The sequence below is a fragment of the Pseudoliparis swirei genome, chromosome 24, assembly GCF_029220125.1.
Source record: "Pseudoliparis swirei isolate HS2019 ecotype Mariana Trench chromosome 24, NWPU_hadal_v1, whole genome shotgun sequence".
NCBI classification, from domain to species: Eukaryota; Metazoa; Chordata; class Actinopteri; order Perciformes; family Liparidae; genus Pseudoliparis; species Pseudoliparis swirei.
The window spans coordinates 15,866,038-15,936,530 of NC_079411.1; the positions used below are offsets into that span (position 1 = coordinate 15,866,038).

At 44.7% G+C, this 70,493-nt stretch overlaps 4 protein-coding genes and 1 non-coding gene across 16 annotated transcripts in view; 2 read left to right on the forward strand and 3 right to left on the reverse strand.

Annotated features, from left to right (window-relative positions):
* The first annotated feature begins 355 nt into the window (after positions 1-355).
* LOC130190411 (uncharacterized) lies at positions 356-9,719 on the forward strand. 4 transcript variants are annotated; one of them, XM_056409811.1, is made up of 9 exons: positions 356-461; positions 1,626-1,922; positions 6,173-6,475; positions 8,071-8,184; positions 8,275-8,328; positions 8,487-8,519; positions 8,734-8,766; positions 8,849-8,896; positions 9,303-9,719. In XM_056409811.1, exons 1-9 carry the CDS (start codon positions 368-370, stop codon positions 9,362-9,364), a joined length of 1,038 nt encoding a protein of 345 aa, XP_056265786.1. In that variant the 5' UTR covers positions 356-367; the 3' UTR covers positions 9,365-9,719. The 4 variants fall into 4 exon arrangements, with proteins under 4 accessions (XP_056265786.1, XP_056265787.1, XP_056265788.1 ...); XM_056409814.1 differs by lacking the exon at positions 356-461 and adding an exon at positions 541-720; XM_056409812.1 differs by lacking the exon at positions 8,071-8,184.
* fam114a1 (family with sequence similarity 114 member A1) lies at positions 9,695-18,281 on the reverse strand. Of its 2 annotated transcripts, none has more exons than XM_056409809.1 (13): positions 18,073-18,281; positions 16,239-16,535; positions 15,548-15,632; positions 15,201-15,463; positions 14,659-14,793; positions 14,368-14,520; positions 14,107-14,281; positions 13,155-13,240; positions 12,094-12,318; positions 11,869-12,008; positions 11,728-11,800; positions 11,211-11,264; positions 9,695-10,723 (listed from the first exon to the last, which is right to left on the reverse strand). In XM_056409809.1, exons 2-13 carry the CDS (start codon positions 16,527-16,529, stop codon positions 10,598-10,600), a joined length of 1,806 nt encoding a protein of 601 aa, XP_056265784.1. In that variant the 5' UTR covers positions 16,530-16,535; positions 18,073-18,281; the 3' UTR covers positions 9,695-10,597. The 2 variants fall into 2 exon arrangements, with proteins under 2 accessions (XP_056265784.1, XP_056265785.1); XM_056409810.1 differs by having other exon boundaries at positions 14,146-14,281; positions 18,073-18,280.
* A 293-nt stretch (positions 18,282-18,574) lies between these two features.
* On the forward strand, positions 18,575-18,646 carry trnap-agg (transfer RNA proline (anticodon AGG)). Its single transcript has one exon. It is a non-coding gene; the product is annotated as a tRNA-Pro (tRNA).
* Positions 18,647-19,128: 482 nt separating this feature from the next.
* Positions 19,129-31,996, reverse strand: klf3 (Kruppel like factor 3 (basic)). 5 transcript variants are annotated; one of them, XM_056409639.1, is made up of 6 exons: positions 31,680-31,996; positions 25,068-25,128; positions 24,045-24,588; positions 23,497-23,620; positions 21,251-21,417; positions 19,129-21,161 (listed from the first exon to the last, which is right to left on the reverse strand). In XM_056409639.1, exons 2-6 carry the CDS (start codon positions 25,107-25,109, stop codon positions 20,980-20,982), a joined length of 1,059 nt encoding a protein of 352 aa, XP_056265614.1. In that variant the 5' UTR covers positions 25,110-25,128; positions 31,680-31,996; the 3' UTR covers positions 19,129-20,979. The 5 variants fall into 5 exon arrangements, with proteins under 5 accessions (XP_056265614.1, XP_056265613.1, XP_056265615.1 ...); XM_056409638.1 differs by lacking the exon at positions 31,680-31,996 and adding an exon at positions 31,128-31,666; XM_056409640.1 differs by lacking the exon at positions 31,680-31,996 and adding an exon at positions 30,845-31,109.
* Positions 31,997-50,311: 18,315 nt separating this feature from the next.
* Positions 50,312-70,493, reverse strand: part of tbc1d1 (TBC1 (tre-2/USP6, BUB2, cdc16) domain family, member 1) — a 49,174-nt gene continuing 28,992 nt past the window's right edge. For 2 of the 4 annotated variants that reach the window (XM_056410388.1, XM_056410392.1), the window contains 12 exons: positions 70,292-70,375; positions 69,841-69,957; positions 68,513-68,646; positions 62,288-62,488; positions 59,185-59,346; positions 58,029-58,187; positions 56,527-56,627; positions 56,199-56,342; positions 55,719-55,878; positions 54,886-55,055; positions 51,864-52,040; positions 50,312-51,785 (listed from right to left, as the gene is read on the reverse strand). In XM_056410388.1, the coding sequence (XP_056266363.1) occupies positions 51,495-51,785; positions 51,864-52,040; positions 54,886-55,055; positions 55,719-55,878; positions 56,199-56,342; positions 56,527-56,627; positions 58,029-58,187; positions 59,185-59,346; positions 62,288-62,488; positions 68,513-68,646; positions 69,841-69,957; positions 70,292-70,375 (1,900 nt within the window). In that variant the 3' untranslated portion in view covers positions 50,312-51,494. The remainder of the gene's footprint in view (positions 51,786-51,863; positions 52,041-54,885; positions 55,056-55,718; positions 55,879-56,198; positions 56,343-56,526; positions 56,628-58,028; positions 58,188-59,184; positions 59,347-62,287; positions 62,489-68,512; positions 68,647-69,840; positions 69,958-70,291; positions 70,376-70,493) is intronic. The other 2 variants (XM_056410389.1, XM_056410390.1) reach the window with 2 other exon arrangements.

Consider the following 70,493-nt stretch of genomic DNA (forward strand, 5'->3'; position numbering starts at 1 on the left):
CATGAACAGGAGATACAAACACAGATGAAATACATAAGTCAGAACATTTAGATACTTTGAGTCACAATTATGTTAAAGTGTGTCTGATGAATCCATAACGGAGAGTTACATTGAGGGGAGTTCCCTCCTCAGCAACTGAGACCGAGTGTAAAGTCCTCCATAGATGATCCTCTGCCTCGTCTTTTCATGTAGGCATAAAGAAACACCCCTTTGTTTACCACAACAGATTCTAACCAGAAGGCGGACCTCTCTTTCCCCCAAGTGTACATATATCATCCATCTATCATGAAACAGCATTACTTACATTCTGCTGATGGAAGCTCGTTGTTGCATCTACTGATCTCCATTTCTCACTGTTTCTGAGAAAATGACAGGAAGCGTGATAGGAAGTGAAGTTCTTTTTCTTCTTCTTTTTTTTGTACATGCGTCTCGTTGCGCTGTCGCCTGTCTCTGCAAGAATTGTGAGTAATATTGTTTCGGGCTTCTCCGACTACCGGGAGGTTCCTCTAATTTGTTTCGGGCGTGAAGGATTGTGTTTGTTTAAACTCAAGAAAAGGAAGCAGATACCACGAGCCACAAGTCATGCCTGAGAAGACGTGTGCTGTGTGACCTTGTGGTGCAACAATGACAAGAGTAGCGCTGACTAAACTCCTCATCCTCTCATCCTCGTGATCCTCGCCTTCATCATTTGCCTCCCGGAATTCTTCACATTATACACAGGTGGGTCATCAAAAGCCACATCGAATGGAGGTGGACCACTCTGTGTGTGTGTGTGATACAGTCGTGTATGCTAGTCACTCATACGTTTTGCTCAACCTTTATTTCAAAAGCTTAACTTTAAAAGAATTAAGCTTTATTGTGTTGAGTCCCTTTGTTCTGTTCCTTCCAGTTCTCGTTAACTCTGTTTCAAAGTCTATCTTTTCTATCTCTCTGAGCTGAACTAGAATTACCGCCTTGTGGTTGTACGCCTCCGCCAACCAGTCATGTTGCATCCGTGTCTGTTCAAAATGTCCCTGCTTCATCGCCTAATCCTATGAGACGTTTGTGTAAAAAATTGCTAGAACTGGCATGTGAATTCTTGAGTTATGGCCCAAAAACCTGTTTTGTGAGGTCACAGAGACCGTGACCTTTCGCCACTAAATTATGTTACGTTTATCCCTCAGTCAAGGTCCAAGTTTGCACCAAATTTGAAGAATTTCCTTCTAGGTGTTCCTGCGATATCTTCACGAAAACGTACTGGCCGGACGGACAGACGGACAACCCGAAACCAGAAGGCCTCCGAACCCGCCTGTCGCCAGAAACACTCCCACATAGAGCTCCATACAACACTGACTGATGGCTGCTTTGAATGTGCTTCCGCATTGTGTCGCCTTGAAAAGCTTGTTCTCGTGTCGAGAGCAGCTCGCTTTAGACTTCGCGCTCGTGGATGTCTTTGCCTTCAATGGTTTCAGCTCTTTCCCTTTGTGTGTCAGACATAAACTTGAGGCGATAGCTTCCATTTTCGGGATCTCGCTTGGATTCCTGACTTGAGAGCACTTTACGCTGTGTTTTTTTTCTCTCCCCCTACTCTTATCCTGCTCCCGCCGAGGAATGGCTCTGAATCGTCTGTTCGTTCTCTCCTTCAGTATCAAAAGTGAACTTCCTGTGCCTGCCCTACCGACCCTGTGGGCGAGGGAATCGGCAACGGAAGGGGGCAAATGGAAAGAGTGGTAACGCTGAAATTGGAAGAAGGGATTTGTGTGACCCTCTACGGACTCCAGGAAGCAACAAGTGGGAGCAGGACTGCACACGGGGAAATCAAAGCAACGCCACAGATCCTGAGTCGCTCTCCGGGGGGGCCGGTGAAGACCCAGAAAAGAACTGGTTCATGTGTGAAGCCGATATGGATATGGCAGAATTACAGAGAATCATGTCATCTTCAGGTAATACAAAGTTACATCGATACGATTTTGTTGTTTTTTATCACACGGACTGGACCAACGTGTTGGATGGATTGCAGTGAAATCTTTTGCAAATACATTCATGGGCCCCAGAGGATGAATCCTACTGCCTTTGGTGTCCTCTAACGCCACAATGAGGTTGATATTTCTGTCATCGAGTGAAATCTATCGAGCTCACTCCCAGTTAGAATTTGATTCACATCTGCATTAATTTGGAGTTTGAATCAGTTAATTTAATGTCCGATGAATTTAAGTATATCATTCTGCTCGATCTCAGTGCACGGTGGTGTAGTGGCTAGCACTGTCGCCTCACAGCAAGAGGGCCATATGTTCAATTCCCGGTCGGGCGGTCCTTCTGTGTGGAGTTTGCATGTTCTCCCTGTGGCAGCGTGGGTTCCCTCCGGGTTCTCCGGCTTTTCAAGATTCAAGATTCAAGATTCAAGATGTTTTATTTGTCACATACACACAGGAAATAAAGTGGCATGAAAGTGGTGATGATCAGCAGGAATGTGCAAAGCAACAAAGTAACACAACAAAACAAAATAATACAACACAATATGTGTGTGTGTGTGTGTGTGTGTGTGTGTGTGTGTGTGGTGTGCCTGAAGGGGCAGGTGTGTGGGGGTCTATGTGGGGGGTGAGGTCGGGTTCACAATCCTGATGGCCTCTGATGGCTTCCGCAGCAGTCTCTCTCCTCTCAGTCGACTGACCAGAGGCGCCTGTGCCACACAGTTGTGAATTGTTGGTGTTGGGGGGTGGTGTGATCCTCTGGTGATCCTGCCGGCTCTGGTTCTACCTCCTGGTGTACAAGTCCTGGTGTACAAGTCCTATGTCCTCCAATAGTTGGCTCAATAGTCTCACTACTCTCTGCAGCTCTGTCCTGTCTGAGAGCCTTCAGTGAAACCAGGCTGTGATGCTTCTTGTCAGGGCAAGATACCTCTCGAGGGACTCTGAGGAAGGAAAGAAGGATCAAAGGACTGCCTGCCTGAAGAGCTGCCTGTTTTGCCTTGCCTCACCCTTGTGCCCTCTGTGCCTGTTTTGTTCAGTGTCAGATGATGTGGGTGTGTCAGGCCCAGGTATTTATACCCTCCACCCTCTCCACAGTAGTCCCGTTAATCCCCAGTGGTGATACGTCCTCTGTTTGTTACCTTCCTAACAGTCAGCTCCAGCTCCTTGGTGTTGGATTCATTCATGATGAGGTTGTTGTCCTGGCACCAAGATGTGACAGATCAAGCAACTTCCCCAGGTAGGGGTTCGTTGGAGTGGGAGACCACCACCACCACACCACTGTCCGCAAACTGAAACTTGATGATGGTGCTGGCCACACAGTCATGTACAGTCATGTGTACAGGGGCTGAGGGGGCAGGGGAGGGGGCTGTGGCAGAGGATCTGTTGAGGGGAGGTGAGGTGGTTGCTGCCTGTCCCCCTGGACCACCATGTCAGGTGGTCAGGAAGTCAAGCACACAGGGGGTGTCAGGGGGGTGCCCAGCTCAAGCCAGCAGCCAGTCTGGAGGGACTATGGTGTTGAAAGCTGAACTATAATCAATGAACAGTAGTCTCACATGACCCCCCCCCTCCTGGTGCTGTCCAGAGAGAGAGGTGTGTGTGTACCTGGGACATCATCAGTCAGCATCTTTGGGCGATAAAGCGCACCATGGAGGAAGAGCGAAGGAGGGAGGAAGAGAGGAAGTCATCAGGTCCCTTGCATTTATGACCACCGAGTGAGGGCCACCGTGGTCGGTAGTCATTCATAGTCATTCATTCTGCATGGGGGGCATGGAGGGCATAGATCTAGGCGGATCCACGGGACAGCCACTCTTTGAAGCCAGGAGCCAGAATACTGTGAAGCAGACCAGTGCTGGGCTAGCAGCACAGCCAGATACTTCCTGGCTCTGGGTTCTCATCTGGACAGTGCCCTTTCATGGTGTTCACCCCAGCACTCACTCCTCTGTGTTCAGTCCAGTTCAGAGAGAGTGTGTAGAATCCCCCTCGGGTGTTCAACTACTGTTGTTGTTTGTTAGTTGTTGTTGGCTGTTGTTGTTGGCTAGCAAGCGTTCCTTGAAATGAGTTCAAGGGATGCTGTGAGGCTGCTGCACGGCCGCAGCGCTGCCATGAGTCAGTGTCTCTTGTGAGTCCTCATAGGCTCGCGGTGTGCCCGTGCGCTCTGGTGTCGCGCTGTCTCCATCTGTGATTCCACTCTGTCTCGTACCTTCTTTTGGCAGACCCTTCCCGCCTGCACCTCCAGTTGCCGTCCTGGCTGCGCACCCATGTCTCCTCAGTCCGATAGGCGCCAGCGGTGTAATGGTTATTCATCCAATGACAAGCTTTTGGACAGATCACTCCTACCTAGTACCGTGGGACGAAAGACCCTAATGATACTGGAGGGCCTGGTTGGGCGGTGTTATGAGCCTTTGCTATCGGGCGCGAACTGTCCCACGCCACTGGACTGGATCGATCATGGATCCTTCCTCATGATCGTCAGACAGCCTGGCTCTCTCAGGACTGCCTCTGATTGGTCCGACCTACCGCTCGTTCCTCGTGAGCTTCTGATCTCGCGATCTTTGTTTTAACCGAAGCATGCAAAAAAATCTCGAAATGGATGGACAGAGAGAGGGTGTCTCTTTTCTGGCAGGACTCAGTTAGCAAGAGCTGGTCGTTTCGTTCTGATATGGTAGCACCATGAATGGGCTTTTTAAGCATTTGCATTTTTTTTTGCCTTGTGGTAGCCACCAGCCCCTGCCACCACCACCGCCGATGCTGACGGTGACCGCCCGACCTCCGACATGTAGGTGCGATGAGGCTGTTCCGTGTGGTGGAACACAGGTGGTGTCGACGATGAGTAGCTGGAGCTGAACTCCCGGTAGAATGAATGAGCGGCGATGTGATGTTCAGGGTTTTAGTGGAATGGGAGCGAAAGTGAGAAGAAGGATGTTATGGTTTCCATCGCAGCATTGAGAAAAAGTCCCGAAAGAAGCTCCACCTCCACCCTTGACGTTGTTTGTCATAATGTGCTGACATGAAGAAAACAGAGAAGGACTCGATGACACATTCAACATGTTCCAGTCGCCAGGAGATCGTTTGCTCGATCCAAAATGTTAAGTATCCACAATCTCCCGTTGCCTAAATCATCCATCTCCCAATCATCCATCTTATCAGACAGGAAGTGGATGAAGGATGTTGGTCAACTATCTGATTTTTGAATGAGTGGCTTGAACTCTCAGTCTCGCTGTTTCTCGCTGTTTCCTCGTTGATGCCTCTCCCGCTCTTGTTGTGTGCTCTGTTGGTGTTTCTGTGGACGATCTCACGCGTTTGCTATGGATCGATATGGCCGGGACAAAACCCTTGTTTTGCGCAAAAGTTTGGTTCCAAAAGAAAAAACTAACTGGATGTGTTGACAATAAGAAGTGGCAAAAAAAAAAAAAAAAAAAAAAAACACAAAAGCAAAAAAAGCGCAATCTCCTCGCGCTGCTGTTGCGCCGGCGACTGGACCATCTCTAAATTGCCCATAGGTGTGAGTGTGAATGGTTGTCTGTCTCTATATGTGCCCTGGATGGACTGGTGACCTGTCCAGGGTGAACCCTGCCTTCGCCCTATGTCAGCTGGGATCAGCTCCAGCGCCCCGTGACCCTAGTGAGGATTAAGTGGTATGGATAAAGGAATGAAATGTTGCTCGATCTCATTTTCAGGTCTTAGCTACGGTTTGCTCACATTAACTGCCACTCAAAGTGGACGTTGCATCGCAGGCTGAACAAAAGTCATAACGTAGTAACTATTAGATACTTTTAGTCACAGTTAGACGGTATGGATGTGAGGCCACAGTTGCCTTGACCTTTGACCTCCAAAATCTAGACATTGTGGTGACTAGACATCTCTGAACTGATGCTACTTGTGTTAAAAGATTTCATGAGTAGATTTTTTATGACGTGTTTGAACAGTGCAGCGTTAGTAAAGGAAGGCGAACATGGTAAATGTTGAACAACAGCATGTTAGCGTTATCCCGGCGAACATGTTAGCATGCTATAGTGCATTTAGCCTCGAGCACAGCTGCTTACCCCCCGCCCAACATGACCATGGCAAATGTAAAATTAATCTTGCTCAAGGTTGCGCTCACTAGCTTTCTGAGCTTTCTGAGCTTTCTGAGCTTTGGGTTTTCAACTACATCGTAAAGCTTTTCACAGAAAATGTGCCGATACAGCTGAAATCTATGCATTCATCTCTTTATCCATTCACAGCTCTGAAAACACATCTCGAGGTCTCGGTGGAGCTTCAACTTAGTGATGCGGAGACCCTGAATCTCACTTTGTACAGCGGCAGCAATCACAGCTCCTTACACCTCCACCCACCTGGGGAGGATGAAGAGGAGGAAGAGGAGGGGAGTGAAGATGAAGGGCAGAGGAGGGTGTTTTACTGTTGTCTCCCTGTTCCGCCCGCCGCGGAGTCGGCCAATCCAAGGCACTGTCTCCTTTGGCTCGCCAATCGAATGGTTTGGAGTGCAACAGCGCAGGAGAAGCTGCCATGGAAACGCTCACAGCGAGGTGGGTGTCGGGATGAGAGAGTGCTCTTTGGTCCCCGGCTGGTCAGAAGAAAAGAGGGAATAAATTGGCCAATCAGTTTTCATTTTGTGTTAAAGTGAGTCGATCTCATTCAAACCCGTCTTCTCTCTCAGTCCACAGAGAGTCATTTATTCCAATAGAGCAACATTTCCCTCAATTCTTCTTCTCTTGACTTCAATCTCAGCTCTGTGACTTTGTTTTCCTTTTCCTATCTCTGTGCTGGGATCCCCAAGTAACAGTACATCTCAATCTAATGTATCTACAAGCTGTATTGATTCTGGCTTGCTCTCTTTCTGTTCATCTCTCTAACACTCCCCCAAGCTACGACTAACTCATAGTTTCCAGTGTGTGTGTGTGTGTGTGTGTGTGTGTGTGTGTTTGAAAAGCTTGACTCCATCTTACTTTAACTTTTCCACTCAACTTTTTCCATCCCCTCACATTTTTTTCGGCTCACATTATTCTCTATATTATCTGCTTGTATTGTGTTTCTGTTTGTCTTATTTCTGGATTTATTTTTCTGGATATTTTCTCCTCTTTTTCGCTCACCAGTTACATTTGTCAGGCGAGTAGAAACGAGGGAAAGCCCCCACATCCAAACAGTCGCAACAGTTTGGGGATTTACTGATAAGAATGTAGGTACATACGCTTGCAGGCAGACAGGCAGAGATTTAAAAGTTAAGGATTGAGGTTCAGGTGGCTGGAGAGTAATGAACAAAGGGAAGAAAGGGCTGCTATGTGTACACGTAGGAGGTTTGTAGAAAAGGCTTTTAGATTCCCTGGAATTAAAACTCACTGACTTCTGTCAGTTTTATTTATGGCCGGTTGGAGCATTTGCCAAGTGAGACTATGGTAGCAGATCGGTAATTGTATGTTATGTATCTGTTTTGGCTGTTTGGCATTCATATTTTCTTTTGCTACAAATGTAGAAAGTGATAGAAGTCATGTGTTGAAGTGAACATCTTCAGTAATTTGGTTTACAAATGCATTGTGTAGATTTGCTTATTGTTAGGGTTTATTTACTTGAGGCTGAATATGCTCAATACAGCTGCAAATATCCACAAGTATATTCTGGATATCTGTTCTGGATATCAAAATATAATAATAATAGGATAAATACCTTATTTCAGCTATGACTATAGTCACAATTGGATTGTAGATATCTGAAGTGGGACGTTCTTTAGGTAAATATAATATTGCAGATATCAAAAACACAATTGTGAACATCTGACATTGAAAGACTATGCAAAGGAATGGCTGAAGTTCCTTGGAGGAATGTCATTTTGGATGTCTGAAATGTTTTGATACATCACAGATAACTTCACTCTATATCCAGTCTAGCAAATAAAGATAAAAACATCCATGCATACTTTTAAAAAGATTTTCATATCTTTTAAACTTGGTTGTATTGGGTTGTGAGGAACATTATCATGGATATCTTCATAATTACTAGTCTGACTGGCGAGAATACAGAGAAATAGATCATGACTATCTCAAATGCAATCACAAATGGGGGCGTGGTGCGATTCAACCTGAGAAGGTGATGTTATGGTCGATGGAATTCTCTCTCTGTGCTGCAGATGAGTGGCGTTGTGTGTTGAGGGCGCTCTGGCTGTCTCTGATCTGTGTGGTGATGCTGACTGCCGTTGTAACTACTGTGCTCGGACTCATCTACTGGAGGAGACGCTCATACAGTGAGACACACACACACACACACACACACACACACACACACACACACTGAGTTAAGTTGACCTTAAAATAATATTATTATTTTTTGTCAGAAAACCCTGCCGTGCTCCCACTTGGTTACGCGGTCACTGGTCAGCAGTTGAATGGTAAATTGGGATGTTTTTATATTTAATTAAAAATATTTTGGAAAGAAATGTACAGTCTGAGGCTATTAAGTTTTTAAACACAAAGGTGAGTTCAGTATACCTCGTTATGAAATGGGTAAGAATACATATGCCTGATGTTGTCATGATATTTTAACTAGATGGTGAGGACACAGAGATCAGCATTCCAAAAGGTAACAAAAGGAATATGTATTACACAGCAATGCTCCAAGACTATAAAAGGTCTTTATCTTTATATTTGCTATGATTTTAAATTGAACAAGTATTGATACTAATGACCTCTTATTGAACTTGGCCAGGTCAGTTCTTGAATGCACGCACATAATTTGATCTTTTGATTAATTCGTCGCTTAAGATCTTTGACTAACTTTATGTTTTAACACACAGGACTGTCACCCATTCAAGAAGTGGACACTCAAGGTAGAAATATGTGAACACACTGAAACTAATTCAGAGCTATGAGTGACTTTGTGTGTTAATGTTCTTCAAATGTTCTTTTCAGATGACATTGAAACTCTGCTGGATGGAAACGTTGACCACTGCTATGCAGGTACAACTGCATTCAGGTCTAAGAACTAATTATGCAGATGGTGGAGTGAGCACGAGAATATATAATATATAGATATGGTTACTTTAAATATAATTTACTCAAGTGAATATGAAATACTAGAAATGTACTTGGTATGTCAGTTTATATTTGTGCAATACTATAAAAAATGTTAACTTTTAGCCTACACTAGCGGAACAAAACTAGCTATTGAGATAATAAAGTATTGTTATGAAGTTATAAGTAAGTTCATTTTATCATAGATTTGTTTTTGCAATCAGAGGAGTCGCCCCCTGCTGGCTGATGTAAAAAGTGCCAGATTCATTGACTTCAAGGAATATATATAGATCCCCCCCACTTCTCATGTCATCTTACGCCACTCTGTATTTTTTATCTTGTCCATCTTTAGCAAATTTGCATCATCGCATCCATCACTCCACCTCCTCCCTCACAGAGGAGCAGATCTGCTGACAGGAGCACACAAATGGACCTAAAAGTGCTGGATTTAGCTGAAAGAAGTCAAAACATGGCGAAAGATAGACAAATATGTTCTATGCTTAATATCTTTCTTGCCTGCATCAATGTATCTCTGAAATGAGAGCAGGAGGAGAGTATTATCTTTCAGAGATCTGCAGGCTGGAAGCTAAGAGCCAATTTAACAATGGATATGAAATCACAGATGCGCTGTGAGCACCTTGGGATTGCTGCTGAGACTCAACATGTGATCGCAGGAAAGGGAGAAAACAGTAATGTGGAAAATTAATGAGATCACATGAGCAAGAAGTGTGTAAATCTATCAGGAACAGTATTAAAAGCCTTTATTCAAGAGGGCGAGAGGAAATTGAAATGTTTCGGCTAATGCACTCTTCAAGGTGTTGAGATTAAGCTCCAACGGAGGGCATGACTTGCCATTTTTTAAAGACATATTCAACATTCAATACATGTCCCATTGTCCCTCCTCGCCAAGAGTTCGATACGGCGGTGGTCTTCTCGTAATAACTCTCGGCAAGAAAGCCGACAAGCAATCTTCTCACGCTATACTTGTGAAATTTAGCAGCACAACAGAACATAATCAGAGATGAATTACAAAATATTACATCTTTATCGTAAACAATACAACAAGGAAGAACTTCATATTTTTGCCATTCAAAAACATGAAGATCTGATTTTGTTTCTGTAAAATCGAACTGGATAAGAGTGAAATCCATGGTAGTGTGTATTTACATAATTTAACATAAAAAAACAAGCACAAATTAATAAGTATAATCAATAATACTGGCTTTGTCTCTCACCAGATTAAAGCGTTTCAGCGACAACAGACATTTCACTCGTGTTTAAATGAACAGAGGACCACGAGGAGTGCAAAGAAAGCTTAATATACATTAATGTAGAACTTCAACACGCTCAGTCAGTTTTGGTTCAGCTTTTTGGACGTGATGCAGAAACATCCAAATCAAAGCAACACAACGTGGAAGAGTCACACATACAACCTGCATGTCAGTCATTTCTACACATACTGTAGTTGTTAAATCCTAAAAGATTATATTAAGTATATATATATATATATAATCTGCCTGTTACTATGGCACTGGATCGTATATTAGTCAATTCTTCATACATTTCTGTACAACAATAGATACATTAAGACAAGCGGTTGAGTAGGTAGTGTGCGTGTGTGTGTGTGTGTGTGTGTGTGTGTGTGTGTTAGTGCTGCATCTCTGCTGCTGGTTCTGTGGTGGAGCGACAGTGTTGGCTCTGGATGTGGGAGATCTGGAGGACGGGCAGCAGCAGCTGCAGTGCATTCTCGATGTAGTTGGTACTGTTGGAGCCCTGCAGACAGGAGAGCCATCATCATCATCATCATCTTTTAATCACTTTCATTCTTTTCGATGTTTCTACTTTATTTATTGCACTTTATTGTCTTTATTTCTGACTTCCTTCTGCTTTATTTTGTCCATCAAGACACTTATTAAAATGATTATTTTGTTTCAATACATAAAGTTATTTAACTTTTTTACTAAAGGTATAGTGAATATTTGAAAATATTCAGAAGGAAATTGAGGTATAATGTATATACAGTAATATGTATCTAAGACTGACATGACTTCATCCTGAATACATTGAACTCAACCACAGTTTCCTCATGTATTAACATCTTGCATCACCTTATTCCCCGTTAACAAATTAAACATGAATCATTACATCAGCCGCAATGATTAGTAATGCGCTCTGAGCCGTCATCATCACACCGAGACTCATTTCATTCATGGTCACTTGATTAAAGTCAAGATCATCTGAGCAAGTCAGAGCGCCTCACCTCTAACTGCACATTGTCCACCAGCGGATTCAACTCCTCTGCTTTCCTCTGGTCCTGTTGGAGGGACAGGAAGCAGCACAGTGAGCGACAAAACTACAAAGGCAAACATTCAGGGATGAGGCTGGCAATAGTTAGGATTTTCCTTTGTGGCGACAAAATTCTAGGAAATAAAAACTACTGACAAGTAGGATTCCTAAAACTCTTCAAAACACAGAAAGGGGCCACACTGAGTGGCATTTCCCCTCATTATCACAGAAGAGTTTACTGACGCGACTTCACCAGTTCTGTTCAAGTAACAGCAGATGAAATGAGAATCATTATTTATTTAAAATACTATATATATACAGTATATATATATATATATATGAAAATGGGCTATACAAATAAACTAAAACTGAATATATATATGGGAACTGTTGAAAGTGATAAAAAGAAATAGAGTAACCACCAGCCTTATCCACACACACAAACAAACACACACACACCCAAACAAACAAACACACACCCTCTCACCTACCCCAATAAGAAGCAGCGTGTCGGAGAACTTCTTGGCCAAAAGCTCCACCTCCTTACACATGGCACATGTCAACCTGGAATAAAGATGTAGATTTTAGCAGGTCTCTCTCTGAAACACACACACACACACACACACACACACCTGGTGAGTATGTGAGCCTGGTCTCTGGCCGGTTTCTCCAGGTCCTGGCCGTGGAGGATGAGCTCTGCCACCTTGTGGAGCTGCTCGATGCTGCGAGCCGTCACTTCTGCCAGACTGCCTACTGACGACAGGTATACTGCCTACAACACACAAACATAATCACTGTTTCAAATCCAATCAGTCTGTGACTGATTTGAGCTACAGAACAGCGGAGTCGATCCTCACCTCTAAAGATCTGGGGTCATTTATATCCTCTCCCTTCTCCTCCTCCTCCTCCTCCTTCCCCTCAGCCCCCTGCTGCTCTGACCCATCCTTCTTCTCCATCTCCTCCTTTTCCATTTCGCCAGGTGAGGCGTCTCCTGCCGACTGGTCCTGCTTTTCCACGTCAACCGTCTCCGTAGTGACGGGCTGTTCCACCTCGCTCACCCAATCGTGGGCCCTCCTCCGCGCCTGGAGATGCATAATTACCACCCGTCAGCTCAGATGGCCATCCTGAAGTATGCTAATCAGATGCATAACCACGATTATATGCTAATGTGGGTTATATAGATGGGAATTTGAATATGCAGAAGGACTTCAAAAAGGTGAGAACATTTATATTATGTCTCCTGCAGCGGGAGATAGTGGATGTTAAAAATGACTGTGTGTGTGTGTGTGTGTGTGTCTGTATGTCTCACTGTACGAAACAAATATGAGTGATTTCAAGTTAAGGTGAGAGTTTATGAGGGGTATTGCTTTCCTGCTATTTCAATAAATAAAGAACAAGAGCTATGAAAAAAGAATATACCAACCTAAAAGTAATTCATATGGGGAGCAATTTATTATTATTATTTGAATTACTTCTTTATTATTATTATTAATTGATGTACTTAATTAATGTATTTAATTAATGTACTTAATTTATGTATTGAATTAATGTACTTAATTAATGCATTTTGTATATTTAATTAAATTATTAATTCATATTAATTAATTAATTAATTGGATGATAAAGCCTTCTAAAGCTTTATAAGGAAGGAAATTCCCGTGATGTGCTTTGATGAGAAGCAAAACTGTTTGTTTGTTTGTTTCCACATTTGATTTGTCTCACTCAAACTGTCGAGTCACACTTTGAAGGGCCGGACTTCATCAGAAAAGGAACGATTACAAGCGACCAATACGTCTTTAAATGTGCATATGAGAATGTGACTGGGTTACCAAGAAGGACTTAACCCCCCCTGAACCAATCCTTTGAGGGATCAACATGTTGATGTGAGCAGGATGTATTTTTTGTGCGTGTGACTCACCTTGTTGAGCTTGTCTGGTGTCGCGGCAACGTGAAGCTCAAACAGCAGCTCGGTGATAACGCTCACAAACTCCTCGCCGTCGGCGGCTGGCACAGAAACATACACACACACACACACACACATCGTCATGTCAGGGCACTCCACTGTGCACCGGGTTAGAGACATACATGCATGAACTATTGGATGAGGACATTGGATGAGGACATATTTGTACCAGGTGCTGATATCACAGAGATAATATTCCTCTTTTCTTTTTTTCCCCCATGCGCCGCATTAATTCAAACTCCTGTACATAAATCACAATTAGATCTCAATGTGTACGGCACACGTGCATAATCTATGTCTGCATCTGATAGCTTCCGTCGGTTCTGTGATGGGAGCTCATTTCTGTCTGTTGAACATTGAATCAGGTAAAATCGTATTTCTTTGTGAGAAACTGACAAGGTAAATGTTTAAAGCTCCATCAAGAACCGATATTTTGTTTGTCCGCTCTGGGCTACTGTAGAAACATGGCAGTTTTTATTTTTTAAATACACTTAGTAATATTATATTCCATTTCTGCCAATAGATGTCTCTAAATGCTATACACTGTTCCTTTAAGCGTAGTCGCCCGGCTCACAGCAGAAGTATTACGTGATGAGAGCATTACTTGGATATAAAGCAAAAAATAAGTATTCATAGAATGGATAGTGCTGAGCAAGTTAGATTTTAACTGAAAATAAGTTTTGGTGAATAGCTGGATGAAAATATTACGTGAATGAAAATTAGACCTGATGAACGCAAAAACCTTGATTTGGAATTTTAAATGAAATACTGAACTAAAAAGACTGGAATGGAAAATCAATTCTGTTCCTGACCATCTGATCCAATGTGAGTGTGTGAAGAAGCCTGATCCCAGGTCAGTGCTCAGGGACCGCCTATAGCTCCAGCAGGTCCAGTTGGGGGGACTCACATAGGGGGGTAGAACAGTGTAAGTGGGAACTTAGATCACCGTTATCCTTCGCCTGTCCTCCTTCGTCTACTTTTTCCCCTTCCTCTCGCTTGATGAAGATGTCCTTGATGAAGATCAGCTCCTTCTTCACCTCGTCCTGCTCCTCTTCCCCTAGGGAGGAGAGGAAGGCTTGGACCTAGAAGCAGATGTAGAGCAGGGGACTCACAAAAGGTGGTTTCAGAAAATAGCCCCCCCCCCTCCACACTTTAGTGTGGGCCTCACCTGGGCCTCGCTCTCATTCGACAGGATCTCCAGGGCCTCGAGGTGCGGCAGGCCCTGGTAGTCGTCAAACAGAATGCCGTAGTGAGCTGAGGGTGCGCTGATTGGCTGGTTGCCCAGACGGGCCCGCTCTTTCTCTTTGGCTTCCTTCAACATCTGAGGGAAAAAGACATCACAGAGGAGCCTTCACACAACAAGCGCGCCAAGAGCAGTCGCTGCAGAGAATCCACACAACGGTCGATGCAGGTTGGACTATCTGATCGGAGGAGAACTGCTGGACGTGGGTCCACGTGCCTGACTCAGCGATACCGTCTTCTGCATCAGGGTCTTGGTCTTTCGGAAACCCGGGTCAGTCTCAGCCAGAGCAATCATGGTCTTCTTTCCAATGAACTCCAAGGCGTCTAAACCGCCGCTGATCACCGACTTCCCCTAAAGAGACGCACACATTTAAAATCTAAATGCTGCCTTACTAGTAAGCCCAGATGTGTATACAATAATAATAAATACTGAAGCAAAATATGCAACTTAAATAACCATCAAGATTTTTTTCAGATCTGTGATCGACCAAGAAGGACCGCCATCTTTGATTTAGAAAAACACAGAAGCTAGAAATGATATGATATGTTAATAAATTAAGATTTACTATTTTGTTGTGTTTACCCAAAACTCTTTACATTAATACAACGTCAGCTTTAATGTACAATACAGAGAAGTTTATCTTCACTGGCAGGTTTCCGTTACATTCTTCTTCTTAGCTTTTGTATGTGTGAGGGAGTGAGTGAGTGTGTGTGTATGTATGTGTGTGTGTGTGTGTGTGTGTGTGTGTGTGCACTCACTGTGTTCTGCACGGCGTGTGTGATCGTAGAAAAGACGCCTCTGCCAGAAGCTGCAGCACCCAAAGGTGTCTCCACAGAGCCAGATGGCTCAGTCTCTCCACTTTCACCTCCTCCCTCTTTCTTCTTCTCCTCCTCAGCTCCCTCCTCATCCTTCTCCTCCTCACCCTCCTCCTTTGCTTCTTCCTGCACCTCTTCTCCCACTGAGGTCCTGTGGAGACGCAGCGCTTCTCCGGCCTTGGTTTTAACCGAGGTCAGGCTCTGACCTGCACACAGACACGGCCGCTGAAGACTTCAGGGGGAGAGGGAGCGTGAAGTGAAGACTGAGGAAGTAAATGAAGGAAACATACCCACTGTGGAGGAGGCGCTGCTCAGGAGAGATTTCCCCCATGAACTCCAACCTCCCCAACCTTTCTCTTTCTCCTGAGGCGAACTCTGTACACACAAACACATTGTTTTCTAGAACTGATAGAGAGACAGGAGCTACGGTAATACTTGTGTTTGACTGCAACATTTCCCAAAAGCTCCAGGTGACATTTATTTTAAGAATCAGCGGCCAAAAATCTAAAGATACCACACTCCTACGGTCATATAATAAAACAAATAAAGTGAGAAGCTCAAAGGAGTCAAGTCAGATGTATCTACAGGGCACATTTATAAAACAATAGGTGTTGACCAAAGTGCTTTACAGTGAAGATTGAATAATTAAATAATTATTGAAACAATAGTTGCTGATTGATTTTCTGCCGAGTGAGTCATGCATTGTGTCAATTAAATTAAAGTAAAGTCAATGAATGAAGCTAATTCAGCTCAGTGGAATATGGACTTCAAAGGCCGACGTCCCGGTCGATATTAGCATGTTGCAGACTGTGTATGGACGTTGTACGCAGACATGGCCAATAAAGCTGATCCTCATAGATTGGCATCAATGACAAACAATCTGTAACAGAAAAACTGCAGCACACAAAGGCCAAATATATATCTGCTATTTCATGTAAAAAAAATGAATCCAGACTTAGACGGTCATAGTGTGCCACCAACCTCCACCTCCTCCTCTGCAGCCTCGGGCTCTGGCTCCAGGCTCACCGGTTGGTCACAGATGATCACCTGGCCCCCGGCAGCAGGCTCCGGTTGGTCCGTCAGACCCTCGGAGGTGTCCTCCACGCCGGTCCCCTCGGTGGCGGACTGCGGGAGGTCGAGACTCTCTGGGATCAAAGGAGACTGCAGGGGAGCTGGAGGCGGCGCAAAGGCTGCGGGGACGTCCCGACAAGGGCCGGGGTCAGTGTGCAGGGGCATGTCAGCGGAGGAGGGGTCTACGTCGGCCTGGGACATGGTGATCTGGAAAAGAAGACATCTTTGATTTGAGCTATTTGCCTTAATCTTCACAACAGAATGACAATAAGTGCTGCAACAAATTATCAGTCACTCCCAGAATAATCGGACAATATTTCTTCTTCGCTGCCTTTCACAATACCCCAGAGCCTGAGATGCCTTCAAGTGTCTTGTTTGTTTGACTATCATCCCCCCCCAAAAGGACAGTGATTTAAAAACTGACAGCTTCTTACATTGGACAGTTTTTTTCTGTGTTTCGATTTATTGAATAACCGTCTAATTATTGCTCTGATCTCAATATGCAAAGAGATAAACTGAGCGGTTACTAAAATCTCCTTCTGTCCCATTAATGCACATTACTCAGCTTCTTCCCTGAAGTCTTTGTGCTTTACATCTCACAGGTTTCCATGGATTGTAGTTTTATCCTGATCCGATGGGAGGTCCCAGGACAGAGGATGTTGTATGTGTCCAGAGGTAAAGGCCTCTGAGGCACGTTTGTAATTTGTGATTTTGGGCTCTAAAAAAATCCTTTACATTTTTCAAACAAAAAGTCATCTGACAAACAAACAGCACAAACACCACATCACGTGCGAGCTCCTGTATTCGTACAAGGTGCAAAAGCTGATCAGTAAATCAATTCCACTAACCTCCTCACACAAACACAGTTTTCTGAAGTTGTCGAAAGTAAATATTGCATTACTTTCTGCACAAGTTGCAACAATAACTCAAATGAAATGACTAATCGTGCCGCTCTGACACCGTGACGCCTGATGCTCGGCGTATCCGTAGAGGCCAACCAGCGGTGCAGAACGTTGCAACAGCGCGTCGTTGTTTATGTCAGTGTGGCTCAACACCGCCACCTAGCGGCCACACGCTGAACACGCATCCAACAGGATTACCGTGTGTTTCCAAACAACTGGCTGCAGTTTGTTTTCCTGTCAGCAGAATGTCATTAAAACACACAATGCTATCTGTCACACACGGTGTGCGCCAGGTGGTCGATAACCCGAGTCACAGTACCAATGTACGCATGTCCACACAACAAACACACACAGATACAGGCTGCATAATAAGACAAGAGAATAAGTATAACTTGACAATATTGTCCTTATCTTTAATAGGGAATTTAAATGAATTATTTAATCCATAAACGGTATAATATATTGTAGCATATTTTAGCCAATTACTCAACCTGATTCTATACAAACTATAATGTTCATGTTGATGACATATCATCTCTTCTGCTTCTCTGTACACTATTTAAACACATCACTGCACGATGACAACACACAGCACAACGTAAAGCAGACACACAACAAAGACCACTGTTCGGTTCGAAAACGAGAATTAGGCGATTATTCGCATGTTTAGAGTCTTCTTGACGTGTACACGGCTCATACAAGCACGTTTACAACAGTCAAACTAATGAATACAACTTCGTCGCAGAATATGTTGCCCTTTTCCCCCCAGTTTGTTTTGGGCAAAGGAAAGTTATAAAGCTCAAAGACGGTTCTGTGTTCGTGAAAGTGACAGTGCAGCTCACCCGTTCGGTGCCAGCCAGCCGCTCTTCTTCCGCCCCGCCACGTCTGCAGGCCGGTAGATGACCGCACGGAGGAGCAGCAGCTGACAAGATAGTTCACCGCCGCGGGAACAACTTTTGTCCGCTGGTTTAAAAACTCTATCGCGAAGCCGCCAAACGCTAAAACATGATTTAACACTCCTTATAGGGTCTGATAATGAAAAAGATCCCCGATGCATTTGCCCCTTATGCTCAACGGCTCCTGTGAAGAAAAGGAAGCTTAAGGCGCTCGCAGCGGTCGACGAAGACGGAAGTGGGGAGGAAAGAATCATCTCGCTTCCCGTGGATACCTATATTTGAGTACGAAACGCAGTTATCTTTGCATCGCTGCACATCAATAAATAAAAAAAACCCTAACAGTAGCGTTAAGTGTTAAGGCATACAATTGATAATAAAACACTATTTAAAAACAGTTTCGTCATATCTAGTATCTTCTTAACTGCTTTTGTTCCCCAACGTTCTCATCGGTTCGTTGGTCTAGGGGTATGATTCTCGCTTAGGGTGCGAGAGGTCCCGGGTTCAAATCCCGGACGAGCCCACTGTTTTCACAAGGAAAGAAACTTATAGGCTTTATATAATTTCCCTTTTCCCACTTTTCTAAAAATGCTGTAAAATACTATGACTACTATCACATCAGAATTCAGAAAAAAATCTTTAACTAGTAACTTCTAATCCGTTTTTGCTGTTTATTATTCTACTTTTATAAAGCAAGATGTGAGTATCTGCCTTTGTATGTGCCTATGTGTTTGTGTTTCAAAACCTGTAAAATGTGCTAAGCTGATACCGCTATAATATTCATGTTATATGTTCTCATAAAATCTAAGACACAAATAAGAGGTGACTTATATGTTATATGTTTTCATATGTTCTGTTTAACTATACCTTTAAATGAAAAATCTGAGAAGCTAGTACACGCACGTTTGGCACTTCTGCTTGATTGCTACGTCTATGAACACCTCCATCAACAGTTTCAGTACAAAGACCATACAGAAGTTAAGACACAGCACTCCATTCTGCAAATATTATCAATAAGTTTATTAAGTGGTATGAATATTCTTTCTTAAAATATATGCAAAAATTTCAGATAGACCTGTACAGTTATATGTTCACAGTTTAACATGTTCCCTTTGAATTGCCAATGTTTAGATTAAAAAGAGATCGGGTTTATTACAGAACATTATAGAAAATGTATAATATCCATTATTATGAGAGTATCAAAATCATGCTTAATAAAAACCTTTAATTGCCCTTTCAGTCTAATAATCAATTATAAAATATATATGTATATATATATACATATATATTAGAACTTATATTTGCAGAAATACAAAAAACAGGCAAAAATGCAGATCAGTATAGCCGCTACATTTGGTGTGTGTGGGATATACATGTGTGTAGGATCACACATGATATTACATGATTAGGAAATGACAAACCAAGACTTTAAGTTTAATGTTTCCGATCAAACTGACCAGCAGGTGAATAGAGAAACAGATTAGATATGATGAGAAAATGTTTGCCTTTGGGAATGTTTATATATATATATATATATAAATATATATATATACATACATACATATATACATATATATATATATATATACAAAAAACTCGATAAGCAAAACCTATTTTCTTGTTGTGCTGTAAAAGTTGTGCTCTAAAAATGTGACGGTGTAGTAGGAGAATATATCTTATGACCTTATGAATATTATACTTTTATTCCATACATCCCGGCTGGCTGGCTGGAATGGACCTCATCTGCTCCTGAAAAGCCAAAGAGCAAATTTCCCTGCTTTGCTCTTTGCATTTTTCCCATATAAACGTGTAATACAAAAAAGAAGGCTACCATTGTATCACAATAGTTCATATATATAGATACATAAACTTGATATAAGACACATCATTGCTTCTACCCATCAACCCACCAAGTGCTGTCCTTTCCTCGCTCACACAATAATGCCCCGGTGCAGCAACGTTCACATTTCTGAATGAAAACATAAAAAAACACTTCACTCCGACAAGGAACGAGTCCCACTTTTCTTTAAATTTAAAACAAAAAAACACCAGACATGTGTCTGTGTGCCGTTAAACATGTGCACGTATGTACAAAGAGAAAGAAAGCAATGGCTACCTGTTTTGTTGTTGTGGATTTTTTAAAGTCACTTCATGATTTAACCTTTCAGAGGCTGTTGAGGTGTGTGTGGTGTTTGGATTCATGAAGGTGGAGTTTGTGTTACGTCACAGGGTGAGAAGGTATGACACAATACAAAGTAGGTGAGCTATGATACATTCTGGAGTTTCACATTATATTGGCCCAGCTAGAAAATAACGTTTGTGTGTGTGTGTGTGTGTGTGTGTGTGTATGTGTGTGTGGGGGTGTTTAAGTCCACAATCTTTACTTGACTGCATGCAGAGATAAGGAGAGATGATGTAATGAAGAAGCTTGAGCGTGCTGTGTGTGGCTGAGCGGGTGTTGGTGCTGTTTGGTTCTGCGGCCACCAGAGGGCGCTGCCTCTCAGGCCAGCTGAGATGCAGTGGTCTCTTTTTCTATTTTTTTTAAGTGTCTGGGCCTTCCCCAGCTGACCATTTTTTAATTTGTAATGATAAAGTCAACCCGTGCTGATTATCTATCTGCAGGATGGTGCGTGGCGTTTTCGTGATAAACAGACTGACGCCGGCTAACTTTCGGGGGCCAATGAGGCGAAAGGGTATAAACCTGCACCGGGAGGAACGTTTCCCCGCCGGAGTCCAACGTGTAAGGCCAACTCTTTTCAAATCCCATCCCACAAGTCGAAGTGGTACAGTCCAACGTCAAACACTCAGCACCGGGTCTCCTTCTCAAGCCGCCCCCGCGGATCTCGGGAGGGTCTCTCACACCAGGAGGTGGCGCTTCTTGTGCAGAGCCAGGTGGTCGGATCGGGAAAAGCTGCGTTCGCAGTCGGGGCACTGGAACGGCTTGACCCCCGTGTGCTTCCGGAAGTGCCTCGTCAGCTCGTCCGAACGGGCGAACTTCCACGTGCAGCCTTCCCACAAGCACTTGTAGGGTTTCTCGCCTGCGCGTAGAGAGAAGAGGATTCATACATGAGTGAAGGGTGAAGAGCGGAAAAGGGTTTGTGCATAACGATGCGGATGTTTATGTTACCGGTGTGTGTCCTGCGGTGTGCTTTGAGGTGGGAGCTCTTGGTGTACACTTTGTTGCAGCCGTTGAAGTCGCAGCGGTGGATCCTGCGCTTTTTCAGCGTGTCCGGAGACTCGGCCGGGGGGGGATGCTTGGCGCCCGAATGAACGATGACGGACGGGTTGTTGCACCTGAGAGTGACACATAAGGAGGAGGGAGGGATCTGTTAGAGGTTGACCAGGGGGGCGTCACGCGTTGACCTCTGATCTACAGTTTAATTTGGTTGCAATAAGAAACTCTTCCCATTCCGGAAGTTGAAAAACCACTGTCTGCCTTTTTCCCGTCTACCACGCCCTTCCTCTATTGTCCTGTCAACTCATGATCTCGCTTCAATGTTCCACTCGCTGGGATTTTGACACAGATGAAAGTGTGTGTGGGGGAGATGAGCTCCAGGAGAAGTCTGACAAACTGTGAAATAGTAGATGCAACTTTGCAACACAAAAGTAGAAGAGCGTATTTTCAAGTGTTTACAGTAAAAAAACAAAAACAAGAATGACGTCTTTCTGCACTATCATTATAGAGTGTGTGTGTGTGTGTGTGTAAGTGTGTGTCTAAGTGTGTAAGTGTCAGTTGAGAGCAGGTGTCGAGTGTTGAAATATGAATCCCTCACGGATCAGTTTGGCATAAAGGAATGTGCAGAAAATCCCCCGCGACACACACACACCCACACACACATTTTGGCAAACCCATCATTATCACACACACTGGGCAAAGATGACCTATTTTCCATATACATATAAGATATGTACATTGTCTCTTTAGAGGAGAGGCGATGACAGATAAGGACACGCCCACGTTTTGTTTCTCTTCAGGGTCCAATTTCCCAGTCATCGAGGGCAACAGCGGCCTGTGATGAAACCCGCCCTGAAAACTACAGTAGAGACTCGCTCACAAGAGCAAGAACCGACTGGCAGCGCTCCACCGCTATCACACTACAACCGACACGCAATTATTTCTTGAAGGGAAAAAAAGCCGTTTTTTTGTAGAAAGGAGAACAAACAGGAACCACAAAAGATGACAAGGGGAGGAGGGGGAGGAGGAAACGGGAAGGAGAGGAGCAACAGGAAGGAGAGGAGGAACGGGAAGGGAAGAAGGAGTGGGAGATGGCGGACAATGAGCGCCGTGAAAAAAAATACAGGGAGTGCAAAGAGAGGAAGGAGGGGAGGAAGAAAGGAGACGAGATCACATATGGCTGATGTAAACTGAGGCTACATCCACACTAAAACGATTTATTGCCACACAGCAACCTTTGAACACGCACATCACATGACCATTCACGTACACTGGGCATGCGTGTGAAGGTGTCAACAGGAAGCAGATGTTTGACACACTGCAGTCGGTTTAGTTGCAGAAAACATTGCGGACGCAGAACGGCAATGGACGGAAAGAGGGACAAGAGATTTCTTCGCTCGGACCGACGATGAGGTCGAACCGTCGCTCAGAGTCACGTGATCGGGGCGCGATGAACCGAGACCCAATGAAGTAGCAAACACCACCACTTTCCAAAACTTCTCGGTTTTCGATGCTCTAAAACTGCGGACGCTCAGTGTGAACGTGGCAAAAGATACGCGCTTTATAACCAAAATGTGGCGGTGTGGACGTGGCCTGAGCGGCTAACGGGAAAGATAAGCAGCAGTGAAAGGGCGTGGCAGCCGGGTGAGAGGGCGGGGCAGCCGGGTGAGAGGGCGGGGCAGCCGGGTGAGAGGGCGTGGCAGCCGGGTAAGATGGCGTGCGTCTCAGTCCGCGCCGTCCGGAAAGAGAGAGAGGACGGCAGAGAGAGGACGGGACAGCGATCGGACTGGAGACGAAGAAGCCAGTTGGAAATGAATCCTGACATTCTGTCACGCCGAGACGATGTGAGAATAAGGGCGAACTCGACCCAGCACAAATACAATTTCCGTACTTGCAAAAAATAAATAATAATAATAATAATATACCCCATCTCGCTGAACGCTTGGTCATATTCTCATAGATACTCGCTGGAGTGAATCATACTTTTGGGGCTCTCAAACGAAACCCAGTGCCGGTTGCGGGACAGCCCCTGAATTAGTTATTTAATTTTTTTAAACACTCGCAACAGGAACAGATTGGGCCTCAGATCACCACTTCCATGTAAGGGTTAAAAGGGGGGAGTGCCGCAGCAGACGGCGATACTTGCGATACACGCGGTGCTGCCGCTGCTGCTTTCGACATGTGGGCGAGCGACTCACCCGTACTCATGCTGGATCCTGATTGACGATTTCATCTCGCGGCCGCCGTGGAGGTCGTGAGCGAGCTCAGAGCGGGGCTCCGTCTTGATTGGCTTGTGCAGGTCGTGGGAGTTGCCGCAGTGACCTGGGTGAATTCAAATGGTTAGTATTTCATACATCAAATTAAGATGACCTCTGCAAGGTCACAGGGCAGGATGGTTCACTTTTTCGTTCTTTTTTTGCGACGCCGAGAGCAGGTTTTGTGTCGCTGTTATGCCTCGACAGGAGGACATTGCAGACACTAGTGACGTGATCCAGAGATAGTGACCTCTGTGAATCTCAGTGAACTCCATCTGACCACAGGAAACTGAGCACGGCTTCTCTGAGAAACATGAATTTGCTGAAACTGATATTCTAAAAACAGAGGAAATGAAAAGCACATCCCCATTTATCTGGTAAGCCAGCACTCGTTTCTTTTACCATACTATACCATTTGTATGGAACGGAAATAAAATTGAAACGAATAGAAATAACAAACGGTGTGAATAAAATAATATCTGAGGCTTCACCTGTCTTGTGCTCCCTGCTCCGATGATGGTCGTCGTCACTGGCGACTGGTGGGCTCACCAATATCGACTGGTGCAGGTGGAGAGGCGAGGGGTAGAGGACAGACAGAGGCACCATGACCGGAGACATCATGACCCCCGACCCATGGATGACCCCAGTCCCCGAGCTCATCAGTGGGGTCACCATTGCACTATGGTAGGGGAGTGAGGGCGTGGGAGGCGGGAGAGCGTGCGAGGGCGAGGAGCGCAGCTGGGCGTGCGGGGTGGAGCAGCGGGGGGAGGCGCGGCTTGCCGCGCTGTAGGGGGAGGGCGGGGAGCTGCGTGAGGAGGCCGGGGAGGAGGAGGCGGAGGAGCAGGGCGGGGAGGAGGAGGAGGAGGAGCGCTTGCTGACCGACAGGTCCACGGGCTCCAGCTGGGCGTGCGTGGGGTTGCTGGGCATGTGGGGCTGGGCGAAGGCGGGCATGTGCACCGGATGGTAGATGTGGGTGGGGTGGGAGAAGATCACTCCGTACTGCTCCGTGGTTTTCACTAACGAAGAGTAGAATGACTGTGAGAGAGAGAGAGAGAGAGAGAGAGAGAGAGGATGCAGAAGAAGGAAGCGGTGAAGGGAACAAAAGAGCAGTTTGAAATATCCGTTCTGCACTGAAGAACACGGAAATCATGTTTTTACCGCACAAACAAACTACAACCAGCCAGAAAGTCTAAAGCCAGCTCTGTTTGCAGATCACTGTTATGTCTCAGAGTGCAGTGTGTGTGTGTCTGTGTGTGTGTGTGTGTGTGTGTGTGTGCATGTGCTCATTAGCCTGCAGCCTGGCAGTGTTGGTCCTCATTGTATGCAAATGTTCAGTTCACAGCATGTTTGTCCAGGAAGAACTGGAATGTGGGAACCAGTCTGTCTAGACACGCAGCAGGAGTGTGTGTTCGTCAGAGTTATACTGTACGGCATCAAAAAGACATGTCTGGGCATGATGGGAGCACACACAAACAAACAAACACACACACACACACACACACACATGCCCTTACCGTCTCCATGTCTGTCTTCAGAGGGTAGTCATACATCAGCATGGCTGCCCAGGCCAGGCTCCTACAAGATCAAATCACACACACACATGCAGCCATTAGTGCACACATTGAACACACAATGATGCATTAACACGCTCAAGTGTCCTTCACATTTCTGTTTGGTGTGAAAACCAGTACTGACCTAGAACCAGCAAGTAAAGAACAAATATATTCAGTACAAGGAGAAAAGTACGAGCAGAAAGTCTAAATGTCTGGTGATTCCCAACCTCGGGGTCGGGCCCCTCTGAAGGGTCACAAAATGAATGTCATGGGGTCGTGAGATGATTAATGGGGTCAGAGGAGTGAGCGAGAGAACATGCTTGTGCCTCATAGACTGCGATTCATTTTCTTTCGGCTTCTCTCTGACCTTTGCCTTTGTTTTCTGACTCGTTGGCCATGTTCGACCTCTTTGGGCCTCAAAACTGTTGTTTTGCCTGAACGAAACCATGTGGGACGTTTAGAGGGAACTCATGGACATGTGAAACGTGACAAGGGGGCCTCAACGAGACTCTGCTTTTTGGTTCTCGTGTGAGGGGTCGAAAGCCAAAAAAAGCTTTGGAAGCACTGGTTTCATCTTGGGTCATTTCGTATAATCTTATCTTTTTTTATTTTTGAAATGTGGAATATTCATTTGAAAAGGAACTTCAGCTGATAAATGCAGTGCAGTAAAGAGTTCATATGCATCCTCCTGAAAGAAGTATAAAGTGGTCTTAAATATAAACACAGAATTGTATTCAAGTACAGTACATGAGTAAATGTACTTCTTACATTCCACCAGTGTCCTGGTTTCCATATTTCACTGCACAGTCAATAACTCGTAACGCTCCCTCCTTCTCTAAAGGCTGAAGATAATGAAATAAACAGCACAACTGCAAAGTGAAATAGATACACTCACCCACACATAAATACACCCACCCACACACGCACACACAACACACACACATACACACACATACATACACACACACATACACAGTGCCTTTGAAAAGGGATGAAAAGTAAATCACGTAAAGTTGGAGGGAAGCGCCAGACAAGGTTTAGAAGTTTAGTCTAGGTGTTTGAAATGTGTGTTTCCACGCGAGTGAGTGAGAACTGTCAGTAAATCACGTCAGACAATAGCCAAACATCTCTTTCTCTCCCTCTCTCTCTCTCTCTCTCTCCCTCCCCAAGACTTTGTTCCTCCCCTCCACTTTCAGCATCCAAGACCTGAAAGCTCTTCCTGCTCACTCGTCCGCCTGACAGCACAGAAAACTTTATGACGGGGACGTTTTTACGAGACTCCTCCAGTGTGTGTGTGTGTGGTGTGTCTAAAAGCTGCACAGTGTCAAAAAGATGATAGTGAGAGTACCACATGCACACACACACACACACACATGTCACCCATTAAGGTCTGTTGAGTGTTTGGATCAAAAGCGTGTGAGGTGGTTTCAAAGGTGGTTTCGGTTACCTTGGCCTGTGACGGCCAGGTGCAGCTGCGATGACTCTGTGTTTGTACCCGGACGAGTGTGTTTATGAGCGGGGCAGTGTGTGTGTGTGTGTGTGTGTGTGTGTGTGTGTGTGTGTGTGTGTGCCCTGATTAAAGTCCACAGTCTGACAAGTTGGCCTTTAATTATTAACAAATGGGCAAGAACATACGCCATCAGACCCTTACACACACACACACACACACACACACAGTCCAGATGAGCAGCAGACCAATAGGAGGGCAGGATGTTCACTCGCTGTGTCAGGAAGGGTGTGAACATGACGACTGAAGCCGTACCCTCCGCCTGGCTCCGAAGAAACAAAGAGAGTCATGTGGGGCGTGTGTGTGTGTGTTTGTGTGTGTGTGTGTGTGTGTGTGTTAAATCTGGGTTTCGTATTGTGCTGTAGTTCAACGAGAGGTCAAGCTGCAGGTTGTAGCATGCCGTACAGGTATTGTCCCGACTGACAATACGTGCAAGATGCGTTTGGTGGCCCTCGAGGAGGCCCCCACTCCTCGGGCTCTCCTGTTTGCGTCTCACTGTTTCCCCTCAGCTGAAACGGCTAAAAGTATTGAAAGTACTGTCGTATTGAAAGAGTACTGCAAATATCTCTGACTCACAACTGTGCACATCTGCAAACAAGGAGACAAAGAAAGCACAAAAAATAATAAATGCGCACCAAAAATAATAAATGTGCATGGCGGCCGAGGGCGAACATGGTGTTCTGGATCAGAAACAATCGTGAGTGGACTGTATCTGGGCGGAGTCGTCGTGGCGTCACCGTTGGTTTGAGATCCCGCTTTGAAGCCTCGAGTTTGGCACGTTGGCCTTCGCCAACTTAGATTTGAGCAACTAGTGAGTGACTTGTGGAGGAGCACCATGTACAGTAATTGCTGTTGTTTTGGAGGTGTATTCCAGGTGGTAAGGGGGTGCCACACAGGGAAATTAAGCGGGTCAACATGTGACAGCGGGATGGTGAGAAACGGAAACCGTCCTGGTGTAAAAGCACAAAGAACTTTCCCTCGGGGTGCACGGCAACTTGGCCAATACAATGGGACAGAGAGAGATCGGACAATCGCAGGAAGAGAACTGTAGCGGCGCACAGAACCACGAGGCCGAGAGGGCTGACGGGGGGGGGGGGGGATTCTGCAGCTGTCAAAATCAGTCTTGAGCGTATCGCCGCCACAAATTCATCCATTAGTTAAATCGGCTACAAGTAGTTGACAGATAGCTGACGTCACTTTCCAGGCAAAAACCCTGAACATTCTCTCTCTACGGTTAGTGAGTCGTGAGGATGCTTTTATTCACCTTCGCCTAAACTGATGTTTTTGGGTTTCGCAATGCCGATTGGCCAAAACAAGACCGTTTGAAGATGTGACGGGAAATTGGAGAACGGCCATTTTTCACAACTCATTTTGGACATCGACCGAGTGACTACTTGATGTTGGAAAAGAGTGTGATCTGCAGTTGTGGCCGTGGTTGCGTTGACCCTTCGACGGACTGAGTTCTGTAGCGGGTCAAACAGACCCGACAGAAGGACAACGACCCCCTTTCAGCGAGATGGAAACCAAACAGCTTCTCTCGGAGGACACGCCCTGTGTATACCTTTCTTTGGTAAATAAGTACCCTACACCCAGTGTCGTCAGGGGCTATTTCATCCCTTTGTGTGTGTATGTGTGCGTGTGTGGCTGTGTGTGTGTGGGTGTTTGTGCATGTCAAGTGTGGTCTGCAAATATTGTCCTTCTCAGGTCAGTGGAGCTACTGTGTCCTCAACCCCAACCCACTCAGCAAACACTTCCTACACCCCTCTCTCTTTCTCCACCCTTGGGCTGGCCCCTGCAGATCTTCCTGCACTACTTCTTCTTCTTCTTCTTCTTCTTCTTCACTAATGCATTCCCCCCACTCCCCCCCACCCCCTTTCTCCCTCTCTATGAATGATATAAAACAACACGACTGAGGGGGGAAAATATTGTGGCTTGGAGTCCCTGGCTACCGACTCAACCGCACACACACACACACGCACACACACACACACACACACACACACACACACACACACACACACTCACAGCAGCCGCACACCAAGTTTCTGCAAGCTCGACAGAATACACACACTAAATCACTAAAGGACTAAATTATTGCAGACACGCACGCACACGCACACACACACACACCCGCTCTAGCAAACGCAGACACACATCGCTGTGGCACACACACCTAATGGCAACAGGCTGGAAGATGATGAGATCACCAGAGAGACCAGAAACCTCCAGACAACGGCTTTGTCCACAAACACGCGGCACTAGACACACGCGCGCGCGCAGCCCTCGGTTCCCTGCTCCTCTGTGTCTATACCAGCTCCTCTACCCCCGTCCCTTTCACCTCACGTTGGCCCCGTTTTGTGCTACACTGCGACTGTCACTCTGATCACACGTCACCTGACTCACACAGCAGTTGGCCGCTCTCCAGCGCTCGCGGCGCGGAACTTCGCGCGCGCTCGACTCGGGGAAACGCGCTCGGCTGGTCTTGTAACCGAGCTTCCCAATTATAGCGCATGAGTCATCAGAGGTGATGAGCTTATTCTTCCCGCGTTTAACTTTTCCTTTTTCTGAGCTCACCTTAGACCTCCCCCCTCCCCCTCAATGTACCTCCCTGCTCCCCTTACCTCACTTCCTCCTCCTGACTCCCCTGATAACGCCTCACATGCTCCGACTCCTCTCACTTTAAGGGCCCCCGCTGAAGCCCCCTATCCTCTTATTCTGGCTTCCTATTCCCTCATCTGAGCCGCCAGCCCGCTCCACCACCCCCTCTCGCACATACCCAAGCCCCTCTCAGCTCCTCTCTAGCAGACTGCGGGGCTGCAGGGCTGCAGGCCTCGAGGGAAGCCAGAGGGGGGGTATGCAGGGCAGGGGGGGGGGGGGGGCAGGATCCATCATTGCTTGAAGGAAACCACACACACGCAAACAAAAAAGTCACACCGGAGTTGACACTGACACCTCGAGCCTACTTGTCAAAGAGAGCAACGTTGTTGAGGCTCTCCAGACAACTGAGGACATAGAGAGGACGTGGGGGGGGGGGGGGGGGGGGAGCGGAAGCCCTCAGAGTTTAGTCTGACTGTTATTATTTCCACACTGCGTGATGGGTCGGGGGTGTAAAGAAGCCAAGGAGGAGAGTGAAGCCAAGAGGGCCATAGAGGGGGGGGGGGGCTGCTGGGGGCCTGCGGTTTCCTGTCTTGACACACACACACACACACACACACACACATTGCACCTCCCTACCCGAAGAATGAAGGGAGAGAAAAGAGAGAGAGGGGGGGGGGGGGGGTTATGGAAGGAGAGAAAGAGCAAAGAAAACAGCCGCTCTGACCAAACTATGTCAAAATGGAAGTGGAAAGAACAGAGAGGGGAACGGGAGAAAACGAAGTGGGTTTCAACCAAAATATGACAAAACTTCAATGAACCTCAAACATGGGGGGGGGGGGGGTTGGGAAGGCAGAGTTACACAGCGACAGTGGCTCAATCCAGCGGTTCCAAAGCGCGCGCGCACGCACACACACGTGCGCGTGGTTGTGTAATGAGTTACAGCTTTGTTACGTGTACGGCTGTCTGTGGACCGGTGCGCTCACTCCCCGAACCACCGACTCCTCGGCATCCAGGAGTTTAATGTTTAAGCCGAATGTGCCCTCGGACATGCCCTTTGAGCAGCGCGTGCGCGTGTACGTGTGTGTTTGCGCGTGCATTTTTTTCCACCAGATAACATCAGCGTGTTGATTCAGTCGGGGGTGGGGGGGGGGGGGTTATAATGAGGAAACAAATAAATAAGACATTTTAAAAAAGTAAGGTCATCCCCTTTTTAACTTTTACAGAGAGGTTGAAAAAGTGTAAAGTAAGACAAAGAGAGAGAGGAAGAGAGAGAGAGCGAGAGGTCGCCCTCATTCAACCCCCCACATCTCTCTCTCTCTCTTTCTCTCTCTCTGCTCTAAACAGGATAAGGGCTTCATATGCCAAGTGGAATGTGTGACGCAAGCCTCAGCCTTGAAACAAAGCACAGGAAACAGGGAGAGACAGAGACGGAGAAACACACACACACACACACACACACACACAGATATGTATTATAAAAGATGCAGTGAAAACAGAGGTAAGACAAAGGAGCTTAGGTACGACTGACTGGTTAAACACACACACCTGTCACTACGTGTGTGCGTGCGTGTGTGTGTGTGTGTGTGTGTGTGTGTGTGTGTGTGTGTGTGTGACACTAACGGTCATCTCTTACCAACACACACACTGCTCGGAGCATCAGATCCAGCTCTAAACTGACGGCATGTCTTAATGATCCGGCTGAAATAACCAATCGATTCGGACGGTGACAGAAACAAGCAGCAGCAGTTTGGAGGATGAATCCTGTCAGCTGACTCTTCCAGAGAAGAAACAGACTAAAGGCAAAACGCCCCCATGCAGCTCCTCAAAGGGACAAGGGGTCGCGTCTCTTAGTCTACTATATACGGGGAAATGAACATCGTTAGGAGTTGAAGGACACGAGCACACATGCACGTCACCTTGGTTTCTCCGGACCCGACTGGTCAGTGTCCATTTGATATTTCTGAAACTAAAAAGGTCATCTCTCAAAGAAGCCGATCGCTCTGTTTGTACTAAATCTCTAAACCATTTAAAACCAACACACACATTCACGAGACTGAGGAGCCGCTCGACTGCAGCCGCATCCCGGAGGAGCTTCTCCCTCACGAGCCGGAGTCCGACACTATGGTTAATTAAACCGGACCGGGTTCTATAAAAGGCTCTGATGGCTATAAATAGAACCGTCTCAGTGTTGCCACTGTTACCGTCATTTCGCCGCCAGTTCAACGCATTATGTTATTGTTTTAATGTAATTTTAAAATATGAAATAAAATAAAAAAGATTATCTGAAGAAAGAAAATGTAGACTGGACTTGATCGTTTTTTAAAACATAATACATATCTGCATTAAAACAACAAACACGCACACACACACACACACACACACACACACCAAAGTCACCACACTTCCGACTCGGAATGGGAGCAGGTCGCCGGGGTCACGGTGAAGGAGGATCGCGGTGTCAAACTTACAGCTCGAGAGGGTCTATTTCCAGGAGCGACGATAGTTCCTCGCGTGACGGACGTCTCGGTGAGAGAAACTCACACAAAAGGACACTCCGGTGAAAACGTGACGCAGGCGACGATCGGTGTCACTGACATCAGCCTCAGAGGGAGAAGAACCAAACAAGACGAGTCCACTTGATCGATCGCTGCACAAAACTTCCCGGAGTTACGAAACTCCCTGTCTCTGTCTTTCTCTCTCTCTCTCTCGCGCGCGCGCCGTGAGTCTCTCTGCTTGTGTGTCTCTTCGGTTTTTGTCGTTTAGAATCTCTCGCCGTCACATGATCCGGTCTGGCTGTCTGTTCTCCATGGGGTCGGGCCCGCGAGGCGGGGCGGTACCCAAGGCGGGACCGGGGCGGGGTGGTCCACCTCGTGTGTGTGCGTGCATGTGCGTGTGTGTGTGTGTGTGTGTGTGTGTGTATGTGTGTTCAAACGCGGTGCACGTTTCCTTGTAGTTTGGGAGACCAGCCGCGGTGCAGGCAGGAGGCTGCTGCTCCGATCTCAAACGTGTCATTCCGCAGTGAATGTCGTCTCTGATACAACTTCAAAGTCCCGTATTCAACATGTTACTTGACGCTAAAGTACGAAAGTATTTTCACTTCTTAAAGCAGCAAAAGTTAAAGTAAGCTGCAACATTTTGCAGAATGGCCCAATTCAGAAAAAAAGTAATATGTCTCGGCCTATTGCTATGATATAACCGATGCATATATGTGCAAGCCAGGCGATAATTAATTTATGTTGAAGCTGGTAAAGGTAGAGTCCATTTGAATTATAGTTTGCCTATTGCCGGGTAGCTTGTGCATTAGCGTACATCACCATCATTTATTAGTTGATTATATATTAGTAATAAGGGACTGAGGTTATTAAATAAATGCAGTGAGCTGAAAAGCATTATTATTATAGTGTACAACTGTAGCAGAAAATGGAAAGTACAATAGCCAAAGTAAACCTCAAAGTTTTACTTTAGCTCAGTACTTGAATACTTACCTCTCGAGGACTACAATTAGAAACTTTTCAAGCAACTATTATCAAATCCTGAACCGCAGGGGCCTGCTATTAATGAGACTGTAAGTGTACTGTGTGTTTAATACTGTCTAAATGTGCAGTAGGACAAGTATGGCCCTCTGACCCGAATGGCGCATTAAGCGATCCACTTGTTCGTGATAGAAAACATATTCACGTTTATAATTTATAGCTATGGTGTTTTCATGTTGCATTGATTCTGGCGGTCCCTGTGGAGGAACATGGTGTTTCCGAGCACCAGAGGGCTTTTAGAAAAGCTCTAATGTGACTGCAATCCTGGTTCTGGTACTCTTTCCCGAGTATATCCAGCCAATTATGGTAAAAGAATTAATTGTTTAAAATGTTGCGAGAAAAGTGGAATTAATTATTACCTAATGTACAACTGGGTAGTTTAATGTGTGTTTGTGTGTGTGTGTGTGTGTGTGTGTGTGTGTGCGTGTGTGTGTTTAAGGCCCTGGGAGAGGCTCTTCCCAAAAGGAACTGCACAACTGTTCCGAGTGAGGGAGGCATAGACAATTAGTGTGGTGTGGCTTCACTTTGAGCAACAGTTCTCACTCATCGCTGAAGATAATACGCGCTTCTGATCAGTTGACAGATAAAATGAAGTTCGAGGGAATTTCAAACATATGATGTGGAACGCAGGTTACCGTATCTATGCTCCGCACGATAATTCCCAGGTATGTATCCATGAAGCAATCTTTTTTCATTCATGTTGTTTCTTATACTTTACATGCAGCACAGAATTAAAAACTCCTGCTCTCCATTTTTTGTGAAAACGCACACTTATACACACATCCCTACACACACTTCCCTGCATGCACGCACGCACACACACACGCACACACACACACACACACACACACACAGTGTCCTCCATGCTCTCGGTGCAGTGAAGCGAGGCAGAGCTTGGGTGCTGCTGTGGAGCTAGCTGTTGAAACAAGGCAGCGGTGATGTGACAGCTGTAATTTCATGCTTGGTTTCTATATTAGTATAGGTGTAAGCCTTTTCAAGTGTACGCAGGCATCCGTTTAGGCTTAGCCGGCACCGTCTGCATGAGAAGCGTGAGAGGCGGTGACGACTCGTAGAGCAGGATGGAGTCTCCGCTGGTCGGGTTCGGGAAGGTCGACGGGACGGTATCACAAAAATGACTCATGGGGGAAGTGGATGTGCCTGACTCCACGATACTCTGTGCACCTGGAGTCAGGAGCAAGAAGTAGTACTTTACATGTAAGTCACTGTACAGGAGGCCTTCATGTGTGGGAGGCTAGTATTTCCTAAATGGACCATAATTTACTAAACGAACATCACGCTGTATTGAAGAAGACTTGAAACTAGAGATTGAGACCATGAACTCATGTTCACAATGTTTACTGAGGGAATACATCAAGAGAGAAGTAGAGTCATTTTCTCAGAGACTTCTATACAATCCAACCGGAGGAGTCGCCCCCTGATGGACAGCTGAGAGAATGCAAGGGTACTTTTATTTTCTCCGACCCGGATGTTTGCCTCCTGGGCATGACCTTTTTTGGGGGGTTTCTCACCATTTAAAGCCAGAAAACTGGCAAATCGGTACACCAAGCTATGTTTCCTGTCTTTATCTTTCCATCAAAATGATCATAACCAAAACATCCAATTTGGACCTGTAAGTATATAAGACTGACAATAATAACAATCACCTGCTCCAGTTTTATGTCCCAAGGACACTGTCCAGTGAGGGCGATAGATCATCCAAAGATACTGGGACATTTTCTCTGAAAAACATGTCCATCCACTTAAATTACTACATCTATTTGATGGTGTTGATGAGCTCATGAAGTCATATTATTTTTACTGCATACCTGCATGTTGATGAATGACTGATAATGCTCATTAATCAAGATTACATACATGTACTGTATGTCATGTTTTCTGCAGGTAATTCATGCAGAAATGAGGCACTGAAGTTTGGGATTCAAGCCAGAAAACTTCACTCTCATACTCACATACTGTGTGTGTGTGTGTGTGTGTGTGTGTGTGTGTGTGTGTGTGTGTGTTTGCACGTGCATGGGTGAGCAAGTGCATACGATGTGTTAGCGCCCACTTGATACATCTTAAAATTGAAGGGCTTTTACTTGAGCTCAGCAGGCATGTAGGTCCATTGTTTGTCAGACGTAAAGTACGAACAACTTCACACATGCAAACTTCGTGATTACATCGGGAGGCATTTAGTCAATAAAGGAGCACGCGTTAAAATAACTTTTAAGATGTTGTTTTAAGGAGTTGCTTCAGTTCAGTGTGAAGGATCATTCACGCTCGTACGTCAGCATTTAAAGAGGTCGAGAGTCCCTGACCCGTCAATGCGCCCTCCAGTCTCAGAAAAGTAAAACATTATATAAACTTTTCAGATTTGATAGAGAAGAGCTGAACAATGGGTGCGCAGTTAAATTCCTGACAACACCCTGTGCCTTACGTGATCAGATAATGGAGCTGCTCTGGGAAATTAAACATGGGTGTGACCAACAAACGTTGGAGTCGGCAAAGGCAAAAAAAAAAGAAAGAAAGAAAAGTTGAATGAAGCTCTCTCCCAAATTAATGCAAATTCCATACAGTACACACTACAAATGAATCTTAATACACTGAAGTATTTTACTTTTGTACTTTTAGTTTTAGTAGTTAGAATTAAAAATATCAGCATAACTTATCATTTCATATCAACAGGAAACATTATGTGTGAAGTCGGATACCAATCCAACTGTAACTGTGGAAAGCTGCTGCCTATTACACAAAGACATCCACATGTTTGTTTGGAGTTGTTTCACTAACACCTCTTCCATTTCTTTTGTGCATTGCATTGTGGGAGAATAGTATCTGTTGGCCGCACACTCAACTAGTGCACTCAGTAGAATGCAGATCTCCATCAAATCCGTCTGCATCAGGTTCCGTGTACGACACACAATTAGTTATTCCCCCCCCATGATTTTACTGAGTATCACTCTTTCAGATGTAATTCGTTTTCATAATGATCAGGAGAATGTTGTGATAATAGGCCTTTTTTTTACAGCCACCATTTTGACATCTCATTTCAGGGTAAACACAGGTGTACTTAATAACATGAACCATGGCCCGGCTGCATTTAGGTGGGCCAGAGCCCTGGTATTACAGATGCTGGCTCAATAGAATGGGCCCATAATTCATACCCTAGCTGCTTTGACATGTCAGAAATGGCTGCTGGGAAAAGTGCCAATGAGCCGCTCTACAAAACTCAGAAGAAAGATGTACATTTCAGAAGAAAGATGTGCAGGCTGTCCATTTCCAGGTTTCAGAAGCAGCACGCAGGAGTGGGTGGTGTCTGCAACTCATTTTACACGTCACAGAGAGCCGCAGGAGGATTTTGTGGGCCGGCCCCGGAAAGTAAGCACAGATGGATTTATTATTTGGAAGGAGTCTAATGTGGCTAAAAACACCTTCTGTAAATGTTCCAACAGCCACATCTACTATCATCGTGGTGCTGAAAACTATACTTGTCCTGTGACTACAGCGACAGTTATTACCAGCAGAATGACTAGTGCTTAAAACCAGTTACCAGTTTGTGACCAACTAGCCGCCCATTACCATCATAATTAATGAGATATCATTTATTGTTATTATTACCATGTTGTTATTAGTACTATTACCATTAGTATTGTTTGTATCATATTCCTGAAATAGATTTTTTGTGAATAGTTTTTCATCTTGATTGAATGAATGTTCATGTGATGCTGCGTTACCCACCACAAGAGCAAGTCTTTCAAGGGAATTAGAGAGGAAACATGAGTAGTGTGATGTGTGTTAAGTTTAGCTGGAGTTGAAAGTGGCGGCGTTGCTCACACATACACAAAATAAAGAGACAGGCGGGAACAGATACATTTCTTTGCAGACATTATGCAAATATTTAAACAGGCTTGGATATGAGAGCGAGAGAGAGAGAGAGAGAGTTATGTCATTTTTAACCCCCCATGTACATGTGTAATGTAATGTAATGGCTCAAACACATTGGCATCCATTTGTCTGTTTAGCGCTAGCAGCGACGTAAATGACGTGGACATTTTGTAGCATTCACTGCAGCTATGAGGAACCAAACCTAATCGACATCCACTTTAGATAGACAAAGGTCCGCATAGAGTCATGACATTCCGAAACATTATATTGAAAGCACATTTGAACCAACCTGTCTGTCTGTGTGCTAGTAGCTAGTAGCTAGTGGCTAGTAGCGAGTAGTTAGTAGCTCGTAGCAGTGCGGCCCCGTGGACAGTAAATACTCAAATACTGTCTACATGTAATTTTGTTGGCCGACCCGCTGGTCGCACACAACCTCGCAGCTCCTCACAGCTCCAGAGACGTCGGGGGAACATTTATAAAGGGGCGTCATTAGGATGAACCGATCACACTTAGGGTAGGCCTAGTTACTTTCTGTGTTAAAGTGTGAAAACTTGGGGACAGCTTAGTAATGGAAGATGAACCCAGCTAAGCAAAGACATCGCACTTGCGCTTTCAAACGGAAGTTAGATCAGAAAAAATGACACGAGAATAAGGTCAACAAGTAAACCTTATTGACCTTACTCTGACCTTACTTCTCCTCGTACACAGTGGTGTAGTTCGACATATTTAACCCTGAAGTGAACTTCTGCCAGATATGAAAGAAACCCCAAAACAGACTCCACACAAAACCAGACTCAACCGCCAGGGACTGCCAGTTGTCTTAAAAAGGTAACGACTCAGTCAACCACAAATACGAAGCCCCTTCATTATTTTGAATGAAGCCACTGCACGGACACACAGACGAGGCGCCGCTGCAGCGAGGGCTCGTTTGACGGGAAACATTGGACCTGGTTCCACTTTTGCTTTCAACGTGGCTCGGCGTCATGAGGCAAGGCCGATCACAAACATGATAGTGCGCATTCCTGTGCATCGTATCTCCTCTGTTCATCTGGAAAGATGAAAAGATAAGCCACCTCGACGTCTTTAGAGAATATTTGTACATGCTGTTATAAGCCTCTGTGCAGTGTTTTGGTATCTGATCTGACTTCCTTGAGACACTTCATGGAGTTTCAAAACCTTTAAATGTGGCTGAATGTATCTATCGATAAATTGTCTTTTGTAGGTCTTATTAAAAACTAAGACACCACTGGATGTTGGCTCACGTTGTTCCAATTTACTGACAGTTTGAATGTCTATTAACCTCACATTGTGCCACAAGATGTAACCAGTAGCGCACAAAGAAGAGCACGCAACAGACAAGAAGCAACAATAGACCTGGACCGTGGTCAGAACACAAAACCTGAACGGAGTTAATGTCGCATTGCCATCTAGTCTTCATCTATAGATCAAATCACAAGCAATACGTAATCATGTATTGGGAGGAACCGAATAAAAGTGTGAGAACGGTGATGATGATGGCTGGATCATGTTTGTTTTGTTTTTCATTAGATTATAAGTTGTATTTTTGTTGTTGATTCTAATTTTGAGTGATCTACATCTATAAAGATGGCTATGACTAGTTGTGACCACAACTGGTTTCGTGTATCAATTCTACGTTGGTAGTCCTCGATACAGGTATCCAATGAAAAGTAGTATGAGTATGTTATTATTCATATATTTATCTATAAAGAAGTCTGCTTGTGACCTGGACTGATTGGTTGACTCCAAACTTCACGAGAAATGTTCCAGGGTAAGTATAATCATGCTTTCCTTCAGCTTAATGATTGTCGAGTGATAAATAAATAGTCAGAATCAAGTCAGTCTTCAATCTTCAGAGAGACATGCATACTTGTATTTTCGCTGTATTTCTTTACTGCAGCTCAGTATTAAATTAATTACGTAATCAAAAATCCACTGTGATTTTTTGTTTGATGTTTTAAAGGCCGTCCCTTTAGGCTCCAGTCTATTCATGTCATATATTTTAAATACTCTAAAAACTATTTTTTCTTTTTTTTCTTTATTTTCTTTATTGTTTTACTGTTTCATTGTGTCATTCTGTGTCTGACTTTTTTCCCATATTTTATTGTTAATTTGATAATATACACAATACCCGATCCCGGGCGGTCTTTCTGTGTGGAGTTCTCACATTCTCCCCGTGGCAGCGTGGGTTTCCTCTGGGTTCTCCGGCTTCCTCCCCCTCATTGGAGACTGAATTTCCCGTCGGTGTGAAAGTGAGCGTGAATGTTTGTCTTCGCTATATGAGCCCTGACATAAACTGGTCACCTGTCCAGGTGAATCATGCCTTTGCAATGTCAGCTGCGATTTAGCTGGGAACCTTTTTTTTTATCAAAGCAGCTGCACCATGTGACTTGAAATTCCAAAACACAAGATGAACATGACACACAAGTCAGGCGATGTAGGTTTGTTCACGTGTGAAACGTTTGACTCCTAAAGTCACAAAGACGAGCATACCAGCAGGGCTAGGTCCAATTCAGAGACTGCCTGATGGCCTCGGGATAGGTTGCACCCACTGTAACTGAGTACGGCATGCTCTCCTGCAGGGCTGAGGTGTTGTGGTGGTTCCTCTTAGTGTGAGGCTGTAGAAGCAAAACAAAAAACATTTCAAAGAGCGATGAAGAAACGTTTTCGCATCTCTGTGGTTTTGTCACACGAAACACAATACGCCATCACTTGTATGCGGGGGGATGGCGGTTCAAAGATGATTATTGGCAACAATAAACAAGGTAATGAGGAAACAGAGTTCTGTGGAAGGCAAAGAGACGTACAGAAACCTCAAAACACAAAAGGTGAAATGAAACCGGAGTCAAGGCCAAAGTAAATGCCACACACTCATCGTGATTCACAACGTTGCAATAATTTCTGCCTCTAAACGCTTCCCGTTCAGTGCTTGTATTTCTTCCTGCTCTGGAAACGTTGCCGGATGCAGATCTTTAAATGTCATGTCCTTCTGTCAAGGTACCTGTTTGAAATGAACCTACAGTGGTGGTTCAAATTGTGGCATCAGCAAATCGACAACATTAATCTCTCAGAACAAAGTGCCATTGTTGCACTTGACTGACTGCTAACGCTCAGTGGGAACCGGCAGGTTTCCCCCAGGATCTAGTTACAAACAGACACAATACAATTAATTAGCACTAAATACAAAGTACAGCTGAGCCCGATGGGAGGGTCATTTTGCTGTCATTTGTTCATGAAAGAAATATTGGACAAATGGAAATGATGGAAGGTCAAGGGTTCAACAAAGTTCTTGCAATTCATCCTGTGGGAGACATGAATGTCCGAATCCAATGTCATGACAATCCATCTCGTGGTTGTCGAGATATTCCACGGAAAACCACAAATGTGAACCTTGTGGTGGCTCTAGAGGAGAAGCCCGGGGATCATGACGACCCATTCTCTGGGGACCATGAATGACCATGAACACACACACACACACACAGAATGAACATTTCCATATAACGGACGTGCGGGCACGCTGCACAATGATTTCTGGAGACTCGCCTGTGGTTTGAACAGGTAACTGAACCTCCATGACACTCTCTCCTCTGCCTGTTGTTCAGTATGCAGCCTCTCACGCGCGTTATTCGCTTGAGAAGCGCCACTATACCGTCACCATAGCGACGAGAAGGGCCGGGATAGTAGACTATTCCATCATCACACATTCATTGTGTCAAATAGTAGTTCCATTTAATCTTCAAAAGGTAAGCAGAATATGTGGACCATAAAATATAAAAAATATGTTTGGAATCTGTGTTGAATCCTTTTGCTTTCTGGTGTCTATCTTTATCTGCTAGGACGTAGCTACGGGTCGCTAGGCCTGATAAACTGGCAAGTGAGCTGACTTAAGGCGAATTATAAATGATACTTGAGTTCTCATTTTAGTATTGTGTGAGTTGTGTTTGGAGCATTTGAAAATGGCTTAACATTTATTGTAGCTCACGTTGCGCTTTTTAATTTGACGTGAAACATCATAATATTAATTTGTCATTATTTTCCTGGTTTGACCTGAATCCAAAAGAGAGACAAAAGGGGGACAGATAGAATGATACTCTCTTAAATAGAGATAATGAATGTTGGAGAGTGTATATGGGTGTTATCTCTGGGTGATTTCCAGAAGCCCGACACCCGACACAGCGAACATGCGACACGTGGGAGTGAGATTATGATCTCTGTTCCCAACAGTGCTTCTGTGATAGAACAGACGGTATGGAGCAATCGCACGCACACGCGCGCACACACACACACACACACACACACACACACACACAGTGGAATTGTTCAAATCAAAACTCCTCTGGGCTCCGACTCTGCCATCCACATTTTCCTCGTAGATCATTGGAGCGCTTCTGTGTGTGTGTGTGTGTGTGTGTGTGTACGTGTGTGTTTTTGTGGCTTTGTCATTGAGAGTGAGTTTGCATTGTGCTGTCATTTAAAATATCACCAACTGAGACATGAAGTCAATAAGAGGGAAATGCATCCGCCCTAAATGAAAATGCTGTACACGGAACAATTGTTGTTCACACCGGCATTAAAGTGACTCAGGGAGGAGTCATGGAATCACAAGCAGTGTTTGTTTATAATTGATTCATCTCTTGTTGACGACCTGATTCACCTTGGCACAGAGCCACAGCAATGAAGTTCGACAGTCATCTATTACGCGGTAGCTCTGGTGGTTGAGCCGAAGAGAAGGGCAGTCTTTGTGAGTCACGACGGTTCTGATTTCTGATTGGTGGGTGAAGTTGAGTTCAATATCAACACACGCCCGTGTGTGAGAAGTCGACTGTTGTTGACGGAAAAGAAGATTACGTGAAAGGAAAAATAAATTGACTCAATAGTTTTGAGACGATCCGCCAACTGTGTAACCATTGTGTTGGAGAAGAGAAAGAGAGAGAGACATTCTGTGAAGATGAATCTTAAACGGTAAACAAACAGTTGTTTTATTTTAAGACATTGCACTATTAAAGAGCACTAAATGTTTCCTTGAGGGATTTCATCATGAAGGGAAGAAGAAACTATTTCCATCTGTCTACTGTTCACTTCCATCCATTTTGATTTGTTCTAATTGTTTTTCCCTTTATTTTATATGATTATTATAGGTTTTTTCAAATAATTTTTTTGTAGCCAATAAGAGCAAAATAAAAACTAGAGACCATCTTGCGATGGGATCACAGCCACCGCAACGCCAATGCGGTTCAGGGGAATCTCTTCGTGGCCGCACCTCTCACGGTTTGTGTCCACAGACACTGTGAGTCCGGCAAAGGACTCAAAAGCCTTGTTCTCACTAAAGGTAACTCACAAAGTGAACCCCTGCCCGGGAAGAACACTTTGCTGTTGACTCACACATATTTTCCCCCTTCATTTGTAAACACATTGCTTCAATAACCCTGAATTACCTTATGCATTTCTATAAACATCTATCTCTGTTAGTTATACTGCTGAAAAATCATGTCATGTAGTGGAAGAAGTCCAAGAGAAACACAAAAGACTTTACAATCATTTGGTCCTTGCTTCAAAGACAACATGTTACTGAATACTGTACAAGACTGGTGAAGTGAGACGTCTGAGCTACATTGTTCTGTAATTAATAAATCAAAAAGAATTTTTTTTATTCCCCACCTCCCGGGCATACGAGGTCGTTAGGCTGGAAGACGCTCCAGAATATCGCAGGTTACATCACGTCTGATGAAACCCACATATTTAGAGACATTATGTCCACCATCCGTCCGAGGCGTTTATATCACTAAACCAAAGTGTTGTATAAACTTATTAGCACCACTATCTGTGTTCACGTTCATCATTAACTGCCTCTTCCTATAAACAAACAAGACATTATAACACTGTTATGGCTCTGCCAACATCCATTTGGACTCGCGGATGAATTGATTAGAGTTGAGTGGTCCAAAGGTCAAAGGTCAATGTCGCTACGACCTTATCAAACAAACTTTTTTTGGGGGCCAGAACTATAAAATCCGTAGAGTAGATACTAACTGTGACAACATTACACAACATGAAATGGGATGAAGTGATGAAGTAATGAAGTGAAGTGATCAAGTGATGAAGTGAAGTGACGAAGTGATGAAGTAATGAAGTGATTAAGTAATTAAATGATGAAGTGGTGAAGTGATTAAGTGATGAAGTGGTGAAATGATGAAGTGATGAAGTGGTGAAGTGGTGAAATGATGAAGTGGTGAAATGATGAAGTGATGAAGTGGTGAAATGATGAAGTGATGAAGTGGTGAAGTGGTGAAATGATGAAGTGGTGAAGTGGTGAAATGATGAAGTGATTAAGTAATTAAATGATGAAGTGGTGACATTTTGGACGAACACAGATACAAACGACACATTCTAGTCCCGATCAAAACTATAATTAAAGATTGCATCACCCGCTTCACTTCACATCTTACGTAAGTGGAGCTGCAGCTTCTGACCCGGAGCTCGTGGTGCAGCTCGAGCTCCGGGTCAGAAGGAAGTCGCCCAGTTATTCAGAGCTGAGCTGGAACAATGCCCGGCTTCATAATAGACGGTTCCTTCCACAACACAATTACTGATTCTTGTACATGAAGGGTGGGGCCAGACAGCGAAAGAGACTCTGGGCTACAAGATAGCCAGTGTGTGTGTGTGCGTGTGTGTGTGTGTGACAAATGTGTGTACCTTGTACACCGTGCATGTTGGGTGGGGGCTCTCTGAGAAGCGTCCACCCCACCCTGCAGGGAGTTGTGCTTCCTCTCCAGGGTTCAGAAATAACCAACAGACAGCTTTATTGTTCGAGAAAACCTGCCTCACACACTCACACACACACACACACACACACACCCACACACACACAAAGACCCCCCTCTCCTTTTACAGATCACAGTAACTGACAAGTAGAGTCTTGGTTACACCCTCGCTCAGAGGAAGGGAGGAAGAAAGAGGGTGAGAGAAGGGAGAGAGAGAGAGAGAGAGAGCAGGGGGTAAAGGGAGGGGTTTTGTGGACACTCGATGTGCTGACAGGACAGCGGTGGTCACACCCAAACTGCGGCGCCTGACCTTCTATAACAAACAGAAACACCCTCTCACGCACACACACACACACAGTAACATTATCCTTCCCGGTCTTTTCTCTGCTCGGCCTGCTGGTCCATGTTAGCAGAGTGTGACTCAGCAGGGCGACTACAATCTGCCTCTTTCATAATCCGGGCCTCTCTGAGGTCAGCGCTGGAGGAGCTGCAGCACACGGCGCTCTTATGTCCTCCATATCACCACCAGAGGTGCTTGCACTTTACTTAAGTATATTCCATTGTGTCCACTTCTTACATTACATAACACACTGCCAGTGTAATTGTGTTTTCGCAGTTGGGTATCGATGACATTTTTAATACAAGACCAGACACAGGGGATGAAATCCGGCTGTGGTGAACGATGTGGCCATTTCAGAGGAAAGTAGAAAATAAGATACACTTGATGCATATTATTATTTATTACGTTCATAATATGTAAACACTGAACATGTTGGGGTAAAGTAGACAAAGCAGTTCCCTCAATGTGGCATGTCATAACTGTAATAAACCTCTGTTTTGTTGTGTAGAAGAAGAAGAAGAAGAAGAAGAAGAAGAAGAAGAAGAAGAAGAAGAAGAAGAAGAAGGCTGGTTTGTCACGCGGGACGCGTGGAAGCGGCGCAGGAGGAGGTCTGTTCCTGCTGATGCTCTCACGAGATCCGAGAGGAAAGACACCAAAGGGAGTGGCTGTGTTATACCCATAAATTGTGATGTGTCAAACAATTAACACGCACGTACGCGCGCACAAACAACCTCAGTGAGTTGAATTGAGTGCATGTATTAAACACTGAACACGTCATTGTGGAACAGCAACGTGTTAAGTAGCAGTTTAGACATGCAGCGCTGCAATGTGTTGAAACACACACGCGCGCGCACACACTCACACACTTACACACGCACACTTACACACAGTGGTGTTGAAACGCACAAAGAGACGAGGTATGCGCAATTTCCTTGAAACCTTTTTAGCCTGCTTCTTTGAAGAAGACGTGTTGTGGAACATGTGACTGGCGGACCGGACACGGAGCGCGACAGGCACCCAACGCACCGCCCGAACAATGTCAACACTCTCTCAGAAACGAGCCGTCATGAGTTCGGGGACCAGATTCCGGAGGAAATACATTTCCCATGAAGCATTGGCTCGGGTCGATCGTGGAGTTAGTAGACTGTGATACTGTTATGTGTATATAACAGTGCGTGATATTATTTTCATTCTAGTCTCATCTAGATCGGAATAATGAGTAGAATATTAGAATAATAAATAATGTGTTAGTTACTCTTTGAACACTTCAATTTAATTCAGTTTATTTTGTATATTTTGTAAATCACAAATTTGCCTCAGAGGGCTTTACAATTTGTTTATACATCGGATCAGGAAAAGACAAAAAAACAACAGAAAAAAACCTTTCACAGGAAACGTGAAGAAACTTTGGATAGCGTAACGTCACTGAGCAGTCTATTGATATATAATTCGATTTTTTAAAGAAAAAATGTAATTAGTTATACAAATGTGCAACAATCCAATGTAATGTTTCAGATGACAAAGAAAATAAAAAGGTGCTACATTACAACGTAGTAATAATGCTAATCACGAAAACATTTTATTATTTGGGTTCTCTTTTTATTATTATTACAATGTTTGAAAATATGACAAAACAGAAAACAATAGGCATTAAATTGAGATACAGATACCAAAATTATGATGATACCCTTCTTTTCTACCCTGTAATCATATTATCGATAGGAGATACAACACGTTTCTAATAACTTAAGAGTCATAGTACCTGAGGAACTCAACCATGAAGGGTTCAAATGATAGTTGAGAACTTTGCTTTATGGATGTGAAATTTGCTCAAGAAAATCAATAAACTGAATCTTAAGGTTTTGGTTTTCATAGTAAATTTCAGAAAGGGCTTCCGGTAATAGCATAATTAACATTTTAGAAGAAAAAAACATAACAGGATTACTGACTGCAGTCAAAACATTCTTTTAATTCCAGAATGTTCTTATTTAGTTAATGGCGCTTCGTGTGGAACAACAAAACAGAAAAAGACTCCAGCTTCTTTGGTTTCCTCTCCGACTCCTGTTGGAATTAATGCGGCGAAGTGCAAACTTTCCTCCACAAGATCGATAAGCCCGACCAGAGGCTGAGCTCAACCAAAAATAAGGTCCCTTCATTTTCCTGCAAGAGAAATAACGTTGGTTATCAAAACGCACATTTATTCTGGTTGATATTTGAAAGATGACACAGTTCAGGAGTGAGGAGCGAGCAGGTCCGGTACGACCAGGAGCCGTCTTTATGGCCTCCATTAATCCGAATGATCCGGGTGCTTCAGGTAAAGTCGGCGCTTATCAAGATTTACTGCTGCAGTCGTGCTTTATGAGACATTACCGACACCCTCCGACCTTTTGTACTGACCAGTGCGCTCCCACCTTTAAGATTCAAGATTCAAGATTCAAGATGTTTTATTTGTCACATACACACACAGGGTGTGCAGTGAAATGAAGGTGGCAATGCTCAGCAGGAATGTGCAAGGGCAACAAGTACACACTATTTACAAATAAAAACAACACAATATTTACAGTAAGTGTGTGTGTGTGTGTGTGTGTGTGTGTGTGTGTGTGCCTAAGAGGGGCAGTTGTGTGGGTCTATGTGGGGGTCCTGGTGAGGTCGGAGTTCACAATCCTGATGGCCTGAGGAAAGAAACTCCGTCTCAGTCTCTCTGTTCTTGCAGCGTGACTACGGAGGCGCCTGCCTGACCGCAGCAGCTGAAACAGTCTGTTGTTGGGGTGGTGAGGATCCTTCATGATCCTGCCGGCTCTGGTTCTGCACCTCCTGGTGTACAAGTCCTGCAGGGTGGGGAGTGTAGTTCCAATAGTGCGCTCAGCCGAACGCACTACTCTCTGCAGAGCCTTCCTGTCCTGAGCGGAGCAGTTGCCAAACCAGGCTGTGATGCTTCCTGTCAGGACGCTCTCTACAGCTCCAGAGTAGAAGGACTGAAGGATCCTCTGGGAAACTTTAAATTTCCTCAGCTGCCTGAGGTGGTAGAGGCGCTGCCTTGCCTTTCTCACCAGAGTGTCTGTGTTTGTTGACCATGTCAGATCCTTTAGTGCTCGATGTGCCGTTACGCGTCCTTAAACAAAGGACCATTAATGATTACATCCACCTGAATTACTTATCACAGAAGTCTGAGTTTATTGCCGTGTAAAGGTGAGCTCGCGAAGAAACCCAGCGAGCTGTGGAGCTGCCACTTTGGGTCCGGGTGGAAATATGTCAATAACTCTGCGATTGGATTGCCATGAAGTCTGGTAAACACGTTCATGGTTCCCAGAGGCTGAATCATCCCCAACACGGTGATCCCCAAAGGGAGTTTCTCCTTCAGCGCCACCATGAGGTGGACGTTGGTGGTTTTGAGTGAGGTCACATCTTTTAGAGCAGATGGACCACACATGCATGTCCCCCACAGGATGAACTGTAATGCACGTTTCCCATAATTGGTTTGGAACGAATGAACTAGAGCTCAGTTGAGCCGAGCGGTGAACGTGGCTGTGCGCCGCCATCCAACTCGAGAGAAAAAAGGTCCTCAGGAATATGTTTGAGTCGGGAGCGAGCTACTTCTGGCCACGTTTCATGTGGTAGAGACGCAGACGAGCATTCGCAAGATCTGGGAAGACGCGACAGCAGAAACAGTCTCGAGTTAAAAGTGTTTGCCACGTCAGAATTTATTCGGCGAAGGCCATCACGCATTTAGCGATCAACTCTTTTTCGACAGTTGAGAAAGTGTGATATTATTCTGTCGTTTCGATGCAGTCGCCTACCACGCGGAGGGAAATCTCGAAACCCAACGGCGAATCGTCTGCGATATCCTGTGTGGTTCCCAGACTGCATCGCGTTCCAGATCTTTTGCTTCCGTTTCCTGCATTCAACCAAAGCCTGCTACGACTTGATTGGTCAACACACAACTCCAGGACACTTCCTACTCCCACATCCTCGCCCCGTTGCCTACGTACTCCAAATCTGAACAGAGCTCGGTGACCTCTGACTTCACACACGTCTACTGCCCTCAAACGACTTCTGTATGATCGGCATGTAACCGGCACATCCTCGGCTCGAGTCTCCCTCTCTGAGGCCGACTCACAGTGCGGTGCATCGAAGCTGCAGGAGGATCCATGGGGTGGAGCTCGGCGCTGGGCCGGGCCGGGGTGGAGTGTGGAAGGGTAAACAGACGCCAAGTCAAACAAAACAAAACTCTGGGCACCGGCACAAGCCCTGGCAGTTTGCTCCAGAGGGAGACAAATAAACACATGCACTTCAGCATCCACACTCGCTGCACACATGCGCTCTTGTTTACACACGGCGTAGGCGACACTGAAGGCGGCGAGGGATCCTGCTCCCTCTCGGTTCACTCAACCGGGGACGTAGGAAAATCTATCCGCAGGTGCAGTTTCAACCACAGGAGCCGTCGGCCCTTTCCGACCTGGTAGCTCCGACACAGCCGGTGGGCACACGCACTAAAAAATATGTTGCCGCATCACAACGAAGCCTGGAACACAGGCGCGTGATGGGCGAGGTGGGGTTATCTAGCGTAATCTAAAACAAATGTAATCCACATCAGCATCCAGGGGATTATCACAGATCAGCCGCATCGCGCCTCGTCGATGGGGATCTTACGGGGGGGCGTGGCCTCAAGTCGAGCGGGCCGTGCCATTTTGCCCGCCAATCGTCCTCATTGGTCTCGCGGGGCGTGTCCGGCTCCAGGGCGCTGCGTCAAGAACTTGACTCCCTTTGTCGCCGACCTGCCGTGGAAATCTCCAATGTTTGGTTAGGATCAAGAAATTAGCTCGCTCTCTGAAAGCAGAGTGATCGGCGTGAGAGTTCGCTCACAGCGCTAATTCTTTTCTTAACAATGGGATACTTCAGCTGATCCCCGTGGGGGCAGAGCAGGTCAACAGATCTTTCACAGAGCAACTTGTCTTTTATGAGCACCTTTGAAAAACAACACTTGTGCTAAACGTGACTTCATGGTCTTAAGCTCTAGTTTCAAGTCTTCTTCAATACAGCGTGATGTTCATTTAGTAAATGACGGTCCATTGAGAGTCAAACAGACCGTAACACAGGGGACGCTTTAGGGCGGGGCTACCTTGGATTGACAGGTCGCTACCAGAGCGCTATACGATAACGACAACTTCTTATTCAATTCAATTCAATTCAGTTTATTTGTATAGCCCAATTTCACAAATTACAAATTTGTCTCGGAGTACAATCACAATCTGTACATAGACATCCCCCCAAAAAAACCTCACACCAGAAAAAAAAAAACTCCCAAAATACCCTTCAGGGGAAAAAAAAACCTGAAGCAGAGCAACAGAGGAGGAGAGGATCCTCATGACAGATGCATGAGATGTAATGTACAGAGTAATGTGTACATTAGGATAGAAAATATGAATATGACATATGACATGAATAGTTCTAATAGTATAGTTATATATTATAGTTATATACAGTCTACGCATTTTGCCTCTCGTCGTCTTGGTTTTTGGAATCAAAAGTGACACGAGGAGCAAAGTACAATCGAATGCTGAACGTGACGTTTGGTGACCAACAAGGTAACAATTAACTTTCATGAACTTAAAAACACTTTAAAAGGTTTAAAGTTCCAAGATGAAAACATGGATCACTCCTAGATCGGATAAGGCCGTGCTCGCTCAAGGTAGCCCCGCCCTAGAGTCCTCCGCTTTATGGTCCGTTTGACTCTAAATGGCCATAATTTAATAAAGGAACGTCATGCTTTATTGAAGATATGAAACTAGAGATTGCGACCATAAACTCATGTTTACAATGTGTACGGAGGGAATAAATCAAGAGAGAAGTAGAGTTGCCCCTGATTGTCAGTAGAGAATGAAGTTGGTGCGCTCTAGTTTGACCGTGGACATATTTATAATTCCCTTTGAAGGTCGAACGCACACCAACAGATTTGTGTTGCCACTTCGTGGGCAGCAGAAAGACAACATTGATATATAATCACCATTTAAATTGATATGGTGAACATGTTAGCAAGTTATTCCCAAATTATGGAGTGACGGAGCAACATTATCACGTTTTCGGCCACCTGGTGAATGTACTATTCACTCCGTCTGCTCTCCACCCTCTCTCTCGAGGGGATTATCTGTGTCTTCAGCTGCTAAACGCTCCACTAAGTTCACCAACAGGGAGGTTTTTGGAAGCAACTTTTAGAGATTCTTTGCATTTGTGAATGTCATTCATATTTTAAGGCCCCGCAAACATGCGATCATGCGCTCACACAGAAACACCCTGATAATTAGGTTTCTCCGACCTGTGCAGCTGCCTGATTAATGGGTGCCCTCGCAGGTCCTCAAACAGGTTGAGAAAAGGCTTTGTAATCATATACTCCTGTTACTCTGAGCCCGACTTCTAGGAATCGCTACCTTCCAAATAACTAAGTATGCTGTAGAGACACGACTTGCCCCAACAAGACTTCCTCTTCCTCGACACAAATGCATGTCTGCATTTTAAATACTGTGGACGGTATACTTCCCACACACACACACACACACACACAGAGAGAAAGGATATGAAATGTATTTTTAAAGTACAGGATGACATAACAGCATTGATCACTTGTGCAAGAGTCAGGAGTAAAAGATTAATTTCTTTACAGTGTAGATCAACATCAGTCAAGTGCACAACACACACGTTTATGAACAGGAACACACCGGGCTGCACTTTGGTGTCGAAGGACTTCAGTGCATTGAACAGATAAACGGATCCTAGTTGACAGATCGTCTCAGCGGCGGAGGTTTCCTCCTTTGAAGTTTCAGACAGAAGTGTGTTTTGAAGCAGTTGAAATCAATTGATGTGTAAAAGTCTGTACTTCCCCCTCACAAGGGGACGGCACAGCGACTGGGTTATTTTTCTTCTTTTGCTGAAACATCCATTTCCCTTTCGACGTCGTCGTGTGTCCAAAGGGCGAAAAGACGGGAAGTGGACTGGATTTAGATTTGTTGGGCCACTCTTCCTGCAACTGCGACTGGGACTAAAGTTCAGAAGGCACAAGATCTGGAGAACGCAACAGAGGAAGATCGGAAATACGGAGGAAAAACAATCATCAAGAAACGGCTCACCCTTAACCTCGGAATATGAGCACCGCTGTCCTGGATTGGATATAATTTAGCCTATGTCTATTCAACATTTATAATAAAAAACACTGTCATGAAGTTTATTCCTTCACCCGTCTGACTTTCTTTCCTCACTACTTTCTTTGGAAACATCTTTGTATCACTCATCTTTTAAATCTCAATGAGAAACGTGTCAGATCTGAATCTTTGTTCAAGCTTGTTTTATAATAATAAGGACATTCTTTGGCTTTGTTAGCCTGAATGCATCCGACACACGAGCATAAAACACATGCGACAGACGTCCAGAGACGCAGACATACGTACGAGTTCAAGTGCAAATGGAACAGTTGTTCTTGCAGGAGAGGCCCAGTGGGTCAGTGCTACCTTCTGGGTCGTTGTTCGAATCACATGTTCATTAGTATTTATGTTAGAGAGCAGGAAGTGGGCACTTTAGGATAAAACACTCAAGGGTGCCAACCTTTGTTTTTCTTTCAATTCTTTTCTTTTCCAGGTCCAGTTTACTCTTTAAGAAAACAAAAACATTCTGGAGCCGGGGAGAGGACAAAGGTCGAGGTAGGGAACGCCATCCTCCGCTCGACCCTTAACCATTTGGGAAATGATTCGGTTTCGGTTAAGAGCTCTCTGGAAACACCGGAGGGTGGCGAAGGCAGTCTGCAGTCATGATCGCCGGCCCCTCGCCGGCGTCCGGTTTTGCACGTCTTCCAGGGGGCGGCGGGAGCGTGCGCCCGTCGGGGGTGGTGTGGATGCCGAGGCCGGCGAGGAGGTCCCGGATGCGCGCGGCGGTGCTCGCTAGCTGCTTCTTCTCCCTCTCCAGCGCGGATACCTGCTCCCTCAGCCGGCCCTCCGACTGGGCCGCCGCCTCCACTCGACTCTCCAGGCTGCAGACGCGAGCGTGCGACACCTGCGGGGAACGCGTGATGGTTGGCACGGAGGTGACGGAGACGATAACGTGGCTCTATTTGTATTTGTGTGTGTTTACCTGCAGCTCCTCAAGCAGGTCGAGGTTCTGCTGCCGGAGGCTCTGATTGGTCCTCTCCAGGTGCGCGGTTCGCTGCTGCTGGTTGAGGGTCGGGGGCGTGTCCAGCAGCTCGTCCTGCAGGACGTGGTACTCCACCTCGTAGGCCTGGAGCTGCTTGGACATGTCCATCTGACACACCTGATGAACAGAGAGCTTTTACAATCAGACAAAAATCCTGACGGAGAACATCGTCAGATTCTACGGCGCCGAGCGGCTCAGAAGCTCTTCTTGTAACACTATTGGAAGACGATGACTGTGGTCCCGAACACTAATATGTAGTTAGTGTGCAAGACTGCTGATGCACTTTAAAAAGCACCCATTTACTTTTCATCAAAATGTTTCCGATTCCCTGTACTTCAAAAACTCGAAGTAACACCGGGCGAGTCGTTGATACTCAGACGTTCGGTTTGTTTGCAGTTAGGCCATCAAGCCTCCGTGAGTGATGCAGTTTGAATCACCAAAACAATTGCAGGGATCTAAGAAGGCAACAACCCGACAATAAAACTCTGTCAGGACAAGAAACAATCAGGCATTAAACAAACTCATATTTTGGGCAGATTTAAACAAGATTAAATAACGCGTTCTGTCTGTCTTTGAGCTTTCAGACAAAATATGTTGGAGTCAGCAGTACAACATTAAAAGATTTATTACACTCGGTTTTCTTTCTGGTTTCCATTCCCCTGGACACCAGATACTATTGTTCATTGCTTTTTGACTTTTTGTTCATTGATTGATTGATTGATATATTTATTTGTCGTTTGCCAGAGTACAGGTACAAAAGCATCGAAATTACAAGAAAGGGTGGATGAAAAGATTAGCATAATGAGGGGAAAAGAAAACGAAAAACACCAACCCCCCCGCCCGATGCGAGAGAGTACAAAGTGGTGGAGCAAAAAAAACACCTTAGCACATACACATTTTACATTTAGGACAGACAGGGGGAGGGGGAGGGGGGGTAATCCAACAAAAGTTGCAAACTGGATTATTCTGGACTCCATGGAAAGACCAGAATGTGTTTATTACTGTGTAACTACAGTCAGGATAATGCGGTAATAGATTTGGCCGAGCCGCTGGTTTCTTCAAATTCATCTGTGTGCATTTCTTTCCCCGTCACACTTCCTCATAGAAACATCAGCGTGCACTTGCATCTTGGCAAACCCTTTTTTTCCTCCTTTGTTTTTAAGACTGCGAAATTGTCAAATTTGCATGTTACAATTTACGGTTGCGTAGTAGAAAAGCAAATAATGAAACTGTTTTGCATACGCGGCTCCAAACATCCTGGAAGTACACTCCCTGGCTTGTTTTTTTCTTCTTCTTTGGGGTAAAGACTGAGTCACATCACAGGGAACATATAGACCAACTGCATAAGTGGCACTTGAGGAGGGGGCGTACCGGCACGCTAGAACATGACTCAACACCCATCTTGCAATCACATGCAAAAAACATGGTAAAAGCATACTTTCTAAACTATGGAGTACATTGAGAACATTTCTCTACATGTCTTAAACTCTCGACCTAAACTTGTGTGCTGCATTAAAAGATAAGGGGGGGGGGTCTGCACGACGAAAACAGATGCAGCAGACACGCATTACCTCACGTGCTCTGTCTGTTTTAAGTTTGACACAATAAGCAAATCAACTAACTTTCCTAAAATGATAATCGGTTTATTTTTTTCCCCCTCAGATGTCATTAATTACATAGGAAATAAGTGAACGTCTTGCTATTGTGGTTTTTCTTCCAGTAGTTTATGTTTTCATTAGTTGCTGTAGTTCATTCAGTGGATTCAGTCGGCGTGTAGCGTGTGACATGTTGCCAGAAGGAGGGTTATCTGATATGAACAGATTTTTTCCCAAAACAGACGGCGCTCAATCTGAGACAGTTTTGAAAGACGGTGCTGACTAAAAAACCTGCAGCGCTGTGCCGGACACAGACACAGCGGAACGATTTAAAAGCAGTTTATGAGAAAACTAGGATGCCACTCGCCACTCCGAGAGCGCAGACAGCGGTGCATTCAGGGGCTCCTTGGATGGTCACGTTTTCGCTGCTGATTTATGTAAAGAGGGCATAGTTCAGTGATGGACATTGCCACTTGAGCAGAAAACCATTTTCTATTTATTTTTGTTTCCTCATATTACCACGATTTGTAGAAATCTGATCTTATGGTCAAGTTTAGCGAACCGAGGGGAGTTGAACAGCTTCTTGAGCACGAGATCGGGCAAGTCGCCGACAAACTAAAGTGTAAATTCATTCCGTCTTCCAAAAGTTGGAGGGAAGTCGCTGCTGTCTGTGATGTCTAGTTAAAGTCTGGTGATAACTTCATGAGACTGAGAACTTAATATAGGAGTCAGGGTCATATGGAGGGCGACTTTTCTAATATACTCTTGCCGAATAATAACGCTCTGCACGTCACGCTGCTGGTGTGAATGCTGGTGCTACTGTAAAATATGAGGAACCGCCATTACAAAGGATCCAGGAAAACAAATCTACCGGTGACTGAGGCTATTTTTAGTCCCCGTGTGCTTCTCACTGGCATTCTCGTCAGCGTGTTGCTACCGCTGCTACATTTGATGAAAAATGCTGTCAAGTTATGCTACAGAAATACAAGAGACTAAAAATCGCAATACTTTTTAATCTGAGTAAGACATAACTTTTGTGGAGGAGCAGTGCTAAAATCACTGGACTGGCTCTAAAACTGATTACGCCTTTTGTTAAAACTGAAAGTGTATGTGTGTGTGTGTGTGTGTGTGAATATATCTACACCAATTTTGAAGTTGTTTTGCTTTTAGTGTACCACAGACATGAAAGGGAAATTGAAAACTGGTTTTGGTATTTTTATTACATTATTTTTTAATGCAACTTAAACACTTTACTGTAATCCTCCAACAATGACTGTAAATAAGGTCGGGACCATGACAACTTTGCACTGTATCCTAGTCCAGCGATTAAAGGGGACGTAACATTACTGAAAGTTTGTTAATCTGACCTGGTTGATGGTTTTTTCCATCTGCACCAGACCCAGGTTGGGCAGCGTGGTCTTGATGAAGTCCACTATGGACTCCAGGCTCTCGTGCTGCAGGATCAACGGCTTATGGCTCCCCAGCAGGCTCAAGGCCACCTTGAAGATGACCTCTGACCCCTGCAGGAACAACATATCTGACAGAGGACAAAGTGGAGTCAAAAGGTGAAGGAGGGAAAAAAAGATGATTGAGCGGCTGAAAAGGCCCTGCCGTGACAGCGTCTTTTGTTTTTAATTACGCAACAGCGTGGTAAATAATGACAGACGCTCACAGTACAGCTTACGTGTTGATTGGCTAGTTAAAGTGTTGTTTTCAAAGATAGATACTTTGACGTCAATGAAAAAAAGGTCTACGGAAACATAAATATAGACCAGAGAGACGGCGTAGGTGTGTGAATATGTGTGCGTGCTTTGAATGCATCAGGGTGGGGTAAGGGTTTGGCAGGATTGCATGAGATCATGCAACAGATTAAGCAATGGGAGAGTTGAGGAGCCCTACATGCTGCATGACATCAAAGACTTCACAGTGCTAGGATGATGCCTTTTGCTGTAACGCACGCACGCGCACGCACACACACGCACACACACAGCATTATGCTCAGATGAACGCAAGGAGCCAGAGAGTCTGGTTCACTGACTGGGCACAGTGTAAGAAATTAGGCATGAAAACATCAGTAAGAAAGGAATGAGTGTGTATATGAAAGAAAGACATTTAAATATTTAAAACTATGAATATACATGCACTGTATGTGTGTATATATATATATATACACACACACACACACGCACACACACATTACCGAAGACTCTGGCCACAAAGCCGAGGGGGAAGTGCGAGGCGAAGGCGGCGAGGAACCAGGGGGTGGCGTACAAGCTGGGTCCGATCTCCTGCTGCTCCAGGTGGACGTAAAGGTCCCTGTGGTAGTCGTGGAGCAGCCGCGACAGCTGGTACATGTGAATCTGACGGGAAGAAGAACGTACGAGAGATTGAGTTTTTTTGATTGGTGCGGCTGAGGGTGCATCATGTGCTGGTTTTGCTTCTATTATTTTACCTTATGGTTTTATACAAATCCTAAATACTAGACATCCAAAAACAGAATTGAGATGCATTAGAGACTGATTATGATGACAAATAAAAAGACCTTATTTTGGCATTTGTGTAACAGATAAAGATTAATGTGTGTAGGAGACGCTGACAGATTCTGTAAGTGTCTTATATTTGGGACAATGAGGCTCTGTGCATGTGTGTGTGTGTGTGTGTGTGCGTGCGCGCATTTCACCTGCAGGATAATCATGTCAGGCCTGTACTGTTTGCGGAGCCCCACGTCATACATGAGAAATTTGAGCATGTTGAAGGCGTCCTCCTCCCCCATGTGTAACAGCAGCACTCCAGCAATGAAGGACAGGCCCTGGCAGTAGCCCACCTACAATCGCAACGATAACAAACTTGACGTCCACACAGACAAGTAAGGGGAACAGGGCGTAAGCCGAAAAAAGGCATTTGACAGTTCCATTTAGTACATCAAGGGAGGGAGGGAGAGTCAGAAAGAGAGAGAGAGACCCACAAGGAAAGCGAAAGAATACAAAAGAAGAAGAATTAAATGGTACCTCGGGGTCCAGCAGTGAGTAGGCCTTCAGTAAATTATACAGAGACAGCTGTCCTGCCCCCAGCTGTGCTTGGAAATATGGATGAGTGGGAAAGGTACGACCTGGTGTGGAAAAGAGAAAATGAGTGAGATGTGATCCATTTATATTTCGTATGGAAATGCTGCGCCAGACAGACTGGCCCATTTGTATGTCTGCGATCAACCTGATGAAGCAGTTTTCATAGATTAGATTAGATTTACTCGACTCTTGTCTGACACAAACCTGGAAAAGTATCTGAGCAGAAAGACCGGAGCCCTCGGGTGTTTCTGAATGAAGCGGAATATCTGCATTGGGATGCGCGGCTTCACGTCAGGGCGCCCGCCGCTTTAGGGTGTGTCAACCCATTCAGTCTCCATGCTCACAAATGAAAACGCCCTGCTTTAAACGACAGTACCCCCGGAGAAAGAACGGTTTTATCGATGGGCGGCTTGGGCGCTGGCTGGTAATTGGCAGGTGTGTGTTTTGGTACTGAGCACCACTTGACTTGCAGCGTGTGACAGTGAAGACAATGACAATGCCGTGCGCACGGATTGCGCTACAGGGGCTTTATGTTTGTGAACCTACTGCAGCGGATCACTCCCCTGCCTGGAGGGAAACGTGTGATTGTGTGTGTGAGTGTGAGTGTGTGTGCTGAACTTTCTGTCTTCTGTCTTTTGTCTCATGTTGTGAACTCACATTTCAATTTCAACAGCACATCTGTTGCACGTTAAATGCAGCAGACTTTCAGAAGAGCTAACCTCATCACTGCCGCCGGCGTTGTGCAAAACACATTTCTTATTTTGCCACGTTAACGGTCACCTTAGTCCCCACCCTATCTGACGTGGAGTCAATAACATGACGGATGAAAGACCCGGGGTAAACGGCAAAAAGATCCAGGGTGCTGCGGATGCGTGGGTGGACGTGTATGTATGTGGGTGGGGTGTAAGTACTATGTGTGTGGGGTGAAAGCAAAATAAGGTTTGAGACATTGCAGTGTACTCAGTGCAAAGAGTTTCACCAAATTATATACAAGACTTTTAAATCTTTTTCAATTTAGCTTGCAGCCGGATTCTTAAAATTCTGACAATACTTATATAGGCATGGGTATCTTGAGGATTGCAGCGATACTAGCTTTCTAATTGGTTCTTTTTAATTATATTGTAAGAAAGAAAAAAAAAATGTAAGAATAGAGTAGTCATTGTGTAAGTGAGTATTCTCAGCTAAGGTTACATCATTTGAAACGTTTGCGTATGAAAACACTGTTGTATGTTTAAAAAGGCTTTAGTTCCTGAATTGTTCTGTACATTGTATTACCCCGTGTCCTTAAGATGGACTTGAATTGAGTGTAAAGGCAAATATTTCGAAACGTATTTTCGTGTTGGCATACTGTGATATTCTCCGTGTTCTCTACAGCAGAGCTTCAAAATCAAGCAACTGAAAAAAAGAGATGTGAACATGAGTGTTCGTCATTGTGTGTGAGTTACCCAGATCTATGAGGATGGCGTGCTGCTGTGAGGTCAGCTGCTTCAGCAGCTCTTTGTACGGAGTGGGATTGGCGGGCGGGCGGGACGGGACCGTCTGCCTGAGCAGGTATTGTTCGGAAAGAAACTTCCAGATCTCTCCCCGATGCTGCCTCGGGACGCCTGTCGGAGAGCACAAAGAGACGAGGGAGGGTGAGGGGAGGAGGTTAGTTCAAGTGGAATGGTTACGTCAACCCGTTTCCAACCATTAGTATGCAAATCCTGAGGGGAGTGAAAATATGGGGACATTTAGAGGCTACACTTATCTTATATGTTAAAAAACAAACAATGACATCTATTCTTCTGTCCATCCTGGAGAGGGATCCTCCTCTGTTGCTCTCCTGAAGGTGTCTTCCCTTTTTTCCCTGTGAAGGGTTTGTTCTATTTCTTGGGAGTTTCTCCTGATCCGATGTGAGGTCCTGGGACAGGGATGTCTATGTGTACAGGTTGTAAAGTCCTCTGAGGCCAATTTGGAATTTGTGATATTGGGCTATACAAAATATACTGAATTGAAATGAGTGGACGTGAAGTGAGTTTTAGACGTAGAAACGCACCTTAGTAATAAACGCATAAGCTGTGTGTGAATATTCTAAATGCCATAGTACGTAAGTAAACTATGCATTAAAAAATAATGACCACAAATATTTCTAGGTATAACATTTTAATCCGATGGAGTCCGATATTTGGAACATCACAAAATGAATTACTTTCTTTTATATTTCATCAGTAAAACAACAGAGATATTGTGTACATGAACAGAAAGAGCCCCGAGTACAGCCGTCAAAATACTTTAGCAACGCGACCACCGATTTGCCGCCATGTGTAAATCTTGTGTAAAGCCGTGATCCGGTTCTCGTGGCTACTTCGACCCAAGGGCGGCTTTTCAATTGACAGTAGCCTTTTCTGTGCGTTTGTGAACTTTAGATCTCAACTGATGCGTTTGAGGCCGAGGGGATGAGGAGATAACCCTCCTGTCCGCCCGTGCTGACACTAGAAAGCGCACAGAGGAGGAGAGAGCCTTGATAGTGAGAAGGGAGGTACACACAAACACACACTTTACTGGGCAAAAATGTTGAATAAAAAAAGAAAGAACAAACATCCCTCAGAGCCAGACACATACCTTGTGCAACAGAAGCGTGGATGGTCTCTGTGTCAAACTTGACCTTTGCCCTCGCAGGAGTTCCCAGCATCTTCTCCCACACCAGAGTGACCTCCTTCAGACACGGGGTGATTTCGTCGTAGTCCAGCTTCAGGCGCTTGTTCTGCAGATCGCTCTCTGTGGCTGTGAACAAAAGGCAAAAACACACATGTTAACAATACACTGTGTGTTTGTGTGTGTGTGTGTGTGTACCTTTCTTCGCAAAGCACCAAGCTCTGTACATGTTTTACTTTTTTGCTTATTTCTGCACTCGTTTACTCTCGCTTTGTTCCCGCGGAAACTCTGTGTGGTCTTCTTTACTTGGCGCAGGTCATCTTCTTGCTTCCTCCACTTCCGTACCATTGATTCATTGATGTTGAATTCTCTCGCAGCTGCTCTATTCTCATGTTCTACTGCGTGACTGATAGCCTTGAGTTTGAAGTCCGCGTCGTAAGCGTGTCTTTTGACAGGTGCCATTTTGGGATCCTTATACACACTGTAATATTATGGTGAAGCACAGTATGTATTACTCCGCTGACGCCCTGGCTAAATAGGGTATATATGCTGCAGCGGGGTTAAATAGTTAAAACGCATTAACATTTTGACTTAGCGCCGTGAGCCTTGTACCAAAAATTGCTGAGGTCAATAAAAACAGAATTAACCATATTACGGTGATTAAAAGGCCAGGCCACACGCAATCCATCAGGAGGCTGTTGTCACCGAATGAAAAGACAAGATGAAAAAATAATCATCACATACATAAAAGACTAGACCTTAAATCGTTTTCCATAGCGTGGGAAATGTTGGAGGCAAACAGCTCAAGTGGCGAATGTGTGATAAATAACTGCAGCAGTGCAACAGAGAGAAGTTTTGAATACAGCTTTTAAGTTGTGAATTGAACTTTTTAGAAAACTTCTAAATCCAGCAGTTACAGAACATGATGTTTTATTTGGAGTCCTGTTTACGGCTGGCTGGCAAACTTAAATCCACTATTCCCTCTCTTTTAGTGCCGTTTTTGTTCTCCACCAACTGCCGAGGGAGACATCTGTCTCTTTAGCCGCTAAAAACTACATTGTGTTCCCCAGCTAGCTGCTCATTGTGTCCCCGGTTAGAGTTCTGAGAGGGTAACGGACGGGTTTTTATTAAAGTTAATCAAATTTGGATGTTTAAAAATGACAAACAAACGGAGAGTAAATCAAGGGATATCTTAAACCCTTTGACAGAGGACATATCATTATAAATATAATAACATATCCACCTGCTGGGTTATAATACGATTTTTGCCTAATTCGTGGCTTTCAGATTAACATACAAACTACACAGAGACACGAACTGTGAATTCCGTTGCAACATGTTGACACCAACGATCAAAGGTGAGGGAACGCCCAGCGGCCCTCGTCTGTTCCTCTCTATCTGACAACACCCTTCCTCTCCGTCCTCTCCCTAATCTCTACACCCACAGCCCTTCTTCTCTTTTTCTCCTTCCTGCCTGCTCTTGGGACCCTTTCTTCTCAGCCAATCCCTTGTCGACTACACTCTCCCTTTCCCGCCTCCCTTCTTTGGACTTTCTCCCCCGCCCTTTTTACACTCAACTGCGGTGTCCAACACGCTGACCAGCTGCGAGGGTGACGTCGCTGCTACGGGAGAGGAAAGAGACAGCAGTCAGTTTCCTGTTCCAAGCGGCAAGGAACCTTTCCCAGGCTCCTCTGACTGCAGGCCTTCAGCTGCGTGCTGCACCGCGATGACGGTCGCTCTTTGGGTGCGTTCTGCCCGACCGCGCTTCGTGGGTCACGGCCGAATAGATGGCGGCCGATTAACAATAGAGGGTTTTCAAATAGAAAACCTTTGTGTGTGGTCTTTTAAGAAAGATCTCTTTAAAAAAAAATGCAGATTTCTAATTCTCACTCATAAAGTAAGCTTCCGCATTAAGATCCAGGATAAAACACATTTTTTTAAACAACTCACACACAAGACAAATTGATAATTGCCAGATCTTCTGGAGGGGAACCTGATCTGATAAGGAGAGATAGCATTTATCCCACTTTGGATGGAGCGGGTCTCATTTCTGAAAATATGCTCACGTTGATTAACAGACATGACAACCCAGAGTTCAGACACAGAGTTGTAGTCTTACACCCTGCTCTGCACTTTCATTCGAGCAGGTACCCACCCCATACCTCTGTAGAGACTCTGTCCCACAGCCACTTCAATTAATTAAATCAAAAGTAACCAGAAGAGGAGTCATACAAAATAACCTCATGAGTATCGTGGCCTCAGCAATCAGAGAGAGAAGTAGTGGGAGGTGACCTGGACTGCGTAGTCTGGATAATAATTTAAAAAAATAAAGAAAAATGAAAAGTTGGACGGAGCAGACAGCCAGAGTAAAAATATATGATTCTGTAGCAGCCGTGTTTCTGCTGTCCGTCTTATCTGGAACAGACGAGGGTCCGGTCCATCAGAACTCAGTCTGCCAGCTCTCCTTTTCTCCCCCAGTCTGTCGCCCGGAACACCCCGCCTATGATAACACACAACAACATAGGAGACCCCGCCCTGGAGCGGACAAAGACACACACCTTCACAGTTGACCCATTAAAACCAGGCAGCAGTGTGACAGATAAAAGAAGGAATGGAGCGCCGCCCGGACAAATAACGGATGGAATGGAAAGGTGGAGCGCGGTCTGAGGGAGGAATAAAGGGCCAGAGAAAACTGCCACACACCGCAGATGTGTACGTTGGAGCCACACAGAGTTGAGATCGCTGCACGGACATGTTTTTATTTTATCACTATTGACCCACAATCGCTCCGTCAACACCTTGTTATATAGGCAATAATTTTTCTACTTGCTTGATGGATTCGTGGTTTGTATAAGCCGCAGGTAGTTTAGGGGGTGAGGCACGCAGCTAGGTGTGTCGATGCATGCCAACTGGGTCAGCAAAGAGGCGGGGCTCTTGACACACCTTTACATCTGCCTCCCAGCAAAGACAGACAAAGACAGACACACACACACGCACGCACAAAATTCTGGCAACAGATGCACTCTCACTTTGCGTGTTTCAACCCTCCACCACCGAGCAACAGACTCACCCTGTAGCTTCTGGTTCTCCGTCTCCATCCTCTGCAGCAGGATCTGCTGCAGGATGGCCTTCCTCCAGAGCTCCCTCAGCTCCTCTCTGCTCCTTCTCGTTCTCTCCTCGGGCACCGCCCGTATAGACGAGTCCCCACTTCCTCCGAGTCCCACCTGGCCAGCGCACAGTCGGCCCCCCTCGAGACAGGGGTCCCCCCTCTCTGAAAGACACGTCAGATCAACATAAGGGTGTCCCCTTGGCACAGAGCAAATAATTAATAAGAGATAACGCAGTGTTATGTTGTGAAAAAATAGTGTCAACAAAGGTTATATATTCATAATGAAAGGGAGAGTTTTCATTCATTGGAACTTAGTAATAACCCCCCCCCCCCCCCCACACACACAAAAAAACCCCAATCTACCTCGGACACCTGTGCAAAACAAAATGAAAAATGATAAACACAGATGTATTTGACACAGTGGGGTGTGTCGCACACAAAGTGTAAAAAAAGTGTTTGTGTGACTCCACCCCAAAGTACAGGGTGGATCCCAAAACCTCAAAATAAAGTGTTGTTTAGAGAAAGGACATAACAACTATCCAGCACGGTTTCAGTTTGCATCAAGATTTCATGTTGTATGAATGCACATCACGCACACAAGCTTTGCTTGGTATGTCAAAACTAGTTCCAAAGACTCTTCTTAGGAAAACTAGTGACGGGTAAAATCGGTGTACAGCAACAGGTTACACACACACACCAATATGACAAAGTGTTCTCTGGGACAGGTGAGGTTAACACTGTGTGCCTTTGTGACGTTCTAAGACACGCTAAAACCAGCAGAACCACTATACAAACATATGACTCTTGTGTTACAAGTGACACACACACACACACACACACTGACGTATTTGTGAGACAAACAGACTCCTGCACTGCTTGAATAGAACACAGCTTCAAGGTGTGAAAAGTTAGCGCAAGCACAAACTTGTAAACACGCACAACTTCCCATCTGGGATCCTTGCGGAGACTCTCCATGGACTACTTTAACCCTCGAGCCCAGTGGTCACCAACCTTTTTAAGCCCAAGATCCCTGACCTCCACCTTAGTGACAGGCAAATCTCCCTATTGAGGTGTCTACTTGAGGCTTTTTATTTGGCCTAATTGTAATTGAATGGAATCAAACACTTTGGTCCAGCTTTCAAATTGATGTGTCCAAGAACACACAAAATGAATTTCAGTGCAACATAAAAAGGGAATTGTTTGTTAATAATGAAGTTATAACACAATACTGACAACATGCTCAGTCAGTGCAACTCATGTAAGTGCAGTTCAGCTCTGTGTCCCATCACCATGCCATCAGAAGTCATGTGACTCAATTCAGTGTGATGGCTGTGACTGAACGCTGTCTGTGAGCTTGTAGTTGGACTCATAGGCAGACAGACTGAGGCAGTCTGTCAGTAAGCCGGCTCCTGGACTTTGATTTAGGGATTTTCTGAACTCCACTTGAGTGGTATTTAGGACACATTTGGCATTTATGAACGTTTTCTCAAACGTTATTCGTTCTGAACTGGGACCGTTGGTGGGACCGTTGGTGATTACGTTCACATCAACTCTACAGATATTTTCAGATTTAATTAATTGTCATAATAATGAACACGAGAATATTTGTATCATAGAACAATTACTTTTCACATTTATATTCTACGAGGCACCGTGATATCATAAAATAAACAAAAGCACACGGACACTGCAAATGTAAGTGAGTAAATAAATAAGCGCTATACAGCCGGAGTGGGCACATCTACTTTGTGCTACAGTATCTGCACCGGAGAAGTTCGGTCGCAGTTTACTCGACCGGTGCTCGCTTTCCGCTTTGACATGATTTGAATCAGTCTGGAGTTGCTTTTGCGCTGCCTGTGGAGTCTGTCGATTGTGCACACGCCTCTTCAGTTGCATGCCCTTATAAAAAGGAGCTGGTGGGGCGTTTCCTCATTCGGGGACCACAGCTGAGAACACTTCGGCTGTGTAAGAACCCATTTGCAGGCATTCATGAATCAGGCGGATATCTTTTCTCACGATGGTCTTCAGAAGTCCGGTAGAAAACATTTCACAAGACACTTCAGAAAATGTTCGAGAATTAGGGCCAATATATTTCTGAATTTATTTCTTTTTTATTTTGGAGAGCGACAGGGAAAGTCTCTGAGATTGCGATCGACGGGTTGGCGACCATTGCTCTAGCCCCTTACCCCAACTGTATCCATAGGAGCTACCATACTGTGTGGACCTAAACGTAATGCTCAAACCATGTCTGAATACACACACACACACACACACACACACACACACACACACACAAAGTGGCAAAATCCACTCCCTGAGCAAACATTTCACCAGACCCATGTCCCCGAACACACACACAATATATGCAAAGTGGGTCAACACGGCTGACGCTTTCCTCTGGCGCTGTCTGTGTGTGGACTGTCAACATGACCTTGAGACATCTTCATCCCTTCCAACATACACACGCAGGTGGGCCATCAAAATAAAAGCCAGGTGCAGGTTTAACTAATAGCGTGGAGACACGTCCTGCTTGATGTTCGGACGTTTTTTGGTTTGAAAGGGAAACTTAGCAACGGGCCCTGAGGCTCGCTAATCATTCATGAGCAGCATATTCGGGAGGGAGGGAGGACTAAAAAGGTCACGCTAGTCCCACATCCCTGTTGCATTTATAAAGACTCAAACACAGAATGTGCACACACCACCACCCTTGTGAAGCTTTTTATTACCCACTGTGTTGTTGTTAAGACTGCCTCAGAGGTGTTAACTGATCCATATAGAAATATTTGCAACTGTGGGTTCGAAATTTGGAAATATCACACTTTGGCACCCCACAGTGGCAGCACAAGACGTAGACACGGTGGAAGGAAACTGTGTGGCGTTCTACAGACAGTGGCCAACATGCATATGATATGATTTTAGTGAGCTAAATATCAATAATTTGTACAGGTGCTTTTGTCAAAAAAAATATATAAATACAAAATTTAATTAATACTTTAAAATTCTAGTTTAAAAAAAAACTTATGCTGTGTTTATTATCGTTTTACTCATTTCCTGGAAAAAGTCACACCTGCATGCCAAACTACAGAAGTCAGTCCCATCATGTTGTACAAACAAACACAAGTTCATGAGTGCTACACAACTCTGGGATCGTAGGACTATTAAAAAAAAAAAGCCTTATTATTTTGGGCGTGGCGTGCATGGCAACATCAAAACGCCACCCTACAGTAGACTGGGCCATTGTTTAGGTTTCAGCGTCAATGCCAGTTTAGTTTTTAGAACAGAAGCGTTTTTTGTTTTCTTTCCCGGACTCTTTCTCTTACCTTGAAATACCACGCTAACATTCTGCTAAACCTGCCTCCCTTTTTTATACGTACAAGAGGCGGTTTGAATTGAAGGCAGTTTGAAGGGACACTGACAGTTGCTGTTTGTTTTGTTAGTGCTTCACTGACTGTAAAACGTGATGTAATGTGCCAATAGTTCATGACACTCACCAACACTCGCATGAAGACGCTTCATCCTCAGAGACCCACGTAGACTTTGTAGACTACGTAGAGTTTGTCTTTATTTATGGTGGTGTGGGGCCTCTAGATATCAGGTCGACAGTATACGCCCCATAGGTTTACCAGAACAATAAATAGCACTATGGGAAAGATGTTTTTATTTTGGGGTGAACCGTCTCTTTAAAGTTACCAAAGGCTGAGAACCCCTGGATTATGCAATATGCTGAGAAAAGATTTTTTTTTAAACAATTGGAGTGGAATAGTGGAGCTACAGTGTGACCAACCCAACTATTGACAGTGTCGACACTTCTGTCATACACACAATAACAAAACACAGGATGTGAAGCCATGCGAGCACATGCATGATTCCCACGTCTACACAGACAGACACACACCCTTTTGTGTAGACGTCGACTGAGAGGAGACCGGCCAGCAATAATTAACTCTCTACTTGATTCATCCACGCCTCTGAAATATATGACAGGGCTGTAAATCTCAATGCTTCATATGTCTTCATCAATTTTCTCACAGCACCCACATATAATTGACAAAAGAAAAATTATAAAACATATGTGTTTAATGTAGGGCTGTGAAACGAGTAACATTTTTAATCAGGTTAATCACAGGTTTCTGTGGATTAATCATGATTAATCCCATATATACATTCAGGGTTTTTCCTGGGTCAAAATGGGTCTTCTGTGCTCCCAAAGTCTGTCCGTTGAGTGAGTGATCAGCAGCTGGCCACTCGGTCCATTCGCGCACCTCACAGTTGCGTATTGATCAGACAAGAAGACACGCTTATCAACTCCAGTGTTTCCCCTCCTATTATAACAGGAGGAAATCTCCACCCGTCACCCTGTAATTTTCGTCTACCCCGTCAACAATTCTCGGCTCGCGCGACAGAGCGATGCGCGCGCCGGCATCGAAGGCATCGAAGCTCTGCGCGACCGCGATCGACATATTGAGCACCCCTGCATTAAAACATTAAAGAGCCGAGAGTCTCACGCTCAATGCGTGACACTTGAGAGCCCTGCATTGCTCACCAGTGCGCGCGCCAGCATCGGAGCTCTGCCCGAGCCGAGAGAAGAGTTGTTGACGGGGGGGGGGGGGGCATTTATGAAACAATCCTTTAAAACAGTTATTCATAAAATATTCAATAAAATATGAGTGTCAATTCATAAACTGATTTTATATATTCTATATTAAATAAGACACTGATGACAAAACGCTGTATATTGCATCTTTTTTCCAACAAATATACTTCATGCTGGTTTCGGGGGTACTTGGCTGAAAAGCTATTTCACAGGGGGTACATCACTGAAAAACTGTTGAGAACCACTGATCTAAAGTATGCAAGTACAAAATAATTACGACAATAACATTCAGTATGGGGAAAAAAATAAGTATTGACCTAATTTGTATAACTTGAAAATATATATTCTACAACGCTTTTTCTGAAAGTTCCTGTTGCTGAACACTTATTGTATATTTAAAGTTATCTGTTCCTCTGAATATATTTCACTGGAATAGTACGATAGAAACAAAGGCACGATCGCCTGCTTGGACAAATTAGTAAATACTGTGTGGCAGCTTTAATCCTATCGTATGGAATAATATTTTCTTTCCATTTCAACTAAAAAAGGAGACAAACCTGCGATTCTACTTTCTTTACGACTGATGGGTAGGAAAGACATTGACGAACGTTGTCAGCTCGCTACACTCAAAGAAATGACTCATTGGATGAACTCAATTAAATTGTTGGCAGGTTTTCCATCCAAAAATTTTATGCAACTCCAACTCAAATTTAGCACATCAGTGCAATACAATGTAATTAAGTTAGTCCAACTCATTTGTATCAAATACATCTAAAATAAAATAACGATATTCATTAAATTAAATTAATTTATGTTTGTCCAACTCAAAATATAAACTAACTAACTAACTAACAAAATATGCAAAATCCACACAGAAGGAACGCCCCGACTGGGAATTGAACCCACGGCCCTCTGGCTGTGAGGCAACAGTGCTAGCCACTACACCACCGTACAGCCCTGAAAGTGTCTTCACCTCATGCCAACAAATGATTTTCAGAAAGCGCATGCTCAAAGGGTAGTCCTCAATGAAACACATTTATTTTGAGTTGATATGCACACCATCTAACCTAAATAAATCTAATAAATGAAAGTATTCATACATTTTGTGTTACACCCATTAAATATAAACATCTATTTTTGTAATTGATTTATTTAAATGTATCAAACAATATTTAAATGTGTCACCTCTAAGAAAGGCTTGAATCGTTTTTGTGAGTGTAGCCTAAATAAATCTAATAAATGAAAGTATTCAAACATTTTGTGTTACACCCATTAAATATAAACATCTATTTTTGTAATTGATTTATTTAAATGTATCAAACAATATTTAAATGTGACACCTCGAAGAAGGGCTTGAATCGTTTTTGTGAGTGTAACCTAAATAAATCTAATAAATGAAAGTATTCATACATTTTGTGTTACACCCATTCAATATAAATATCTTCGTTTTGTAATTGATTTATTTAAATGTATCAAACAATATTTAAATGTGTCACCTCTAAGAAGGGCTTGAATCGTTTTTTTTAGTGTAGTCCATATTGGGGAGTGTCGCAAAGAGTTATTTAACAATTATTGACTGTGTCCATTCTTACCATTGGCGTCTGTATTCTTCTGCGGTGTGGCGACCCGCAGGAAGATCTGCTGCCTCCACGAGTGACGGTGGCTGCGTAGAGGGCTTTCCCCTACGCCACATGCTGCAGTCGGCGAAGACAGAGCTGCTACATCACTGAAACATGAACACAACCCACATAGTTACATGATGCGTCTCTTGGTTATACAATGCACACACACACACACACACACACACACACACAAAGACCAAAATTGACATAAAATCAGGTTACATGATTCATGAACACCTCAGGGATCAATTATCTGGTGATGTGGTTTCTGTAGCTGGCATGGCCCTGGCATCCGACACCACTCTAAAGACTCTCAGCTTTGATCAGGACTTGTCCTTTAACTCCCACGTGAAGCAAATCTCAAGGACTTTATTTTTATTCCACGTAACATTTAAAAAATCAGGCGTATTTTTTCCTTCTAGACTGGATTACTGCAACTCCTTATTATAAGGCTGCTCAAATAAAGTCTCTTAGGTCCCTCCAGTTGATCCAGAATGCTGCAGCTCGTGTTCTCACTAACACTTAGAAAAGAGATCACATTACTCCTGTATTAGCTGCTCTGCAATGGCTCCCTGTAAAATCTAAAATCACATTTTAAAATCCTGCTCCTCATCTACAAAGCCTTGATTGGTGATGCTCCATCATATCTTAAGGAGCTTGTAGTACCATATTGCCCCACTAGAGAGCTGTGCTCACTAAATGCGGGACTACTTGTGGTTCCTAGAGTCCTAAAAAGTAGGATGGGAGCCAGAGCCTTTAGTTATCAAGCTCCTCTTTTATGGAACCAGCTTCCACCTTCAGTCCGGGAGGCAGACACAGTCTCCTCATTTAAGAGTAGACTTAAGACTTTCCTCTTTGACAGAGTTTATAGTTAGGACTGAATCAGGTTCACCTGGTCCAGCCCCTGGAGATGCTGCTATAGGCTCATAGGCTGCTGGGGGATGTTTAGGATACACTGAGCACCTATCTCCTCTTCTCTTTCTACTTTTGGATTAATTTGTATCTCTCCATTGCACATTATTAATTAACTCTGCTTCCTCCCAGGAGTCTTTGTGACTTCACGTCTCATAGGGTCCATCGGACCTGGCTGGGTCTGATGCCATCGCCCTGCTGATGCTCCGCCCACTCCTCCTCTCTACCTCCATCTGCCTGATGGATCATGGAGGTCTGGATCGTGGTCCATGCCTACTACCAACTATTCATACACTCCGTCATACTCATTGAATATGTTGTAACTCTGTAATGCTTCCTTCTGTCTGTGTGTGTGTGTGTGTGTGTGTGTGTGTGTGTGTGTATACCTGCTCTTTGGGGCATCGGGGTAATCATTCTCTTGGACAGGGGCCAGAAATGGAAATTTCAGAAAATTAGGGACAGAGGAGGAGGAGTGGAGACGAGCACGCAAACCACCCAGAGGGCTGAGATGGAGAGATGGAGGAGGAGAAAAAAAAGAGGCAGGAAACGGATGAAAAGAGAAACGTAAGGCCCATTCACGCAGAGACACACACTTTAAAAGAGATGAAGTGAAAAGAGATGAAAATAATTCAACTTTTCAAAGACACAGCTTTGGATCTCTTTTCAAGCCGTCAGCCAACGAGTGACATGACGTTTGGGGTTTCTCTGTCTGAACAGGGCCTGACGCGATAACATAAAAGAGCAGGTCGAAGGACTGAACCATTAAATAAGAGCACACAAAATGTAGAAAAGAAGTTACAGCGTTGGTTTAACTGAAAACCAGCGCAGGATTCTCACCGTCGTTTAGGATGATGAGGGAGAGGAGAGGGAGATGAGGGGCAGGGAGAAACAGGAGGAAGGGTGGAGTCGGTCGGCAGATTTCTGAGAAACGGTGCAAATACAGGAAGAGCGAGCAAAAAGAAAGAGAGCAGAGGAAAACTATAAAAACTGAAAAAAAACAGGTGAAGAGAAGGAGCAGGGAAATGAAAGAAAAAGCTGT

Coding starts and splice junctions, on each gene's coding strand:
- LOC130190411 (XM_056409811.1), top strand. CDS start 368: ATGACAGGAAGCGTGATAGGAAGTGAAGTTCTTTTTCTTCTTCTTTTT. Junction 8,185..8,274: donor CTGGAGGAGACGCTCATACA/GTGAGACACACA, acceptor ATTTTTTGTCAG/AAAACCCTGCCGTGCTCCCA. Junction 8,767..8,848: donor TCAAGAAGTGGACACTCAAG/GTAGAAATATGT, acceptor TGTTCTTTTCAG/ATGACATTGAAACTCTGCTG.
- fam114a1 (XM_056409809.1), bottom strand. CDS start 16,529: ATGTCCCAGGCCGACGTAGACCCCTCCTCCGCTGACATGCCCCTGCAC. Junction 15,633..16,238: donor CTGCAGAGGAGGAGGTGGAG/GTTGGTGGCACA, acceptor TTGTGTGTACAG/AGTTCGCCTCAGGAGAAAGA. Junction 15,464..15,547: donor CAGCGCCTCCTCCACAGTGG/GTATGTTTCCTT, acceptor GTCTGTGTGCAG/GTCAGAGCCTGACCTCGGTT.
- klf3 (XM_056409637.1), bottom strand. CDS start 26,050: ATGTGTGTGTGTTGTGTGTGCGTGTGTGGGTGGGTGTATTTATGTGTG. Junction 23,621..24,044: donor GAGCAGGGAGCACAAGACAG/GTGAAGCCTCAG, acceptor GAATTCACCCAG/GTCACTGCGGCAACTCCCAC. Junction 21,162..21,250: donor ACACCGCAGGACACACACCG/GTAACATAAACA, acceptor CTCTACGCGCAG/GCGAGAAACCCTACAAGTGC.